General features: G+C 38.8%; 4 protein-coding genes, 1 long non-coding RNA gene and 1 pseudogene across 10 annotated transcripts; 4 read left to right on the top strand and 2 right to left on the bottom strand.

Annotated features, from left to right (window-relative positions):
- Positions 1–3681: 3681 nt before the first annotated feature.
- Positions 3682–5228, bottom strand: LOC124390326 (ATPase inhibitor B, mitochondrial-like). Its single transcript, XM_046856194.1, has 3 exons — positions 4715–5228; positions 4114–4226; positions 3682–3879 (listed from the first exon to the last, which is right to left on the bottom strand). The coding sequence occupies exons 1-3, from the start codon at positions 4787–4789 to the stop codon at positions 3732–3734; spliced, it is 336 nt and encodes a 111-aa protein (XP_046712150.1). The 5' UTR covers positions 4790–5228; the 3' UTR covers positions 3682–3731.
- A 2677-nt stretch (positions 5229–7905) lies between these two features.
- On the top strand, positions 7906–8022 carry LOC124390712 (annotated as a pseudogene).
- An 8559-nt stretch (positions 8023–16581) lies between these two features.
- On the top strand, positions 16582–25536 carry zmpste24 (zinc metallopeptidase, STE24 homolog). Its single transcript, XM_046855664.1, has 10 exons — positions 16582–16980; positions 17949–18095; positions 18427–18513; positions 18636–18752; positions 20223–20375; positions 21605–21746; positions 21909–22090; positions 22550–22654; positions 23019–23162; positions 24244–25536. The coding sequence occupies exons 1-10, from the start codon at positions 16873–16875 to the stop codon at positions 24469–24471; spliced, it is 1413 nt and encodes a 470-aa protein (XP_046711620.1). The 5' UTR covers positions 16582–16872; the 3' UTR covers positions 24472–25536.
- Positions 25537–34805: 9269 nt separating this feature from the next.
- Positions 34806–36429, bottom strand: LOC124390009. Of its 2 annotated transcripts, none has more exons than XR_006926676.1 (2): positions 36292–36429; positions 34806–35109 (listed from the first exon to the last, which is right to left on the bottom strand). It is a non-coding gene; the product is annotated as an uncharacterized LOC124390009 (long non-coding RNA). The 2 variants fall into 2 exon arrangements; XR_006926675.1 differs by lacking the exon at positions 36292–36429 and adding an exon at positions 35518–35665.
- On the top strand, positions 35918–47671 carry kif11 (kinesin family member 11). The gene is given in 25 exon segments (XM_046855633.1): positions 35918–36094; positions 36423–36552; positions 38677–38809; positions 39203–39300; positions 39386–39464; positions 39558–39743; positions 39872–39914; positions 39917–39995; positions 40102–40192; positions 40324–40566; positions 40807–40902; positions 40987–41075; positions 41541–41628; positions 42027–42215; positions 42301–42508; positions 42736–42908; positions 43074–43199; positions 43456–43614; positions 43990–44129; positions 44372–44472; positions 44475–44650; positions 45152–45374; positions 45740–45909; positions 46021–46131; positions 47227–47671. Coding segments are annotated over 24 exon segments (3192 nt in total). The 5' UTR covers positions 35918–36094; positions 36423–36481; the 3' UTR covers positions 47347–47671.
- A 395-nt stretch (positions 47672–48066) lies between these two features.
- On the top strand, positions 48067–64971 carry slc22a15 (solute carrier family 22 member 15). 5 transcript variants are annotated; one of them, XM_046855648.1, is made up of 14 exons: positions 48068–48293; positions 50889–51029; positions 52428–52560; positions 52931–53095; positions 54032–54161; positions 56989–57160; positions 58200–58249; positions 60884–61024; positions 61456–61541; positions 62585–62693; positions 62838–62910; positions 64089–64247; positions 64339–64387; positions 64564–64971. In XM_046855648.1, the coding sequence occupies exons 1-14, from the start codon at positions 48210–48212 to the stop codon at positions 64626–64628; spliced, it is 1557 nt and encodes a 518-aa protein (XP_046711604.1). In that variant the 5' UTR covers positions 48068–48209; the 3' UTR covers positions 64629–64971. The 5 variants fall into 5 exon arrangements, with proteins under 5 accessions (XP_046711606.1, XP_046711604.1, XP_046711605.1 ...); XM_046855649.1 differs by having other exon boundaries at positions 64339–64426; XM_046855651.1 differs by lacking the exon at positions 60884–61024.
- Positions 64972–72089: the final 7118 nt, after the last annotated feature.

The following is a 72089-nucleotide window of genomic DNA, read 5'->3' as shown; positions in this document are numbered from 1 at the left end:
GTTTATTACAGCCAATCCAGCTGGTTTGCCAACAAGCAGCAGTTTGGCTAGTTTTACATCCTTACTTGTTAATACAGACTCAGGGTCATTAGATTGATATATATATATATATATATATATATATATATATATATATATATATATATATATATATATATATACACATATACACTCACCGGCCACTTTATTAGGTACACCTGTCCAACTGCTCGTTAACGCAAATTTCTAATCAGCCAATCACATGGCAGCAACTCAATGCAATTAGTCATGTAGACATGGTCAAGACGAACTGCTGCAGTTCAAACCGAGCGTCAGAATGGGGATGAAAGGTGATTTAAGTGACTTTGAACGTGGCATGGTTGTTGGTGCCAGAAGGGCTGGTCTGAGTATTTCAGAAACTGCTGATCTACTGGGATTTTCACGCACAACCATCTCTAGGGTTTACAGGGAATGGTCCGAAAAAGAGAAAATATCCAGTGAGCGGCAGTTCTGTGGGTGCAAATGCCTTGTTGATGCCAGAGGTCAGAGGAGAATGGCCAGACTGGTCGAGCTGATAGAAAGGCAACAGTAACTCAAATAACCACTCCTTACAACCGAGGTATGCAGAAGAGCATCTCTGAACACACAACACGTCGAACCTTGAGGCGGATGGGCTACAGCAGCAGAAGACCACACCGGGTGCCACTCCTGACAGCTAAGAACAGGAAACTGAGGCTACAATTCGCACAGGCTCACCAAAATTGGACAACAGGAGATTGGAAAAACGTTGCCTGGTCTGATAAGTTTCTGCTGCGACATTCGGATGGTAGGGTCAGAATTTGGCGTCAACAACATGAAAGCATAGATCCATCCTGCCTTGTATCAACGGTTCAGGCTGGTGGTGGTGGAGTAATAGTGGGGGAATATTTTCTTGGCACACTTTGGGCCCATTAGTACCAATTGAGCATCGTGTCAACGGCACAGCCTACCTGAGTATTGTTACTGACCATGTCCATCCATTTATGACCATCTTCTGATGGCTACTTCCAGCAGGATAAGACTACAATATGTCTTAAAGCGCGAATTATCTCAGACTGGTTTCTTGAACATGACAATGAGTTCACTGTACTCAAATGGCCTCCACAGTCACCAGATCTCAATCCAATAGAGCACCTTTGGGATGTGGTGGAACGGGAGATTTGCATCATGGATGTGCAGCCGAGAAATCTGCAGCAACTGCATGATGCTATCATGTGAATATGGACCAAAATCTCTGAGGAATGTTTCCAGTACCTTGTTGAATCTATGCCATGAAGGATTAATGTAGTTCTGAAGGCAAAGAGGGGTCCAACCCGGTCCAACCTTTCATACATTCACATGTAAATTCTGGCAAAGACCATTTATAATATACCTAATAACAATGTTCACTAGTATCATTCGTGTTTTTTGTAACTGTTGAGACTGGCTCCCATTGTTGAAGGCCCACAATCTCTTTCTTGTGTTGATTATTTTCTTAATGATGAACTTTCAGAGAAATCTGTGTACATCATTTGTATTACATTTTTTATACTTTCTTTCATTTTTAATATTCTATTTCTGTTTACATGTGGACAGTGGTAACAAGCATTTCACTACATGTTGTACTCTGTGTGAATGTGTGTGATAAATAAGATCTGATTTGAAGTCAGCTAATCACCCAGTTGTTGTTTTTTTGTTTTGTTTTTTTAAAGGTAATGTTCTCTGTTTTGTATTATGATTCTGAAGCCCATATGATCCTGTTTTAATGAACATAACATAAAATTTCTATCAGTTACTTACCCCAAAGTTTATCCACTAGAAGTTGTAACAGTAATTCTGCCTTTATCCATGCAATCCAGCAATTCTAATGGAACAGCATTGAGCTTCACAACAGACAGCAAAAACACCAAGCGGCATTAAAACTAGTGATGTATAAAGGTTTGAAAAGTCTTCAAACAGCTTTGTGTATGAAATCAATCACAATTTATGTTGCAACGTTATGAAATATTTATTGTAGTAGTAACAATAAGATTGTTGTAATAATCTGTGTAAGAGAGATCGTACAGTGTTAATTGCTTTACTGTATATAGTATATGTAATTACAGTTATTTTAATAAACTGTTCAAATATAGTTCTTTATTGTCTCTCATTGAATACAAAATATTTGATATGCTTATTGACATTAATTGTTGTTACATGTAGCAAAAAGATCAGATAATTGGTGGATGGGCCTTGGGGACCGGACCTTAGTGGCAAGGCGACCAAAAAGAAGGCCTCGTCCATCAATTACCAGAACCTGAAAACACAAAATATACGAATTAGTATATATAAGAAGATGTAAGGCATTCAAGCGCTACAGTGAAGTGGTGCCAATAGTGGTTAATGTAGTTAATATCAAGGTCTTGGTCAGTATTAAATACATGTGTGGAGCCAGGTTATGACATGAATATAAGTGGTCTCTAAGATCTTAACATGTAAAGCAAATAACTGGAATTAAGCATGATCAGATCATAAATAACTAAAATATTGTATTGAAAGTAAATGACACTCAGTATAAGTCTCGTTTATGTGACGTTGAGAAGACAAGATCACGTCAGAGTTATTTATATAGATAATTAGATAAAATAATGCCTAACTAGAAACCTCAAAGACCGGCTCGAACAAAGTGATTACATATCAGTGATTTTAAACGAGTACAGAGAATCAGGGTGTAGCCTCATGGATGCCGGCCTGCTCATGCTAGCTAGCGCACCACAGCCACTTCTACATATCTACTAAATACTACGTGCAATTGAACAGCATAGACTCTTAATGCTGATTGTAACTCATTTACTAACCATAAAAGCAGCTCAAAAACAAACCCAGAAGGAAGGACATATTAAAGGATTTTCCACACACGAGGGAAATTCCTTCCTTCTGGTATTGTTAGCATCATGCTAATAAAGGACACATTAGAAGCAAAGATTTAATATTTGTATTAAAAACCTATTTTTCAACCAAATTACAATTTATAATTCTCTTAGTCTGTCTAATTTTATAACTCACAGTTATTCAAAAAGGTGAAACAGATAGTTTTACCACAGGAACAAATTTTTTCAATCAAAACTCTGCACTATGGAATTTGTAATGATTTTTAATTAAATGATGTATTAAATAATTAAAGAAAACTGTCTGCTTGTTAAAAAGATATTCAATGTAAATTTAAGTTTCATATAACATTTGTAAAAATCCTTCCGTTTAATATATTTAATATATTATTACATGTTAATGTTTTTTTGTTGTTGTTGTTAAAGTCTTCCAAATAAACATTTTATGTATTTTCGCTTTTTTTTTCTTAAGTATTTCAGAAATATTATGTTCAAAAGAGAAACTGCAGTACAGTATAAAAACTACACTTCCCATGAAAGCTTCCTCTCTCCCAAACCACCCCACAACAGTTAACTTGATTAGCTAGCCATTGAGTTAGCTTTTAAAAAGCAGCAGTTTTCACAATGTCCGGTTATATTTATTTATATTCAGGGTCATTAAATGGATGAATATATTTATGTGTAGCTTTTTAGAATGTGAAAATGTTTTTAGCACTGTGACATCTTGTTCAATCAGCTTCACTTTTCCATTTTTATTGCATGCCCTACTCATAAAAATAAAAAAAATAAAATAAAATCACAGACACTGGCAAAAGAGTGTTTACATCATGCAAATAGCATTTATAATATTCCTAGTGGAAATGTGCACTACTCTGATTCATGTTGTATCAACTTCTCAAGTTTGCGTTCGTGGAAGCGGATCTCTTTTTGAAGATCCTCAATCTGCCTCTTATGGTGATTGATTATTTCCTGACGACTTTTTCTCAGAGCAGCTATCTGTTCCTGTTCCTTCTCCCTAAAACAAGTGAGAACATTCATTAAGCTCAGAATTTCATTGCTAAATCAATCCTGGATGCCACTGAAGATCGAGTTAATTATGAAAGTTAAAATTGGATGATGGTCAGAATGGATAATTTGTGAAAATGTAATAAACAAAATAACTAAGCTTCTGAAAGCGTTGCTTGCATTTCTGGTCCTGTTAAATGCACAAAGGAGAAAACCCTTGCGGATCAGCGTGACATATACTCACTTAAAGTACCGCTCTTCCAAGGCGGCCTGACGCTTTCCAAATGCTCCTCCTGCTGACCTGATTGAACCGCCACCTCCTCCTCCTTTCCCTGCACCTGACCCCAGCCCTCCCACCTTTCACATGTAATAAATGGAAGAAAAATAGTTACATAGGAACAAGGTGCTGATTGTAATAACAATAATGTATTAAAACAAACATACATACATACATATATATATATATATATATATATATATATATATATGCTGCTATTTGCACTTATGGTAGATACGAAACTGCATTTTTTTTTTCACTTTTCACCTGTACGATGTAATGAAAATAAAGTTGCGTTTATCTATATAAACATGCAATAAACATAACAGTATTTCCTACTGTTATTGAAAACCACGTCTCTGTTGAATTCTCAATTCTGATTGGTCAAATACCGGATGTGTGCGTCACAGTGGAATTTAGTGCTTATTTAAATATATATATATATATATATATATATATATATATATATATATATATATATATATATATATAAAAAGGTTTTAAGAAACATAAAGTGCGTAAACAAGATACATTAGATTTTGATAAAAAGGAATATATAAATAGCTACATTATTGGAGGACATCCTGATGTGCTTAGTGAAGACTTTCAACAGCCTTGAACTAAAGAACCTCGACGATATCATGTGTACAGTCTTTGACGTTCACGCTTGTAGGTAGGTGCGCGTGTCAACATTGCGTGCGTGCGCGCGCTCCTGAATATATACAAACCGGGAGAAACCATATCACAGAGCGCAGAGGAGTAGGGGGTGCGAATGGGAGTCGGACTCCGGTGTTGTCCGAAGCTGAATCAGAAATTGCAGCGATTTAATGATCTCATTTAGATTTCCTGGCTGTTAGTAATCATTTTCACGAATGAATCTAATACGTTTCAAATGTATTTCAATAAAAATGGTTTGGACACTAAAGTAGCAATGATCAAATAAGAAAATGTTAGAATGTTGCAAATGACGTAATTATTAATTGGGAGGGAAATTATAATGTTTTATTGATAATCTTATAGTAATACAGTTATAATCATTAAATCGCTCCAGCTTCTGATTCAGCTCCTGACATATCACTGGAGTCTGACTCCCTCTCGCACCCCTACTGCTCTGTGGAATGGTTTCTCCCGGTTTGTATACATTCAGGTACGCGCACGCGCACACGAGCGAGAAGTAGACAGTATAATAATAATAATAATAATAATAATAATAATAATAATAATAATAATAATAATGTCGAGGGTTTTTTAGCCGTCTGAGGAATATTTTCATTACACACATCATTATGTCGATTCCTTTTCATCAAATATCATTTTATGATGTATGTGCTGTATTTTATGAGCATTGCGCACTTGGCATGTATCTTAAAAAGTTTTATTATTTTCATAACGCGGTTTCTCTCCGGCAAATCTCTCGCTCTATAAACCAGCAGCCATATCACCCTGTAGCCCAAGACAGCTTGCCCACTGAAGCTAAGCAGGGTTGAGCCTGGCCAGTACTTGGATGGGAGACCACCTGGGAAAAACCAGGTTGCTGCTGGTAGAGGTGTTAGTGAGACCAGCAGGGGGTGCTTACCCTGTGGTCTGTGTGGGTCCTAACACCCCAGTATAGTGACGGGGACACTATACTGTAAAAAATAAATAAATAAATAAAAAAAGCACCGTCCTTCGGATGAGACGTTAAACCGAGGTCCTGACTCTCTGTGGTCATTAAAAAATCCCAGGATGTCTTTCGAAAACGAGTAGGGGTGTGCCCCGGCATCCTGGCCAAAAAACTTGCCCGCTGGCCTACTAATCATCCCTCATATTAATTGGCTATATCACTCTCCTCCACTAATATGCTGGTGTGTGGTGGGCGTTCTGGCGCAATATGGCTGCCGTCGCATCATCCAGGTGGATGCTGCACATTGGTGGTGGTTGAGGAGAATCCCCCTTTCATATGTAAAGCGCTTTGAGTGCTGCAGAAAAGCGCTATATAAATGTAACAAATTATTATTATTATAAAAATAATTAAATGTTTTTTTTTAATAATTATATAACCACCTAACGGTTATAGGCTAAATGTCAGAGACACGCCCCCTCCTGTCCTGCCAGAATCAATCCACCTATTAATACCATCATTATGACGTCACGGCTAAAGAAACATTCATTATAAAGAAACGAAATACAGAAAAACCCGTTGTACGAGCATTATTCGTTCGTGAAAATTGCTCGTAGGTCCATTTGCTCGTCGTTCGAACTCATTTTCCCCATAAGAATGAATGTAAAAGCGATTTAATCCGTTCCGAGATCTCATTCGATCGCTTATTTCTGCACTTAATAAGTATTCATAGCCTATTTTAACAAACAAATACACCGCAAATTACCGTAAAGTAAACATAATTTAACACTTACCTACATGGTAGTGGTTGATTGCGAGTGTTAGATGCACACCACGCTCATAACCTTCTTGGTTTCCATGGTAATTCTATTTACTTTCGGTTTCACAGCGCCATCACTGATTTTCTTGGGAGACATTTTTTTATATTTCTAGTGAAATAAAAATATAACGCTAAAAAAAGTTATGTTTCTTGCTGCACTGAACAACGAGAGCGACCGAGCAACACGAGATCAACTAAGCGACTGATGCAACCTCGGCCCGAAGCAGGGAACCGGCAGCGTGGGTGCCTTCAAATTACTATTATTATTATTATTACTATTAGTTGCTCGTACAACAGGGTTTTACTGTATAACAGAACGCTGCATCACAGACAGGAATCTCATGCATTAAGAATGAATGGCATTATTTAAACAAGAAACCAAACGAACACAATTCAACAATCTCCCTTCACAGCATCAATATTAGCTTCATAAAATGACAAATAAATACAGTCCATTTCAAGTTTTCTTTGCATTTCAGTGCATTTTTTTAATGCATTATGATTTTTCAACATGGCCATGACAAATATGGATGCTTAGTGCAAATGTATGTTTATTATTAATGAAATTATCATCGAGCATGAAGACAAAATATTCTTGTAAATGTTTTAAAGTAATTATGGTGTTTTAAATTACGTAAATCATCAGGACACCAAACGGAACGTTTGCTATGTTTCCACACGGACGGTTAAATAGGTGATACCATAGAAACTGTACCTCTTCTAACTTTCATATGGATTACATAATCAAAGATTTTTTTTATGTTAATTCATTTACTTAAAAAAAAGAGAAAAGAGATGACAGAGACAGGTACAGAAGAGAGCGCACCCTTTCGGGTTAACACTCTGGGTTCGACAAACTCGCCGGCGTGTTTTGTGGCATTTTTTCCTCATAACGCAGGAACAAACTTAAATTGCTAGGTTTTTTTCTTGATCTACAGATAAGGTGCAATACATTATCCGAATCCGTAAAGAATCTACTTTTATATATTTTATAATAACAACAAAACGCTGTGCTTGTATAAAATAATTAAAACAGACAGGGGCGCTCTTCGCCGTCTCTGTCATTTCTCCACAGACACATAAATATAACAACCTGAATCTCAGTGAATATTTTGCCTCACAGACATAATAAATATATGCATAGAAAGCTTAAAATGTCTACTTTTAAATAAATAAATTAGCATAAAAACAAATATTTTCTGATTCATAAATCAAATTAATTTCCTTCCACATTCCTTGAAGTTGATTATTTTATGAGCATTGCGCACTTGGCATGTATCTTAAAAGTTTTATTATTTTCATAACGCGGTTTCTCTCCGGCAAATCTCTCGCTCTATAAACCAGCAGCCATATCACCCTGTAGCCCAAGACAGCTTGCCCACTGAAGCTAAGCAGGGTTGAGCCTGGCCAGTACTTGGATGGGAGACCACCTGGGAAAACCAGGTTGCTGCTGGTAGAGGTGTTAGTGAGACCAGCAGGGGGTGCTTACCCTGTGGTCTGTGTGGGTCCTAACACCCCAGTATAGTGACGGGGACACTATACTGTAAAAATAAATAAATAAATAAAAAGCACCGTCCTTCGGATGAGACGTTAAACCGAGGTCCTGACTCTCTGTGGTCATTAAAAAATCCCAGGATGTCTTTCGAAAACGAGTAGGGGTGTGCCCCGGCATCCTGGCCAAAAAACTTGCCCGCTGGCCTACTAATCATCCCCTCATATTAATTGGCTATATCACTCTCCTCTCCACTAATATGCTGGTGTGTGGTGGGCGTTCTGGCGCAATATGGCTGCCGTCGCATCATCCAGGTGGATGCTGCACATTGGTGGTGGTTGAGGAGAATCCCCCTTTCATATGTAAAGCGCTTTGAGTGCTGCAGAAAAGCGCTATATAAATGTAACAAATTATTATTATTATAAAAATAATTAAATGTTTTTTTTTAATAATTATATAACCACCTAACGGTTATAGGCTAAATGTCAGAGACACGCCCCCTCCTGTCCTGCCAGAATCAATCCACCTATTAATACCATCATTATGACGTCACGGCTAAAGAAACATTCATTATAAAGAAACGAAATACAGAAAAACCCCGTTGTACGAGCATTATTCGTTCGTGAAAATTGCTCGTAGGTCCATTTGCTCGTACGTTCGAACTCATTTTCCCCATAAGAATGAATGTAAAAGCGATTTAATCCGTTCCGAGATCTCATTCGATCGCTTATTTCTGCACTTAATAAGTATTCATAGCCTATTTTAACAAACAAATACACCGCAAATTACCGTAAAGTAAACATAATTTAACACTTACCTACATGGTAGTGGTTGATTGCGAGTGTTAGATGCACACCACGCTCATAACCTTCTTGGTTTCCATGGTAATTCTATTTACTTTCGGTTTCACAGCGCCATCACTGATTTTCTTGGGAGACATTTTTTTATATTTCTAGTGAAATAAAAATATAACGCTAAAAAAAGTTATGTTTCTTGCTGCACTGAACAACGAGAGCGACCGAGCAACACGAGATCAACTAAGCGACTGATGCAACCCTCGGCCCGAAAGCAGGGAACCGGCAGCGTGGGTGCCTTCGAAATTACTATTATTATTATTATTACTATTAGTTGCTCGTACAATAGGGTTTTACTGTATAACAGAAGGCTGCATCACAGACAGGAATCTCATGCATTAAGAATGAATGGCATTATTTAAACAAGAAACCAAACGAACACAATTCAACAATCTCCCTTCACAGCATCAATATTAGCTTCATAAAATGACAAATAAATACAGTCCATTTCAAGTTTTCTTTGCATTTCAGTGCATTTTTTTAATGCATTATGATTTTTCAACATGGCCATGACAAATATGGATGCTTAGTGCAAATGTATGTTTATTATTAATGAAATTATCATCGAGCATGAAGACAAAATATTCTTGTAAATGTTTTAAAGTAATTATGGTGTTTTAAATTACGTAAATCATCAGGACACCAAACGGAACGTTTGCTATGTTTCCACACGGACGGTTAAATAGGTGATACCATAGAAACTTTCATATGGATTACATAATCAAAGATTTTTTTTATGTTAATTCATTTACTTAAAAAAAAGAGAAAAAAGATGACAGAGACAGGTACAGAAGAGAGCGCACCCTTTCGGGTTAACACTCTGGGTTCGACAAACTCGCCGGCGTGTTTTGTGGCATTTTTTCCTCATAACGCAGGAACAAACTTAAATTGCTAGGTTTTTTTCTTGATCTACAGATAAGGTGCAATACATTATCCGAATCCGTAAAGAATCTACTTTTATATATTTTATAATAACAACAAAACGCTGTGCTTGTATAAAATAATTAAAACAGACAGGGGGCGCTCTTCGCCGTCTCTGTCATTTCTCTCCACAGACACATAAATATAACAACCTGAATCTCAGTGAATATTTTGCCTCACAGACATAATAAATATATGCATAGAAAGCTTAAAATGTCTACTTTTAAATAAATAAATTAGCATAAAAAACAAATATTTTCTGATTCATAAATCAAATTAATTTCCTTCCACATTCCTTGAAGTTGATTATTTTTGAGGCATTATTAGTACAAGAAGGCCAGCTCCTGCGTAGCAAATATTTGCTCCGACAGCTGCTGTAATATGTAATAAGGTGATCCATCTATAATCAATCAATATGCTTAGTGAAGATCCAAAATAAAACTGCCCACTGAAATACTTAGTTGGACAAGTAGACAGAAAGATCGTTAGACATTTAGATAATGGTTTAGATATAAAGGCAGATGGTTAAATACATAGGCAGATAGTTACACAGACAGACAGTTACACAGACCGACAGACAGACAGACCGACAGACAGACAGACAGACAGACAGACAGACAGACAGACAGACAGACCGACAGACAGACAGACAGACAGACAGACAGACAAACAGACAGGCAGGCAGGCAGGCAGACAGACAGACAGACAGACCGACCGACAGACAGACAGACAGACAGACAGACCGACAGACCGACAGACAGACAGACAGACAGACAGACAGACAGACAGACAGATAGATAGATAGATAGATAGATAGATAGATAGATAGATAGATAGATAGATAGATAGATAGATAGATAGATAGATAGATAGATAGATCTTAGCCATTGCATAGAACAGATACAAAACAATGAAAAAATTACAGGTCAAGATCTTCTGTTGATGTTTAAAACATGAGAGTTTAAAACTTGAGAGTTCACAAAGAAGGTACGGAATAAGTAAACATCCTGTGTATTGTGGCTCTGCAGGCTGAAACATCTTGCTGATTTTTGAGATCCGAGGAGAAAGAACAAACTTGTCTGAACTGACAGGAAATATAGCTAACCAGCTAACTCCAGTAAAAGTGCTCATTATAAACTTTCACTTGAGTAAAAGTACAAACGTATTTGCCTTCAAATGTACTTCAGTATCTAAAGTACTATGATTTATTATGACTATAATGTTCCTATTATCGTTTCTGTTACAAGACTTTTTGCTTAATCAATTCAGAGTATGTGAAAAGACTCTAATGTTACTCTTAGCACACCAATCTATTAATAGAATGATATTAATAAGTCAGATACGAATAGATATCTATTAAAATTATAATAGAGTTCCCAAAACTAAGGTTAATATTTTTTCAGTCATCCAAAAACTGTTTATTTGGTGAGCATGCTATTGACAGATTTTTGTTTCTAGCTGACTGGAGATGACCCTGACATGGTCTTTTGCCATTGCAGCATTCTGAAATGCTTTTCTGCTCAGTTGTAAAGAGTGGGTATTTGAGTTGCTTCTTCTTTCCTCGAAACAATCCGTCTATTTTCATTTGGACTCTCTTATCAACATGTTTGTCAAGATTGTTTTGTGGATAATATCCACTGGATATCCCAGAAGATCAGCAGTTTCTAAAATGCTCAAACCAGACTATCTGGTACCATCAGTTCTGCCCAATCATAGGAATCACTAGAGGTAGAAAGTTCAATCCAGATGTCAAACCAGTAAAGAAAAACTTGAAAAAGAGGAGAGAGCAAGATGGGGAAGTCAGCTAATCACCCAGTTTGTCAAAAAACAAAAAGTGATTTATGTTCCCTGCTTTGTGTTATGATTTTGAATCCCATATCAAGCTGTTTTAATGAACATAAAATAGAAATTCTATCATTTAATCATTTACCTGATGTTCATCCATTGGAAGTTAAAACCAGTTTTTCCAAAAAGCTACCATTTTCCATGCAATCGAGCAATAGTAATGTCTTGACAGATGTTCTGGACAGTTTTCAAAAGGAATTGCAATTTGCATTTTCCATATGTGGAGACATAAATTGTGTTAAATCCAAACGCAACTGCAAATCTGGCATTACGGTTTTCGCTTTCGTGAACGCACAGTGACTGTCAGATTTCAAATGGAAAATCAAAGTCCATTTGAAACTGTATTTCCCGCGTCTTAGGAGTTATGGCCATGTCATATTTAAATAACAACATTAATTACCATGTTTGCTTTTTCACGTTCTCTGCGTCATTTATGTAACCTGCCACAACTTACTTAGAATCGCAATTCCTTTTACATTTGCTTTTTGTATATTTGAATTTCCTTGCACTGAAAGCTGTCAATCAAGTGTCAGGGATGGGACTATATTATTATTTTTATTATTACAGTATTATTATTATTATTATTATTATTATTATTATTATTATTAATTGATTAATTAATTTAATATATATATTTTAAATACTTTATTAATTCAATGCCACAAGAACAAGACGTATTACATTATCGTGTCAAATTAACACAAGTTTACAGAGAAAAAAGAAACAAAGAAAAAAAAAGAAAAAAAAAAGACATAAATTTCAATGTTTTCAGTGCTTTTTTTGTTTGATCCAAGAGATTTACATACAATTTGAAGTCATTAATAAACTGGGAACATTTTGTCTACATTGAGCCCAATTTTTTTTTATCTATATCAAGTTTTCCAAATAAAATGAACAAATGTATAATTTGTTGTGGTTTACAATTCAAATTTTAATTTTCTGTATAAAAAAAAAACACATCAATTATACATATTTCTATCACACATTCTATATTTCTATTAATATAGAATTACATATCCTTCCAAAATCTTCTTCTTCTTCTTTCGGCTGCTCCCATTAGGGGTCGCCACAGCGGATCATCCGTCTCCATACCACCCTGTCCTCTACATCTGCCTCTTTTACACCAACTACCTGCATGTCTTCCCTTACCACATCCATGAACCTCCTTCTTGGCCTTCCTCTTTTCCTCCTACCTGGTGGCTCCATCCTCAGCATTCTCCTACCAATATAATTCATGTCCCTCCTCTGCACATGTCCAAACCATCTCAATCTCGCCTCCCTCACCTTGTCACCAAAACATCCTACATGCGCTGTCCCTCTAATAAACTCATTTCTAATCTTATCCATCCTCGTCACTCCCAACGAAAACCTCAACATCTTCAGCTCTGCTACTTCCAGCTCCACCTCCTGCCTTTTACTCAATGCCACTGTCTCTAAACCATACAACATCGCAGGTCTCACCACAGTCCTATAAACTTTCCTTTCAATTTTGCAGATACCCTACTATCACAAATCACTCCTGTCACTCTTCTCCACCCACTCCACCCTGCCTGCACTCTTTTCTTTACTTCTCTAACACACTCTCCATTACTTTGCACTGTTGACCCCAGGTACCTGAATTCCTCCACCTTCCGAAGCTCTTCTCCCTGCAACCGCACCACTCCACTGCCCTCCCTCTCATTCACACACATGTATTCTGTCTTACTCCTACTGAGTTTCATTCCCCTTCTCTCCAGCGCATATCTCCACCTCTCCAGGCTCTTCTCAACCTGCTCCCTACTCTCACAACAAATCACAATATCATCCGCAAACATCATAGTCCAGGGAGACTCCTGTCTGACCTCGTCCGTCAACCTGTCCATCACCACTGCAAACAGGAAAGGGCTCAGGGCTGATCCTTGATGCAGTCCAACCTTCACCCTAAACCAGTCTGTCATACCTACTGCACACTTCACTGCCGTCACACTGTCCTCATACATGTCCTGCACCACCCTCACATACTGCTCTGACACACCTGACTTCCTCATACAATACCACAACTCCTCTCTTGGCACCCTGTCGTACGCCTTCTCTAAATCCACAAATACACAATGCAATTCCTTCTGTCCTTCCCTATACTTCTCCATCAACATATCCTTCCAAAATAATCCTGATTAAATACAATAAAAAAGAAAGATGCAAAATAGTTTCTTTTACCCAAGAGATATTACCAAATAAAGAGGACCAAAAGATTTTGGCAGCAGGTAAAGATACAGAACGAAGAGCATTCCTTATAATCTTATTACTACACTGTTATTATAAAACCAATATTTTCAATGAATATGTTTTCATAAGGATTACCCATGCTGATTCCTTCTAAAATGTAGTTTTTTTTTAAGTATCTTAACACTCTTTGGAATTGCGTCAATAACAACAGCAAATTCTCTTGGTTTAGATGGTAATTGAGTTTTTTTTTTTTTATCTTTATTGAACCAGGATGGGACTATCGTATTGGAAGTGTTTCTATTGGGAAGTGACGTCACTCACAATCGATGGCCAAGAGGGGAAATACCAGTAACATGAAATAATAACTACGTACAATGAACCAGTAATAGGTGGTAACTTAACAAGAATGGTCCAAAAAGTAATTGCTAACAGATTGGAAAACAAAGCATGGCTCATTGTATATAGTCATTCTATTCCTAACCAAGTTAAAGAAGTCTATTTTATAATATTACACTGTATTTATCCTATTCTATAATTGCAAAATATGTGGACAATATGTGTCTTTATACATTTTGCAGCTTGTACAAGCTTTTTATAACTAAAATTATGTTTTTAATTTCATTCATGACTCTTTTAATTTCACATTAAAGGATATAATTATCTTTTTTTCAGTCATAGTAACAAGTCAGTTGAATATAATATATAACTTTTATATTTTAATGGCCAAACTCATTGAATCGAATAGAAAAGCACAAATCTTCTCTGTTATTGTCTCAACACTCAGATTTAATTAATGATACACTGTGATTTTTTTTGTTATATTAAAATGTTTTTCTTTGGTCATTCCTTTATTTACTTACTTACATATTTATTTATTTGTTTGTTTGTTGCTTTACTCTGTTTGTTGTTATTTAATAGCATATTCTTCTATTTTTTATTCCATTAACCGTGGATAGCTGATTGTATGACTAATTTTCTTTACACCTAAAACTTGTTATAAAAGTTAAACTTTTATTCTTTCAATTAAAAAAAAAACTATTGTCAATTTGAATAAAATAGTAATAATGTGCATTATATAAAAATAAAAAAAAAGGGGGAAAAAAAGGAAATGCCAGTAAGAGACAATTTTGCGGAATGTTTTGAACAATGGAGGCTGTCTGTGAAATTGTGGAAGACATTATGTTGCTCATGCAGCAAGTTGTTGACAGTTCATACTCTATAGATTTACTCTTATTTAGAAGCCATTTAGTTTTGAACAGGTTAAATGAGTTTGCGGCTTTGACGAACAGCAACGTCAGCAATGTTGTCAGTAATGTTGTCACCTAAGTGAATTGGCTAACAGGCTTTTTGTGAAAGAAAGAACAGCTAAAGGATTAGGACATCATTTGATGGACATACCACTAAAACTCACTAGTTTCAATTTGCTTTACTGTGTACAGTATGCATAATTTCATTTAATTTAATAAACTGTTCAAATTTACTTCTTTATTGTGTCCTGGTGGTCTAGTGGTTAGGATGCGGCGCTCTCACCGCTTTGGCCCGAGTTCGATCCCCGGTCAGGGAACCAACCCCAGCCACTCTTAGTGCCGGTTCCAAGCCCGGATAAATGGGGAGGGTTGCATTAGGAAAGGCATCCAGCGTAAAAACATGTGCCAAATCAAACATGAGGATGCGGACCCCTAATGGGAGAAGCCGAAAGACATAATTGGGTGATAGAATACAAATTAGCCAGGGCCCCAGAACAAACCCTAATGGTACCCCTGGATCCCAGTTCAAAGCGAAACGCAATTGACTTCTTATGGACCAAAACCCTGGCCATATTTAAGTGACCACTTTGACTTCAAGTGCAAGAAAGACAACAGCTTGATTCGATGTGTGCACTTACTGTCTGAATTCTGAATCTGCATTTCTATCATTATCATAAATCACATCACATCAGGAGATTTCTTTTCAGCGAAAGTGCATAATACATTAGGCACAAGAGATATAGCCAGAGAGCTATGGTGCTAAACACAGTGACAGCAACACAGCAGAAAGACTTCTTTTAGGAAGATAAATGTTTTTGTTTCTCTCTACTTGTAGTGTATATGAAATGTTCTTTCTAACAGGGAGAGTGCTGAGCACTGTCTTCTGCAGGAAATACACCGGCTAGACATAAAGCAGACTGGCATTAGCTTTAGCAAGGTTCTCCAGTCTGGGCTTCACCTGTAACAAGGCCAGTTGTGACATCTTGTCTAATCCCAGTCTAGTATTTTTGCTTAAATATCTGCCCAATACAAAACTTGCACAAAAAAAAAAGCACTTTCATTTGTAAAGGTGTTTCTTCAATTAAAGACAACCAGGTTGAGATGTGTATATCCTTGTACTTTGTGAGCCACACTATAGAGGTAAATTTTACTCTGAGTACATTTTAAATGAGTTACTTTTAGATTTTTAGACTAGTAACTTGACTTGTACTCAAGTAAAATTCATTGAAGTAACATTAATTTTACTTGAGTAGAATATTTGATTACTCTTCCCACCTTTGGAGATCACTGCTGTTATTATTATTATTATTATTATTATTATTATCATTATAATTATTATTATTATAATTATTAATAACCTAGTATAGTATTTAGGAATTGTTACAGAGCATTATAAGCGTTCAAATAAAAAAGGGAGGGAAAAGAAAAGCGTGTTCTTGTTTCCGCCCGGATACATTTTTTGGTTGCTCACTCCATTTCACATGAATGGAGAAGGAACTAGTAACAAGCCCATGACGTGACATTTTTTTGAGAAATTAGTCAAGTCCTCTTTTTACTACCTGTTTCTACGTGTTAGTGGTTTGAGAGTCTGTGCTGTTGAGTGGAGCTGTGCGGTGTGTGTTGATAGAGGTTGAAGCTACACATAACGAGGCAGCTAGCTCCTGATCAACTGACTAGCCGCGGTATCGCCGCACCACTGTCTTGTCGTGTCACGTGCAAAAACAAAACATATCGTAATAAAAATGTTGAAAGAAATCCTCGATCTGCCTCCTGAGGAGCAAATATTTTACGCCGTCTTGCTGTTTTCGTGGACGGTGTACCTTTGGGAGGCCTATCTCTCTTACAGACAGGTAATGTGATCGGGGTTATTAATGTCTTCATACATGCACAAAGAGCTGTATATCTCATATTGTACAATTCATAGGAATCATAGGATTTTGTATGTTTTTTCAAGTCATCAAATGGTGTAAGATGTTTAATAATATTGCAATAATAACTCATTGTTTCCAGATTATAGTCAGTGAAAATGCATCGCTTTTTTTCCAGAAATATTCAGACCCCTGTCCTGAATTATTTCATATTACTGACTTACAAACAGTGCATTATAATTTTATCCTGTTCAATATTTTATTTCCAAACACCAGAACCCTAAAGAAATGATTGTCAGCTGATTTGTTTGGGGGTGAAAATAGGTTTATGGAAAAAGAAAATGCATAAGCATTCAACCTGAATTCCTCTTTTTTTTAATAAAAAATTTATTTATTTTTTAATTATATTATATTTAATTATAAATAGAGTTATAATTGTGTATCCTTTTATTGTGTCACTTTTTGTGAACTGTGATAGAGTATTGTAAAAGAACATTGTCGGTGCAAACTCTCATTAGAAAAATGAGTCCATGGCTGGGACGCCAGAAAAAAAATTCTTAAAAAAATATAAAAAATAATAATTAATTGCATGGAATAAAAGACAGAAAAAAATCACAATCTGTGCTTCTCATGCCACTGCAATTATATGCATGTAGCATATGATTTCCATAATTTATAGTAATTTAATTTATAGTATGCAATATTCATTATGAATGCGTGACTAAATTCAATTTCAACTTCCTATAAAATGAGAGAAAATCAACATTAGTTCTTATTTTTAAGAAAATGAATTTAATGCGATCAAGGCACATTGAGGATGTGAACTCTCGATCCAGTTCGCTTGCATCCTACCACAAACGTGTCTCAGATGCGGGATCTTGTCTGTGCCACTTGTTTCTAGTCAAATGGAATGCCGCAGGTTTCAGTGATTCTTGTGTTTTGCACCTCAGAGGAAGATCTACAGCACCGCCACGCATGTGCCTGCTGAGCTGGGGAAGATTATGGACTCTGAGACTTTTGAAAAGTCACGCCTCTACCAGCTGGACAAGAGCAACTTCGGCTTCTGGTCTGGTCTTTACTCTGAGACAGAGGGAACGGTGAGTGGGTGCACAAAGACATGGCACAGAGTGTGTGGAGTAAAAATTTTGTTAGCATTAGTACAAGATTAATCGAACATTAGAAATAACTAAAACCTCTGTGTGTGTGTGTGTATATATATATATATATATATATATATATATATATATATATATATATATATATATATATATAATCAACTGTATATATAATAATCAACTGTTGTTACTGATTTGTTCATGGCTTTGAGAAAAGTGTGTTTTCTGCTACAGCACACTCCCCCTAGAACTTTATAATGAGGCATGTCAAAGCATTTTATTTAAATTGCTTATCATCAGAATTTTTTCTCAGCTGGTTCTGCTGCTTGGAGGGATCCCGTTCCTCTGGAAGATCTCCGGAAGCCTGACCGGCCGATTCGGCTTCGGCCCGGAGTACGAGGTGGGTGTCTAAGGTGACGAGGTGAACTCGTCACATTTCGCTTTAGAATGAACCAGTGGTGTGGCTCGAACTGTCACTTTGTTGTTTAATCCTGTGCACTTGTAATGTAATGGCTGCTGCAGATCTCACAGTCGTTGGTGTTCTTGATGCTGGCAACATTATTCAGCGCCATTACGGGTCTGCCGTGGAGTCTGTACAGCACGTTCGTCATCGAGGAGAAGCATGGCTTCAACCAGCAGGTGAGGAACATTTCATTCTGAGAGATGTAGGGATAGAGGATTGGAGGAACATGGTGGGTTGGTGAGGGTGATGCTGTGAGGTGGAGGGGTGGACTTTTTTTTGGTGGTCATTCTGAATTATCTAATCCGATGTGGTGTTTACATGTGCCCGCGCTTTCGTTAGCCTCTGTCTTGTTTGCCGCAACATAGTTAAGTTTTTTCTGATGCACGCTATTTTTATGCTCTTAATAAAGCAACCGCACGAATTTGTGGGAACACCTTTCCTGGAAGGTCTGAGGAAAAAGATGGGCACAGGAAGCCCATCTTTTTTTTTCTATACGGAGCATCTCATCACCCCTCCCTCCTCCGAAAAGCAAAAGCATGTGGATGAAGGTCCGTAGTGAGGACTGGTGAGGGCGGGTTGTATTGCTAGAGTTTAGTGACCTGAAATGGAAACGAAACTGTCGGTCATTCACACGTTTGTGTGGGCTGGTAGAAGGATTTATGGCCCCAGAAGAAAAGACAGTGAGAAATCCAAATCCTCTAATTATTGTGTCATGGTTCTCTGGTGGTCTAGTGGTTAGGATGCGATGCTCTCACCACTGCGGCCCGGGTTTGATCCCCGGTCAGGGAACCAACTCCAGCCATTAGGGTTGCACAAGACTTAGTGCCGGTCCCAAGCTCAGGTAAATGGGGAGGGTTGCGTTAGGAAGGGCATCCAGCGTAAAAACATGTGCCAAATCGCTGTGGCGACCCCTAATGGGAGAAGCCAAAAGAAAGTTTGTGTCGCGGTCGTATTATACAAACTCCGAAGTCGAGTTGTGGTGAATCGTTTTGCTTTCTGATTACCCTTGACCTCTTGACGTGATGACGTAGACGCAAAGTAATCGATTTAACTGTTTACAGTGCAGAATTGTTATTTTTGTTCGGTTTATAGAAAGGTTTATCCCACCCCTCCCAAACCAAATTACAATTTTATTCGGTTTGTGCATTTTTATTCCGTTTGAGGTGTTTACATGGAGCATTTTCATTCCAATTAGACTTTTAAACCGATTACAATGCCCCATAATTAATTGAAAAACCCATTTTAAGTCATAACTATTGTACATTTACTATATACATACATTTTACTGGGGCAGGACCAGCGATGCCCCTGCTTACAGTAGCTGATTGGGTTAAACCTGTGCTTGCAATGATTAATAGTGTGGATGAAAACACAATGGGGTGTGCTGGATTTGGAGTTGGAGCTGGAGTTACTGTGTCTATTATTTTTCTTTTCTTGAAGTGTTTTATTCCTTTGATTTCACAGAAGTTGGCCAAAAGTTTTTTATGAGTTTCATTCAATTCATACATTAAAGCAACTATAAGTATATTATAGTTTATAGACGAGAAGTTTCCTACAAGGCTTCGCACGCATCAGTGGAAAAAGGACTATTTGAGAATATAACAATGCAATCAATGTTTGTACCCTTGTACTTTTTTTCTCCTCAGACGATCGGCTTCTTCCTGAAAGATGCTCTTAAGAAGTTTGCGGTGACCCAGTGCATCCTGCTGCCCGTCACTTCTTTGCTGCTCTACATCATAAAGATCGGCGGAGATTATTTCTTCATCTACGCCTGGCTCTTCACACTCGTCGTTTCTCTGGTTGGAGATTATATAATTAAGCTGTACAGCATAAATACAGTTATTTAAGTTGATTGGGATTGATAACGTTTCATTTCCATTTTATATTTATTTATATAGCTGGGTTTTTTCAATTCAGCGTAGTTCTGCGTTCACACTAGACTTTCAGCAGGTGGAATTTTTTACCACACAATTTTTTACCACTTTTTAGCTAAACTACTGGTTTAGCTAAAAATAAGTATTTTAAGGCTGATGTCACACTTGTTATTTTTTCTGCTTACAATAAAGGCATGATAGTGGAGAAAAGCCGGTTTAAAAAAACTATTTCTTTTAGCACACGGATGCGTTTTGAATGCAGGAAGGAAAGCGGGTTGATAAACTCTGATTTTCTACCACACAGTTATATATTTTATTGCAGGTTTTATTAGTTTTAGTTTTTTTGAGAGAGAGAGGACTGCTATCCCTTCAATATCACTGGTACTATCAGCCTTTTTAGTCCATTTTGCCTGACCATACAAGGAATTTGTTTCCAGTTTCAAGCAAACTGACACTGCTTATGTAACATACAGCCACTGCACAGCGATGCTGGTCTGAACAAGACATAGACTTCTACAAATATGATTACACACAACACACATTACAATGCAGTGATTGTCCAGTTTATTAAAAGAAAAAAAATAATATTTTTATTAATTTTTATATTGTATATATATTTTTTCCCACATGGAAAGTAAATTGAATGCAAAAAATCTGATGTATGAAAGTTCCCTCAGAGCACAGTTCAAAGTTCAGCTTTTGAGCCTTAAACGCTGTTTGCATTTAATCGTCGTTATTTAATAGATGACAGCATTGGAATTTTGGAAGAAGAATACGGTCAACTCGGCATGTCGTATATCTTATCATTTTTCTTTAATACCACAAAGCTCGAATGGAAAATGGTAGCTCAGTGGTTGAACTTCTTATCGGAGGGTCATGGGTTCAAATCCAAGCTATAGAATCGTATATATAGAATAGTATCCTAGAGCAAGGCTAATAACCCTCAACTGGTCAGGTGTATACATTAGATCATTGGCACTCTGCATAAGTGTGTCTGCCAAATGTAAATGAATGTTTGATGTCATTATGACAAGGTTCTCCATTAACATAAAAGCGTTCAATGGTCAGAGTTTTTGGTATAATGTTTTTAATTTTAAATTTCCTTCATAAACATTATTTTTCCTCCTCTCTTTCTCTCTATTTTTATTTTCTAGGTCTTGGTGACCATCTATGCTGACTACATCGCCCCTCTGTTTGATAAGTTCACCCCACTCCCAGAAGGAGAGCTGAAATCAGACATCGAAAGCATGGCCAAGTCTATCAGCTTCCCACTCACAAAGATCTATGTGGTAGAAGGTACTAGGAACCCATTGTGAAATCATGACACAGCCGTGTTTTAGAACGTGCAAGTGCTCAGTTTTTACTGGTCCATTTTTTCCACTGCAGTTTTAAAACTATAGGGTGTTTTGAGGTTTTTATTTATTTATTTATTTATTTTTTTCCACTGTCACTTCCCAGGCTCTAAAAGATCCTCGCACAGCAACGCCTACTTCTACGGTTTCTTCAAGAACAAGCGCATCGTGCTGTTCGACACGCTGCTGGAGGATTACTCTCCTCTGAACAAAAAAACTGACGGAGAGTCCGGCACCGAAGAGGACAGCACAGAGGAGACAGCAGAGGAGACCAAGCCCCAGCCTAAAGTCAGTACAAAAGAATGCATTAACTCTAGTTTGATTAACTGAATACTAATCAATTAAAAAATGTATTTAATTTTCTAAAACTGGACTAATGGTCTGCAACTGCTTTTTTTTATTATTTATTTAGATTTTTTTTTTTTACACGCAGGACCAGCTGGTTATGGATAGTTTTTCTTTTATTTAATAAATGGTCACTTTGTGTTCAGGCTGGCTTTGTTTTAACTTACTTGACCTTTCTTTGAATTTCTAAAACATTGATTATATATATAATATGCAAAATTATAAATATAAAAAAATTTTATTCAAATATATATATCTGTTATAATATGCAAATTTTGAAAAAAATACTTAATTTTTTTTTTTTTTTTTTATTTAATTTAAAAAATACATAATTAATAATTTTTTTTTTTTTTAAAGGTGGTTACTATAGTAAAACCATCTGTCTATATTTCTATCTTCTAGCACAAGAAGCAAGGCTGCAGTAACTCAGAGGTTCTGGCGGTTCTTGGCCATGAATTGGGACATTGGAAACTGGGCCACACAGTGAAGCACATCATCATTAGCCAGGTGAGCTAGCTATTACATATACGATTTTAAACTAGTGTTAAACTGTCATGGTGTCATGCCTTCAGTCCAAAATATGGAGGGAATGATAAAAATAATTTCTACTACAATAAAGATACAAACTTGTACAGTACTGCTGACCGAACACCATGTTCCTGGCAAACAGCTGGCTAATTTAGTCTAATATTTCATGCCTGTGATATCAGTTTCCGTTTACACTGTGATCTTTGAAACATTAGCTTTCTGGACACAGACTTGGTTCTGTCTGGACCTGTCTGATTAAAGACTGACTGTCAGGTGAACTAGTTATACAGTAAATTGAATTAACTGTTACGTCTTGGATTTATTTCTCAATTACCCTCCACAGGTAAACTCGTTCCTCTGCTTTTTCCTGTTTGCTGTTCTGATTGGTCGGAAAGAGCTCTTCACGGCTTTTGGCTTCCACGACAACCAGCCGACTCTCATCGGGCTGCTGATCATCTTCCAGTTTATTTTCTCCCCCTACAATGAGGTAGAGTCGTCCATTATTCTGTTTACAGCGTGTGCATGCGTGTGACTGATTTGCTAATTGGGCCACAACTAGTGAAGTGATCAGGCAATAAATTCGTCATTTATAATGCTATAAAGCAACATAACATTTATGAATGTTATCATGCTAGACTATATGGACAAAAGTTTGTGGACACCATGTGCTTTTTGAACATCTTATTCCACATTTAGTCCACATTTAGTCATTTGCTGTCATCATAACCTCCACTCTTCTGGGAAGATGTTCCTCTAGATTTTAGAGTGTGTTGTGGAGGTTTGTATTCGTTGAGCCAGAAGGGTGTTAGTAAAGTCACATGTAGGTGAGGTGAGGAGACCTGGGGTGCACTTAGTCTTCCAATTCATCCCAAAGGTGTTCAGTAGGGTTGAGGTCAGGGCTCTATAGAAGGCCACTCAAGATCTTACACACAGCCATGTAAACTATATCTGGATTTGCACACAGGGGAATTGTTATGCTGAGACTGAGTGTTTGGGTCTCTTAGTTTAAGTGTGAAGGGAAAATTGAATGCTTTTGCATCAAGACATTTTATACAATCGTGTGCCTTCAACTTTATCTGTAACAGATTCGGGAGGAAGAGATATTGCTGAAAATGTCAGGTGTCCCAATACTTTTGTCCATATAGTTTATTTTGAATAACCAGAAAAACATGACTATTGGTTCAGTAATAATTAATTATTTGGCCTTAATCTTCCAGTATAAGAGGAATAAAAATTATTTTGATGTCTAGCTATTTTCCTTAGGTAGCTCAAATGTTTTTGTTCCCTATTACTTGTTTATTAATAGCTAATTGTATATTGTGTTGATGTTTATTATAAACTAGTTGTCCATATCCAATTATTAATTCTTTTAGTTTTTTTGGATCGGTGTCTGTGACATTTTATTTGTTTTGTGTGTGTTTTGTTTTGGAATTTTAATATAATTTTTTAAAATTAACATATTTTAGCCTTCATCCATTCAACTGATATTGAGAGTTTTGCAGAGTTTTGGACAGCTGTTCACCTTCAGACTAAATGATTATATATATAATTCTATTTCACTCCTCCAGCTCTTGACGTTTTGCCTGACAGTGCTGAGTCGCAGATTCGAGTTCCAAGCAGACGCCTTTGCGCGAGCCATGGGTCGATCGACTGAGCTTTGCTCAGCCCTCATCAAGCTAAACAAAGACAACCTAGGCTTTCCTGTGGCTGATTGGCTCTTCTCAATGTGGCACTATTCCCACCCTCCCCTGCTGGAGAGACTCAGGGCTATCAAGGACGCAAAGAAACAAGACTGACGGTTCCACCAGGGGGCACCACATTCACCATCCGCCCCTCACAGGAAGGGCCTCCGGTGGCCGCTGCTTGCTGTCTGAAGAAGCTGAAAAGTCTCTCTCTCTCTCTCTCTCTCTCTCTCTCTCTCTCTCTCTCTCTCTCAATAGTTGTTTCTTATACCCTTATCTTTCTAGGGTTTATTTCACAAATTTTTTGTACCCGTTTTAATTAGTTAGATTTAATTGGACTTGTTTACAGTCTAATGCTTCGGTGCAACGGGGACTCGAGAAAGATCATACTTTTTTTTTTTATTAAGAAACATCCCCTTCATTTTACATCCAATCTCTAATAATTATATTTTCAATATCGCTGGCATTGGAGCTTAATTTGTTTCTGTGAGAGAGATGAGCATGAGGTAAAACACCTCGTTTAAACCTCGTCGGTGATAAACACGCTGAATGGCCTTTAAGCCATTTGAAGGAAAAGATTCGGACCAATTCTGTAAATATGTAGTTGATTGGTTCTTTTTTTTTTTTTTTTTTTAAAAGAAAGAAAATTTAGAGCCACTTAGAAAAAAAAAAAGTTATTGACAAATGTTGATAGGTCGAAATCTGTTGAAATTTTTACTCTGGATTTTTTTTTTTCTTTTGAGTTGTTCTAGCATATGGCAGAGTGTGAAAAAGTGTGTGAGAGCAGAAAAGTGATAATTATCCAATCTCCTGCCGTTTTCATCTTTTAATTAACGACATTAACAAGGAAGCCTCATTGCTTGACATCACCCTTGGTTTCTAAGTGTATTTCAGTGCAGCCTTGAGGAAAAGGCTTTCATTGCGGTGGATTAATGTTTGCATGCTGGAGTTCAGAATCCACTCACTCCCACCTCATTGATACCAAACGTGTCAGGTTAAAGAACACAAGAAAGGATTAGAAAAGCAGGATGAAGCCATAACTGAGAATTTGTTGAGAAATTGTTACTAGGTTGAGGCATCTCAGGAGTTCCATATATATCCCCCTTTTTGACATTTGCAGTGTTTGATCCAACGATTGTGAATGTACCATCTCGTGAATAAAAGTCAACAGCAAATCTGCCAATGTGTCTTTTTGATATCATTAGTTCTACTATAAATTCTGTTTTGATCTTTTACAGAATTTTCCTACGTGGTCCCTGAAGCTAATGTCCAAATATTAACTTGTCACTTTTTTTTTTAGAAACACTACTAATACTAGATACAGTGCATGCAGTAAGTATTCACAGCAATTCGCTTTTTCCACATTTTATGTTAAAGCCTTATTCCAAAATAGATTAAATTCATTATTTTCCTTAAAATTCTACAAACAATACACCATAGCGACAACATAAGTCTTTTTTTTTTTTCTATCTTTGCAAATTTATATATATATATATATATATATATATATATATATATATATACACACACACACACACACAGTACAGACCAAAAGTTTGGACACACCTTCTTATTCAAAGAGTTTTCTTTATTTTCATGACTATGAAAATTGTAGAGTCACACTGAAGGCATCAAAACTATGAATTAACACATGTGGAATTATATACATAACAAAAAAGTGTGAAACAACTGAAAAATGTCATATTGTAGGTTCTTCAAAGTAGCCACCTTTTGCTTTGATTACTGCTTTGCACACTCTTGGCATTCTCTTGATGAGCTTCAAGAGGTAGTCACCTGAAATGGTTTTCACTTCACAGGTGTGCCCTGTCAGGTTTAATAAGTGTGATTTCTTGCCTTATAAATGGGGTTGGGACCATCAGTTGTGTTGTGCAGAAGTCAGGTGGATACACAGCTGAGTCCTACTGAATAGACTGTTAGAATTTGTATTATGGCAAGAAAAAGCAGCTAAGTACAGAAAACGAGTGGCCATCATTACTTTAAGAAATGAAGGTCAGTCAGTCTGAAAATTGGGAAAACTTTGAAAGTGTCCCCAAGTGCAGTCACAAAAACCATCAAGCGCTACAAAGAAACTGCCTCACATGCGGACCGCTTCAGGAAAGGAAGACCAAGAGTCACCTCTGCTGCGGAGGATAAGTTCATCCAAGTCACCAGCCTCAGAAATCGCAGGTTAACAGCAGCTCAGATTAAAGACCAGGTCAATGGCACACAGAGTTCTAGCAGCAGACACATCTCTACAACAACTGTTAAGAGGAGACTGTGTGAATCAGGCCTTCATGGTAGAATATCTGCTAGGAAACCACTGCTAAAGAAAGGCAACAAGCAGAAGAGACTTGTTTGGGCTAAAGAACACAATGAATGGACATTAGACCAGTGGAAATCTGTGCTTTGGTCTGATGAGTCCAAATTTGAGATCTTTGGTTCCAACCACCATGTCTTTGTGTGACGCAGAAGAGGTGAACAGATGGACTCTACATGCCTGGTTCCCACCGTGAAGCATGGAGGAGGAGGTGTGATGGTGTGGGGGTGCTTTGCTGCCTACACTGTTGGGGATTTATTCAAAATTGAAGGCATACTGAACCAGCATGGCTACCACAGCATCTTGCAGCGGCATGCTATTCCATCCGGTTTGCGTTTAGTTGGACCATCATTTATTTTCCAACAGGACAATGACCCCAAACACACCTCCAGGCTGTGTAAGGGCTATTTGACCAAGAAGGAGCGTGATGGGGTGCTGCGCCAGATGACCTGGCCTCCACAGTCACCGGACCTGAACCCAATCGAGATGGTTTAGGGGTGAGCTGGACCGCAGAGTGAAGGCAAAAGGGCCAACAAGTGCCAAGCATCTCTGGGAACTCCTTCAAGACTGTTGGAAGACCATTTCAGGTGACTACCTCTTGAAGCTCATCAAGAGAATGCCAAGAGTGTGCAAAGCAGTAATCAAAGCAAAAGGTGGCTACTTTGAAGAACCTAGAATATGACATTTTTCAGTTGTTTCACTCTTTTTTTGTTATGTATATAATTCCATATATAATTCCACATGTGTTAATTCATAGTTTTGATGCCTTCAGTGTGAATCTACAATTTACATAGTCATGAAAATAAAGAAAACTCTTTGAAAGAAAAGGTGTGTCCAAACTTTTGGTCTTTACTGTATATATAAAAATCATGTAAGTAAGTATTCACAGCCTTTGCCATGACACCTAAAATTGAGCTCAGGTGCATCCTGTTTCCACTGATCATCCTTGAGATGTTTCTACAACTTCATTGGAGTCCACCTGTGGAAAATTCAGTTGATTGGACATGATTTGGAAAGGCACATACCTGTCTTTTTTACCACATTATATATATATATATATATATATATATATATATATATATATATATATATATATATATATATATACAACCCCTGGCAAAAAGTATGGAATCACCCTTCTCAGATGTTCATTCAAATGTTTAATTGTGTAGAGAAAAAACCAAGCACATATATGCCACAAAACAATTTTCACTCAACAAAACAATATTCTGGCTGTATAAAACACTTAAAAAAACAACAAAGAAAGATAACTATAGTCAATTACAAGTGTTTTTACAGATCAAACAGAGGAAAAAAATATGGAATCACACAAATCTGAGGAAAATTATATGGAATCACCAAATAAAAACACTACTAGTACTTTGTTGCACCACCTCTGGCTTTTATAACAGCTTGAATTCTCTGAGGCATGGATTCAGCTAATGACAAACAGTATACTTCATCAATCTGTCTCCAGCTTTGTCTTATTGCAGTTGCCAGATCAGCTTTGCAGGTTGGAGCCTTGTCGTGGACCATTTTCTTTAATTTCCACCACAGATTTTCAATTGGATTGAGGTCCGGACTATTTGCAGGCCATGCCATTGACATTATATGTCTTTCCTGTAGAAATGTTTTCACAGATTTTGCCCTATGGCACGATGCATTATCATCCTGAAAATGATGCTACCATCACCAAACATCCTTTCAATTGATGGAATAAGAAAAGTGTCCAAAATCTCAACATAAACTTGTGCATTTATAGAAGATGTAATGACTGTCATCTCCCATACCTTTACCTGACATACAACCCCATATCATTAATGATTGTGGAAATTTGCATGTTTTCTTCAGGCAGTTGTCTTCATAAATTTCATTGAACGGCACCAAACAAAAGTTCCAGCATCATCACCCTGCCCAATGCAGATTCGTGATTCATCACTGAATATAACTCTCATCCAGTCATCCACAGTCCAAGATTGTCTTTCTTTAGCCCACTGGAACCTTGTTTTTCTGTTTAGATGTTAATGATGGTTTTCGTTTGGCTTTTCTGTATGTAAATCCCATTTCTTTTAGGCGATTTCTTACAGTCCGGTCACAGAACATGAACTCCACTTTCTGCCCATTTGTTCCTCATTTGTTTTGTTGTGCATTTTCTGTTTTCAAGGCATATTGCTTTAAGTTTTCTGTCTTGGCGCTTTGATGTCTTTCTTGGTCTACCAGTACGCTTCCCTTTACAACCTTTCCATTTGATTTGTACTTGGTCCAGATTTTAGACACAGCTGACTGGGAACAACCAACATTTTTGCAACATTCCGTGAAGATTTACCTTCTTTGAGAAGTTTGATAATCCTCTCCTTTGTTTCAACTGACATCTCTCGTGTTGGAGCCATGAGTTATGTCAATCATCTTGGTTCAACACATCACTAATGTGTGCAAGCACTCTTTTAACTGCAGACTAATTAGCAGTTGTAATCAGATACAGGTGTTTGTTTTAGAAATGCAAAGTGCATGGTGATTCCATATAATTTTCCTCAGATTTGTGTGATTCCATATTTTTTTCCTCTGTTTGATCTGTAAAAACACTTGTAATTGACTATAGTTATCTTTCTTTGTTGTTTTTTTAAGTGTTTTATACAGCCAGAATATTGTTTTGTTGAGTGAAAATTGTTTTGTGGCATATATGTGCTTGGTTTTTTCTCTACACAATTAAACATTTGAATGAACATCTTCTGAGAAGGGTGATTCCATACTTTTGCCAGGGGTTGTATATATATATATATATATATATATATATATATATATATATATATATATATATATATATATAAAATCATAATTATCTTTGGCTTCTATTATGGGTCGCCATGGCGGGTCATCTGTCTCCACACCCCCCTGTCCTCTACATCTGCCTCTTTCAAATCAACTACCTGCATGTCTTCCCTCACCACATCCATAAAGCTCCTCCTTGGCCTTTCTCTTTTCCTCCTTCCAGGTGGCTCCATCCTCAGCATTCTCCCACCGATATACCCCATGTCCCTCCCCTGCACATGTCCAAACCATCTCAATCTAGCCTTGTCCCCAAAACGCCGTACATGCACTGTCCCTCTAATTAAGTAATTTCTAATCCTGTTCATTGTCGTCACTCCCAACGTAAACCTCAACGTCTTCAGCTCGGCTACCTCCAGCTCCACCTTCTGTCTTTTACTCAATGCCACTGTCTCTAATCCATACATCACAGGTCTCACCACAGTCCTATAAACTTTCCCTTTTACTCTTGCAGATACTCTTCTATCACAAATCACTCCTGCTATCACTCTTCTCCACCCACTCCACCCTGCCTGCACTCTTTACTTTACTTCTCTAACACACTCTCCATTACTTTTCACTGTTGACCTCAGGTACCTGAACTCCTCCACCTTCTCCACCTCTTCTCCCTGCAACCGCACCACTCCATTGTCCTCCCTCTCATTCACACACATGTACTCTGTCTTCCTCCTCCAGATTTTCATTTCCCTTCTTTCCAGCACGTACCTCCACCTCTCCAGGCTCTTCTCAACCTGCTCCCTACGCTGACCACAAATTACAATATTATCCGCAAACATCATAGTCCACGGAGGCTCCTGTCTGACCTCGTCCATCAACCTCAGAGCTGATCCTTGATGCAGTCCAACCAGCACCTTGAACCAGTCTGCTGTTCCTACTGCACACTTCACTGCTGTCAAACTGTCCTCATACATGTCCTGCACTAACCTAACATACATCTCTGACACACCAGACTTTCTCATACAATACCACCACTCCTCTTTCGGCACCCTGTTGTACGCTTTCTCTAAATCCACAAACACACAATGTGACTCCTTCTGACCTTCTCTATACTTCTTCATCTACATTCTCAAAGCAAATAAAGCGTCTGTGTTGCTCTTCCTCTGCATTAAACCATACTGTTGCTCACATATGGTCACCTCATCTCTCAGCCTGGCTTTCACTACTTATTCCCTTAACTTCATGGTGTGACTGATCAACTTAATTCCCCTGTAGTTATTACCCCTGTAGTTAATTCCCTCGGTTCCTCTGCCTGGCCATTTGGTACAAATCATTTTCTCCTTCCTTAGTGTCCAACTTCTCATAGAGCTCCTCATATGCCTTTTCCTTTGCTTTTGCCACATCCCTCTTTACTTGCTCCTGCATCTCCTTGTACTCCTGCCTACTTTTCTCATCAATCTGTCAATACCAATTCTGTTTTGCCAACCTCTTTCTCCGTATGCTCTCCTGCATTTCCTTATTCCACCACCAGGTTTTTTGTCTTCCTTTCTATTTCCAGATGTCACACCAAGTACCTTTCTAGCTGTCTCCCTTATCACTTCTGCAGTAGTTGCCCAATCATCCAGCACCTCTTCACCACCACCAAGCCCCTATCTGACCTCTTCCCTGAACCTCACACTACAGTCCTCCTCCCTCAGTTTCCACCATCTTATTCTTCTTTTTCACCTCTAAAACCATCCTACAGATCACCATCTGATGCTGTCTAGCTACACTGTCTGCTGCCAATACCTTACAATCTCCAATCTCCTTCAGGTTGCATCTCCTACATAGAACATAGTCCACCTGTTGCACCTTCCTCCACTCTTATGTCACCCTATGCTCCCATCCTTTTAGAAAAATCTACCACCTTCTACATTCCTCTCCTAAAAGCCATACCTACCTATCACCTCCTCATCACCTCTGTTCCCTTCACCTACATGCCCAATAAAGTCTGCCCCAATCACCAATCTTTCATTCCTAGATACACCTTCTACCACTTCATCTAACTCACTCCAGAATTTTTCATTCTCCTTCATCTCACAACCCACTTGTGGAGCATAAGCACTTATAACATTTATCATCACCCCTTTAACTTCCAGTTTTACGTTCATCACCCAATCAGAAACTCTCTTCACCTCCACTACACTCTTACTGTGCTCTTCCTTCAGAATCACCCCTACACCTTTTCTCTTTTCACCCACACCATAATAGAACAGTTTAAAGCCACCTCCAATGTTCCTGGTCTTACTCCCTTTCTACTTGGTCTCCTGAACACACATCTACCTTTCTTCTCTTCAGCATATCCGCTCCCTCTCTCCCTTTACCAGTCATAGTACCAACATTTAAAGTACCCACTCAAACCTCCACTCTCCTCCACTTCTTTCCCTGCTTCCTCTGTAGACGTCTTCCTCCTCTCCTTCTCCTCCTTCAGCCAACAGTAGCCACATTTTTACCGGTACCCTGTTGGCTAACAATACCTTTTGAGGTCGTTGGTAACCCGGGCCTCGACCAATCCGGTATGAAATTCTGATTCGTGATCCGCATATTTGATTTGGCACGTTTTACATGGCTATGCCCTTCCTCTTACAGTGCACTGGCTTGTGCAACCCTAATTGCTGTTTTTTTTTTCTCCATTTCTTGAAATGTATTAAACTTAAAATAAAAAAATTGCTTTGGACACTTTAATAGCATGGGGCGTGTGCAACACGTGTCATGTGACGTGTCACGACAGCCTCACAGATATGCAGTACACATTACTGCACATCAAAATGTGAACAGGAATGTGTTTGCAAGAGTCTACAAGATATGGATTTGTGACTGCTTGCATGGTGCTTTTTACCTTTAAACTTTTGCGTTATTATGTGTGATCACGATGCACCTGCTCCTACATTCTTGCACCTGTTCATAACTTATAAGTAGGTGATTTGTAACGAATAATCAGTGAGTCAGAACAATGGTCCATGCTTGAGGTGATTTACATGCTAAAGTGCTATGAACAGACCACAACTTAGACCATGAATAATTCACATGAAACTTATTAGCAAATAGTGATGGATGGGTTTTGCGCCTTTATTTGATTAAATTGGAAAAAACCTAGGCAATCTGAGATATACAGTGAGGAAAATAAGTATTTGAACACCCTGCTATTTTGCAAGTTCTCCCACTTAGAAATCATGGAGGGGTCTGAAATTGTCTTGCATGGAGCCCCGGTCCGAGGGAGATTGACAGTCATGTTTAGCTTCTTCCATTTTCTAATGATTGCTCCAACAGTGGACCTTTTTTCACCAAGCTGCTTGGCAATTTCCCCGTAGCCCTTTCCAGCCTTGTGAAGATGTACAATTTTGTCTCTAGTGTCTTTGGACAGCTCTTTGGTCTTGGCCATGTTAGTAGTTGGATTCTTACTGATTGTATGGGGTGGACAGGTGTCTTTATGCAGCTAACGACCTCAAACAGGTGCATCTAATTTAGGATAATAAATGTAGTGGAGGTGGACATTTTAAAGGCAGACTAACAGGTCTTTGAGGGTCAGAATTCTAGCTGATAGACAGGTGTTCAAATACTTATTTGCAGCTGTATCATACAAATAAATAGTTTTAAAATCATACATTGTGATTTCTAGATTATTTTTTTTAGATTATGTCTCTCACAGTGGACATGCACCTACATTCCTACCATAACCATTTCAGACCTCTCCATGATTTCTAAGTGGGAGAACTTGCAAAATAGCAGGGTGTTCAAATACTTATTTTCCTCACTGTAAAGTAACGGGTGATGTAATAGTTTGACAACAAAAAAAGAATGATGTTACACAGTAATTGTTCTTTGACACCACACCCTCGAATTCCTTTGTTTCTCTTGCTTGGTATTTTTATTTTGTTAATTAATTGGTTACTTTTGGGATTATTTAACTATGGCACATGTACACCAATAAATTACTTCACAATCCAACAAGTATTAGGGTCAAAATCTCAATGAATATATTCATACTAGTGATGGATTGGGAGCCCCCAAGAACACGACGGATGTGAGGTGGGATAAGATTGGACAGCTGTCCATCACACGGCACCATGCATATACATTAATACAATTATTTAAATCCAAGAGTCAATACAGCATAGACAATCCACCTTATAACTAATATTAGGTGATTTTAGAGTTCCATAGTTAAGCCAAATTTTGCAACAATATGAGAAGGATTAATTGATATATGCAAAACTTCTGAAAGAAAATGAAATATTAGTTGCCAGAAATTAACAAGCTTAGGGCATGACCAAAACATGTGCGAATGATCACCTATCTCAACTCAAAAGGGATCAATGTTTAATTTAAATTTTGATCATTTTGCCTTTGTCCTGTGTATTCAGTGAACTACATTAAATTAGATAATTGTATGTGATAGAGAGAAGGCAGAGCTGGAGTTTGCACAGTTGAAGATGCTGAGATTTTCATTGGGAGGATGGACAGGATTAGAAACGAGTTTATTAGAGGAACGGTGCATGTAGTACATTTTGGAGACAAAGTGAAGGAGGCAAGACTGAGATGGTTTGGACATGTGCAGAGGATGGAGGTGAGGCAGAAAGGCAAAGGGGGAGGTTTATAGATATGGTGAGGGAAGACATGCAGGTACAATAGTTGGTTTGAAAGAGGCAGATGTAGAAGACCACCTCAGTCCAATGGCATTTCGTCACAAAATGTAATTTATTGATTCGTGTTCATAGACACGAATTCTATGTAATCTATTGAGGACAGGGTAGTACGGAGACGGATGATCCGCTGTGGCGACCCCTAGCGGGAGCAGCCGGAAGAAGCAGTACCTGTATGTCATAAACAGACAAGTTGAATTAATCTTGTTGAAAATATCGAATCTATCAAATTTATTTTTCACATTGTCGTTTCGATTTCGTTAAGAATGTTACATTTTAGAAATAATTCAAATATATCATACCTATATTGTTTTTGGAAAGTCGTTGATTTCTAAAATGATATCAAGCAGTGATTTTTGTAGGTAGAGCTGGAAAGTCCAGAGTGTTAGATGTCAGAAAGCTGGGAATTTCCAAATATCTGAAGAAGTAATTTTTTGGAATATTATATTTTGCCCGTATTTGATAAAACGACATAAAGCTATGATCACTATATACATCTTTTAGTGTGACAAGTCCTTTTTTCCACCCAGCAATTAAAAGCATCATCTATAGAAATTATAGACTTTTTAATTATGACTTCATCCCTGTTGATCATTCATTGTCCAATGGTACTTGCTATTTTCTTCATTCTAATGTTTATTTTTTTATAGATGTGGCACAATAATGCCCATCAAACCAAACACAGGTTTCATGCATGCTAATAGTTTAATTACAAATCATAGAATTTTATTTAACAGGGGTTAAAAGAAAATCAGAAGGTGCTTCCTTGCCCTCAACAAAAAGTTGCAACCCCATGCAAAAAAAACCAGAAAAACCTTTTGATTGCATCAACTATTTTTACAGCAACTATTCTAAGTCCATTTGCACACACTTTTTGAAGATACTCGGAAGGTAGGTTCTTCCAGACATCTTGGAGTACTAGATGTAGGCTGGATCAAATCCTTCTGTGTCTTCATGTAATTCCAGACAGACTAGATGATGTTGGGCTCCCTGGAAGTCAAACCCCCACCAAATTTCGAGTTAAAATTTTATATGTCAGATACACATTTATACAGAGAATGACATGACTGTCCAACTTGTAAACATGAAAAGATATACAATATAAGATATAAATATAATAAAATATAAGAAATAAAGAGTAAAGTAACATTAAAAAATAAGTATAAAAGTATATTAAAATATAATCTGACTATAAGTATGAATATATATATATATATATATATATATATATATATATATATATATATATACATACTTATAGACTATAAGTATGAATATAAATAAGTATGACTATAAGTATGAATATATATATATATATATATATATTCATACTTATAGTCAGATTATATTTTAATATACTTTTATTAGTACATAAATATATATGACAGAAGTACAGACTCTCTTCTCTTCTTCTCTTCTCTTCTTCTCTTCTCTTCTCTTCTCTTCTCTTCTCAAATTTGGGGCCAATCAGAGAAATAGTCACACCAAATATTGAAATCATTCTTAAATTTACAGCATTTCTTCACACCCACTTAAAACCTTTGCACAGGATTTTCTCTCTCTCTCTCTCTCTCTCTCTCTCTCTCTGTCTGTATGTGTGAGAGAGAGTTTATTTGTGAGTTTGTTTTCTTCAAATCTTTCACGCTTCGATGCACTTTCACTAACAAATCCAACGCTAGTCTACATATAACTCCCGTGATGCCACACGGACCCGCCCCCTTTCCGCAATTTTAACCAATGGAATTTCAGTCCACTTTAACGCTGTAAGCTGATTGGCTGACGCCTATTGGGGCGCAATATTCAAAGTCAGCCAACTGTCGTCTCGAGCTTGTGTCTGTTCAGTGCTGTGAGGTTCGGAGAGGTTGAGAAGGTTTAATCCGCGAGTGAGGTATTAAAAAAAAGAGATAAATAAATACCTAATTCCAAAATTAACATCTTTAAACCCCGTGTGAAACACCAGCGGGGACATTGTTGGGTAAGTTTAAATTTTCAATGCTAATTTCTATAGCTAACTCGTAGCTAGGCCATTTAAATGAGCTTTAGCGGCTTTATACCCGCTTCCTTTTTATACATGGTTTATTATGACTATAATTATTTGTGACCTTAGTTAGAAATTGTTTTATTTTGTATTTGATGTAAGTGTTTAGTGTTGGTGTAATTTTCATGTTTTACCCGCTATGAGCCATTTAAATAGCAGCTTGCCAGCTCACGAGCGAACAGCGGGTGCAGTCGGTAGCAGCTGATGTAAATGTCGTCGGTTGCGGTTCTAATAAACTCTTCATCTGTAAAACAATATGTGACAGCAAAACATAAGGGAAGTAAAAAGACCGCGCTGGAGCAGTCCAGAAGACGCTCTCTGACCATGTCGAATATAATCCCGGCGAGCAAAAAAGAGGAAAAGGGCCGAAACATCCAAGTGGTGGTGAGATGCAGGTGAACATCTTTTATTTCTGTTTGTGCTTCTGATTTTTTCATGCTTGCTTAATTGATTCACCTGCAATTGATTCACCTGCAATTGATTCACCTATGGAATATTTATTTTATTTATTATGCGTGTGGACACTTAAAAATGTCTGCATGTCTTTTCTTTGCTAGATATATAATACAATAGATGTATACTTGTGCATTGTTGCTGTGTACCTGGACTATGCAATGAAAGATCTTTGTCCAACTAACTATTTCAGTGAGCAGACTTTATTTTAGATCTTTCCTGAGCAGATTGATTTATGTATTACAGCAGCACAGAGAATAAAAACCTAGGCATTTACAATGTAAATGGAAGATAAGAGATCCATGTCGAGATGAATGATGTAGTGTATAAGGAAGGAGCAGATACTGTGTGGTGTGGTGATGCAATCTAATCTATTTGTGTAGACGTTGTTGGTATTCTGATGTAGACGTTACACCAGAATACATTAGGTGATGTAACATTAACATCTAATTTGTTCTCACTGGTATAAAGTTGCTGTGTGGACGTTGTGCTCAAAGCAGTGGCGGTTCCCAACACAGTACTGCACTGTGTACAGTGTCATATATGACCTGCTGTAGTGTACAGTGAAAGAAAGAATTGCACTGTGCTGTAGTGTGTGTGTGTGTGTGTGTGTGTGTGTGTGTGTGTATATGTGAGATGTTGGAAAAAGCTGCCTTCACTAAACAGGTAGTTTAAAAAAAATTCTTGTTCCCCCATTTCTTCGCCTGTACAGAGGTGTGAAAGTGTTTTCCTAAATTCTTAATTTTTTTGCATGATTGTCACACTTTACTGTTTCCGATCCTTTTATTAGTAAAAGATAACACAAGTGAACGCAACATGCAGTTTTTAATTGAATTTTTTTTTTTTTTTTTTTATTGATGGAAAACAAAATCCAAAACTACATGGCCCTGTGTAAGCGTTTGCCCCCCTGTTAATACTGTGGTTAAATTTCTCGTCACACCCAGGCCTGATTACTGCCACACCTGTTCACAATCAAGACAACTGCCGGACAACGTGAAGTATACCAACAGATCCTCAAAAGCTAGACATCATGCTGACCTTTGGGACTCCAGAGAACCACAGTGAGATCCACTATTCACAAATGGCTAAAACATGGCACAGTGGAGAACCTTCCCAGGAGTGGCTGGGCAACCAAAATTAGCCCAAGAGCACAGCGACAACTAATCCAAGAGGTCACAAAAGACCCCACATCCAAAGAACTGCAGGCCGCTTGCCTCAGTTAAGGCCAGTGTTCATGACTCCAACATAAAGAGACTGGGCAAAAAAGGCTTGTCTCAGTTTTGCCAGAAAACACCTTGATGAAATCCAAGACTTTTGGGAAAATACTCTGTGGACTGACGAGACAAAAGTTAAACTTTTTGGAAGGTGTGTCCCATTATGTCTGACGTTCTTTTTCTGAAATGCGGTGTTACTTTTACATCATACCAGCAGTAAAATATGGTGGTGGTAGTGTGTTGGTCTGGGGCTGTCTTGCTGCATCAGGTCCTGGAAGACTTGCTGTGTTAAATGGAACCATGAATTCTGCTGTTTACCAAAAAATCCTGCAAGAGAATGTCCGGCCATCTGTTTGTGACCTCAAGCTGAAGCGAACTTGGGTTCTGCTGCAGGACAATGATCCAAAACAAAGTCTAAACCTCTGAATGGCTGAAGAAAAACAAGTCTTTGGAGTGGCCTAGTCAATGTCCTGACCTGAATCCTATTGCGATGCTGTGGCATGACCTTTAAAAGGCGGTTCATGCTGCATGTTGTGTTCACTCGTTATCTTTTACCTATTTTGCAAAAAAAAAAAAATATTTAAATCAGGAATTGGGCAAACACTTTTTCACACAACTGTGTCTGAGAGATAGATAGATGGATGGATAGATATTTGGATGAAAAAAAAAAAGGTTAATGTTTTGTGTTTGGCTTGGCTATTGAGGGTGTTTATTGTAGCTTTGTGCTGAATTTGTCCACTTCTTTATTTATTTATTTATTTTTGTATTTTTATTATGGATATTTTTGTAAAGATTTCCTGTTGCTGTCAATTGTGAACATAAGTGTAAATTCTAATGGCGAATGTGTTCCAGGCCGTTCAATGCAGTGGAGCGGAAGTCCAACTCTCATGGAGTGGTGGAGTGCGACTTGAACAGGAAAGAGTTGACAGTCCGTACTGGAAGCGCCACTGACAAAACTTCCCGGAAAATGTACACCTTTGACATGGTGTGTGGATTTCTACTATATTTATTTATTTTATGTTAATGGCACTGATGTAAGACTGTGGAATGCTTGACAATTTCACATATATCCTGATATTTCATTAATAATCTAAGTGACTGTTTAGTGTTCATATGTACAGCTGTTGTCATTACATGTAGTGAAAAATGATGTGACTGTTCTACATGTAGGTTTTTGCTCTATTTGAATGATTATTAAAAGGATCCTCCACATGTAATTGGACAATATTTGGATAAAAATGTATTTGTGAAATTTATCTGGGTGAATTGCATTTAATGGCCAGGGTGTTTTAAAAAAAAAAAAAAAAAAAGTTTGGATAGATAATAAATGTGGTGGGTTAAATGTATTTATTTTAATTACCCTGTCTCGCCCATGCAGGTCTTTGGCCCGTCTGCAAAACAGATTGATGTATACAAGAGTGTGGTGTGCCCCATATTGGATGAAGTCATTATGGGATACAACTGTACCATTTTTGCGTGAGTGACCTTAAAACCAGACATCAGTCTTAGCAAATTCATCTTTTAATCATGGTTCTGAAGCTTATTTATGTTTAATTTTAAGCTATGGGCAAACAGGCACAGGGAAGACCTTCACTATGGAGGGTGAAAGGTCACCTAATGAGGAATTCACCTGGGAGGAGGTAAAATGAGTTGTTATTATTATTATTTTTTTTAAGAAATAGTGACAATGGGTTAACTTCAATATGCTGATGCTTTATTTCTTCCATTTTCAGGATCCTCTGGCTGGTATCATTCCTCGTACTCTTCACCAAATCTTCGAAAAGCTGACCAGTAACGGCACAGAGTTCTCAGTGAAGGTTTCCTTGCTAGAGATCTATAATGAGGAGCTGTTTGACCTTCTCAGCCCTTCACCAGATGTCACAGAGAGGCTGCAGCTGTTTGATGACCCCAGGAACAAGGTCTGTATTAAATTCCATGATTGATCGCAGTTGTTAGAGAAATATGCATGTATACATTTTTGGTACCTGATTGAATTTCAGCTCTACATGATCTTTTTTTTATATATATATATTTTTGGCCTTTTCAGAGAGGTGTTATTGTTAAGGGACTGGAGGAAATAACTGTACATAACAAAATGAAGTCTACCAGATTCTCGAGAGAGGATCAGCGAAGAGGAAGACTGCTTCCACTCTAATGAATGCATACTCCAGGTAGGAAAGCAGGCTGAATCAGCATAAATTAGTCTAGCGTTGTTTTTAAGAAATTGGCAAGTTCTGGCATTCTTTTAATGTTGCCTATTCTTACCTTTCCCTACAGTCGTTCCCACTCAGTGTTTTCAGTCACCATTCACATGAAGGAGATCACTCTTGATGGAGAGGAGCTGGTGAAGATTGGAAAACTGAACCTGGTAAGACTTTGTAAATCAATATATATTCCAAAGTTAAAACGCTTGTGTATATGTATGCTAGAGGACAATTGTCTCGTCAATGTTTGTATTTATTGAAGTTGTTTTAAAAAAATTAAAATGTCTCTGTGTAGGTGGATCTTGCAGGTAGCGAGAACATCGGCCGCTCCGGAGCGGTGGACAAACGTGCACGTGAGGCCGGAAACATTAACCAGTCACTGCTGACGCTGGGCCGTGTGATCACAGCTCTGGTAGAACGCGGCCCTCATGTGCCCTACCGGGAGTCCAAACTCACACGTATCCTCCAGGACTCACTGGGTGGACGCACCAAGACCTCAATCATCGCCACGGTCTCTCCAGCTTCCATCAACTTGGAGGTGAAGAAACTTCCTGGTGCTCAGACGTTATGTTTGTGTGTTGTTTGTTTCCTGTCCAGAAGGAGATGGTTGTTGAATAATAGTTTTGAGGACAAAAAAAGCATGGTAGTTTGGATGTTTTAAAATGCAAATGTTATTTTTCTGAGGTATGTGCTGTGTAGTGTAGGTTTAGAACATTTCTTAATGCTGCTAGTTACTGATACCAAATTCTTATTCTTTTTCTTCTTCCACTGAATGCAGGAGACACTCAGTACACTTGATTATGCTAACAGGGCAAAGAACATCATGAATAAGCCTGAAGTGAACCAGAAACTAACCAAGAGAACCCTAATCAAGGCAAGTCCCATCATAAATGTGCAATTAATTTTTTTCCCCCAGTATTTGTGGTTACAATCTTGTATATAATTTTTTTACATCCAGGAGTACACCGAGGAGATTGAACGCCTGAAGCGGGATTTGGCTGCCACCCGTGAGAAGCATGGTGTCTATCTCTCAGCTGAGAACTACGAGTGAGTTCAATTGTCTCTTTCTGAAAGTACGGGATTGAAGCCTTGATGCTTTTTGTTCTAAATAATGATTACTCTTCTAATCAGAACATTACACTAAACATTTGCTCAAACCTTTAATTGTAAAACAATGCACATATGGGTGTGTTTATAGTATATTATATATTAATATTCACTCACCCAAGTGACAAGACTTTTACCATAATCCTCCATTGTTTGTGCCCCATATAGGTTTGAGGGTTAAAAATGAAATGTTTGAGGTCACATTGAAAAACATGGATATTTTAATGTCAGATATTTAGTGAAAATGTCTAAATCCCAAAGGATTAAATACACTGGCAGTGTAGGTGGTTAAAAAAAAAAAAAGGCAACTTGTGGCATGATTTTTACTTTTAGTAGCATTGTTGTTTGGGGTTTTTTTTTTTTTTTTTTGTTAAAATGATTTCGCTACTTTTTTTTGTTTTGCAGGAGTATGAACAGTAAACTGGTGAGTCAGGAAGAACAGATCACCGAGTACACAGAGAGGATTTCAGCAGTGGAGGAGGAACTTAGAAGGGTGAGAATTTAACAGGAGTCTCATTTCCTGCTAATTGGTCAAAATAAATTTCCTTTAATGTCTTAAAAGGCTGTGGTGGATTATTTGCTGTTGGACAAATGATTTCATTCGTTGATTAGCCAAAAACGATTTTCCCTGCCGGTTCTAATCAGGAGTGAAGTTGTTCTACTGAATAACTGTTAGGTTAATATAGGACCATCTCCCAAACCACTGTTAAAAATCTACCTACAAACTTATTTGTGTTTAGTGTTAACATAAAGCCTGGAGTAATTTAAGTTTTATGGGAACTTAAAAGATGGCAATAACTGCAGTAATGAACAGGCTAAAATCAGAATTGCTTTTAAAGCAGTTTGAAAGGTAATTTTCATCAGAATAATGTGTTCATGCTTCTATTTTAGGTGATGGAGCTGTTTACAGACAGTAAACAGAAGCTGGAACAGTACAACGAGGACCTCCAGGACAAGAGCCAGCAATTGGAGGAGGTTCACAAGGACCTGAAGGAGACCAGGCAGAGGCTCACTCAGGAGGAGTTCATCACCACACAGCTGCAGACCACCGAGAGCCAGCTGCACGGCACTGCAGGACAGGTGCGACGGCGTGAAAACTTCAAACGGTCACAATTCTAACGGATAAACGGTTTAGAATGTAATGAATTTTGTGACTGTCCTGTAGCTCTTGAGTACGGCAGAGGTGAGCACAGCGGACGTAGGAGGCCTTCATGCTAAGCTGCAGCGGGTGAAGGCTGTGGAGCAGCACAACGTCAGTGCTCAGGGTAACTTTGCTCAGCGCATAGAGCAGAGCTGCAGCAGCATGCAGAGCGCACTGCAGGAACACAGCCTCAAACATGCTGGAATGCTGGATCACTATCGGCATGCCATAGGTGAGTATATCGCAGTCCTGGGGTTGACTAGAAATTAGACAGATGTTTTTAAGATTATTTGTAATTTCACCGTGCATAAAGTACAAGGTTCTCTTTCCGGTGCCAGCATTTGATGCGTATTTTGACCGTAAACTGATTTTCCTCATTACATTTTAGAATGAATGTTACAACAAATCCAGCTGGTTTAGGATGGAATCCTGTAACGTTACCTTGTCGTTTGTGTTTAGCGGCTCTGTTGGGGGGAACGGGTCGTGTGTTTGAGGAGGCTACGAGCTCAGTGTTGAGATCCTACACTGCTGTCCGAGAGGCTGTGGTGGAAGGAGTGGACTGCTGTAAGGCCAAGCTGCTGCAGCAGGGCGAGCTCACAAAAGGAAACCGAGACGCCATGCTTCAAATGCTGGTGAGATAATTTCACAGGATAATCCTGCATACTCTTTAAGCAAATTTACCTCAGGAAAAAACCGGCGAGACATTCTGTGTGTAGCCGCTTCAACTAGGTTTTTGCTGGATGTAGGTTTTTTTTTTTTTTTTAAAACTAATTCAGACTCTTCTTTGCCTTCAACAGGACGAGCATAAACTTAATCTAGAAGATGTTCTGATTGCAAAAGCGATGCCTGCTATCGGATCGATTATGGCTGTAAACGAAGGGTTGAAGCAGACACTGCATAGATATAATGCTCTGGCTGGACAGGTGTGTGGGATATTATTATTTTTATTAATTTATTTTTGAGAAATGGAGTCAATGAATTTCATATACTATAGTTACCATAGGTTCTGTCAAATTACCCAATAGTATCTGTACATATAAAAATTATTTTTAGTTTACAAATTGTGTTGCTGAACAATATTTATTACCTGCAAATAATAGTATAATATGAATAAGTCAAAGTGAAGATTTTTCTATATATTAAAAAAAAAAAAATCATAAAATAATAATTTCCTCCCAGGTGGAAGGGATGAAGGCGGAGATGACTGCATTTTTTAGCAGCCACGTAGAGGCGCTGGCAGTCATGCGGGAAACAGCAGTTCAGGACTTCACTTCCCTCCAGGCTGAACACAGTAAACTGACTGAGCAGATCAACCAGGCCAGCCAGCAACACAAAACGGTACGCCTGTTCAGTTAACTCTTAGTGAACCTGTTCAATTCACCAAACATTTGATTAAAAATAATGGGGTAAAATACTGAATTGAAAACCTTTTTTTTATAAACGATTCTCTGATTGTGGTTGAGGGAAGTTTGTGCGTTTTTAAATAGTTCAATAATTCATTTTATCAGACCGCACAACCTTTGCTTGATTAGTTGGTCTCATCAGTGATTACTTGATCATAGATGGCAACTCTAGGTCTATCCACTTATATTAAAAGGAGACAAGTTTGGTACCCCCCCAATATATATATTTTTTTTAAAGAAAAGCTGTGTGCTATTAATTGTACAGTGACTTGTCCATTACTAAGTCAGGGGTTCTCTTTGTGTATTGCAGCGTGTAGAGCATCTACTTCGCTGTGTTCAGGATCAGATGAATCTCCTGGCCCTGGACACACAGTCTGACTTTACTGGTCTTCAGGAGGCATCAGATGCACAGGGAGCTCCATTGGAGACTCTAAAAAATGCAATAAAGAGGTGAGTAAAGAGCACTGGGTTTAATCACTGTTAAATCTTAATGCTTGTTAATCTCGTTTGCATGTTGACTGTGATAATTGGGTACTAGTGCTAGAATACGTTAACGTTTATGCAAATTAGTGATAAAATTCTTTGAAAGCTGCCTTGCAGTTCTCTACATGTTTATCTACTTGCTACATGATTATTTTTATTTATTTATTTATTGCAAATTTTTGTATTTGACGTTTTTTCCTTCTACTCAGCAAATGCACCGATGCTGAACAGGAAAGCTCGTCAGTCTGTGCTCGCCTAAGTTCATGTACAGACAGAGTGATGAAGGAGATGAATGGAGTGGCAGAGGAGGGTGCACATCGCTGGAGGAAAGTGCTGGTTATTGTGGTCTCTTGCAGAGCTCTCTGGAGTCACTGACCGATTCATCCCTCCAGTGGTGCCATGCAGCCAGAAACCTGACTGAGCGACGTGCCGAGGAACAGCTAACCCTCACAGAGGAGAGCAAGACTTTAGTGCATGAGCTTCTGAAGGTAAGACATGTAAAGTCACTGATAGTATTGGGGAAAAAAAAAAACACAGCTAATTTCCTAAGGTACTTAATTTAATGATATTGTACACTGATTTTAAGGTAAAAGCTGAGGCTGGTGCGTTTCTGTTTCGTTGTGGAGTATCTATGAAAGGAACCGACACATTTCAGTGACTTTGTAATATTTAATGTAACTTAAAATGGAGAAATATTTTATTTGTAAGTAGATAAATTGTTATTGTAAATTGTGCTGGTATCAGGAGTGTGTTGGAGACTATCTAATGTTTACACTGTAGGAATTTATAATGTCCTGAGTAATGGGTGAATGTGCAGGCATAAACTGAAACTTTTGAAACATGAAAATGATTGTGTAATCATGAAAGTAGAAAAAAAGAATTGAGGTATTTTTCAGTTTCCTGATTAAACATCTGGACAGTAGCAGAGTTTTTTAAATTTATATCTAATCTTTTCTAATATTATAATCTAATTATCTTCACATACACAGCGTGCAGAGGAGCGCGGTCAAGCCACGGTAGAGGAGTGCCGAACTTGTCTTGCTCCAATGCAGCAGGAAGTGGAGGGGGTACTGAAGAGAGTGGGAGTGCAGGTGGACGAAGACCAGGCCATCCTACAACAGCACAAAGAAGAACTTTCGACTCTTACCATGCAGACCCTGAATACAGTTAACCACTTCCTGAGTAATGAACTCCAACAGGATCTGCCAACTGGTGAGACAAGATGTTCAGATATTTTAGCAGGAATAGGGGGTTACAATTGTCTTTATATCTATTTAGCTCTACCTATGCAGTTTTTTTGCACATACCTGTAGTTCTTCATTTTCCTTTTTCTATAACTATTAGAGAATTAAATTTTTTCCCTTCATTTTATATATATATATTTTTAATCATCTTTTCCAATCTATAAAATATATTTTTTACATTTCTAATTAAAGTGATTTGTCAATTATTTATCCCAGCAGCAAATTCAAAGTAACACCAGCAGAATGCTCTGTTAATTGTGCAGATATTATACAGCCATAGTAAAAGCGAATGTTTGGTCTTTTTATATAATTTTATTTTTTTTATATGTAAAGGTACAACACCAAAGCGTAAGGAGTACGAGTACCCACGTGTCCTGGTGCCACTGAGGAGCAGAACAGAGCTGGAGGATGAGTTTAGGGCTCAGCAGGAGCAGCTAATGAACGCTCTCAGTCAGTGTGAAGTCCTCACCGAGGGAGAGGAGGAGGAGAAACCTGTGGATCAGGTACAAGCCTCATACCCGATATTTACACACAATGCATGGAAATAAAGGTGCCACATATTTGAGCTGATCGTTACCCATGGAATGCATTAACACGATTATTTACATATCCAGGACTCTCTGGAGGATGAGGTTTGCAGCTCCAGTGATAGTAACTCGACCCAGCAGTCTATTTCAGAGGAGAACTTGATGTGCTATGAAGAAGGAAGGGTTCCATTCTTTAAGGTAAAGCTATCATTCAGGTGTATGCAAAAAAAAAAAAAAAAAAACCCTTTCCCTCAGTGAGACAATAAATGAGCCAGTCAGCACATTTTGATTTTTAACTACACAACTACTCCTTCAAGAATGGCAGGTCAGATTACTTTATATAAAGATGTAGCAATTCCTGAAAAGTTTTTGTTTGTGAGAGGGGTGCCTTGAGTGTAAAATTCCAAACAAAACACAGATGGTCCTCGTGTTATGACAGTTCTTAGGATTTCCCAATCTTGGAACATTTATAGTAATATGACAATTACATACACTAACCAGGCTTAACATTATGACCATATGCCTAATATTGTTTTGGTTTCTTATTTTGCTGCCAAAACAGTCCTGTCCCGTCAGGCCTTAACAGCATTAAGTTCTTCGGCAATTTGACAGTAGCTCGTCTGTTGGATCGGACCCCACGGGCCAGCCATTTCTTCTCATGTGCATCAATGAGCTTTTGGACGCCCATGGCCCTGTCACCGGTTCACCACTGTTTCTTCCTTAGACCACTTTTGACAGATATTGAATACTGCTGACACCACAAAAGAGTCTGTCCATCACAATTTGGCAATTTGGCTCTTGAGATAATTAGTGTTATTCAATCACTAGTCATGTTATAAGGTCCTAATGTTATGCCTGGTGTGTGTACATACGGTGTACTACGTAGGTTTATACATTATGGTACTGCAAATTGCTATTCGTATGTAATTACAAAGTACGGTATACAGCTCCATACCCGATAACTACTGGGTAGTAGATGGGACTATCTACAGCAAAATTTTTTGCGCCACGGCCCGGATTAATGTCAGACAACATTAAACATCTTGACATGCATCAAGCGTGAGTCATAGACAGATGTGACTGAGAGAATATGGTAATTTTCCCAAATAAAATATCCAAATGACCCAGGGGTTGGTGACCACTGATCTACAGTACATTATTTTTATTTATAAATCTCTCCGTGTATTTGAGCCCTTGTTCCTTTTGTATTTTAGAGCTTCACTCGCTCAATACCTTTTTTTAAAACCGATTTAGCTGCAGATTATTATAATCATCTTCTTTCCTCCTCTACAGAAAAAGTCCAAAAAAGAAAACCTCAACAACAAGTCTCTTAATCGTTCTAAGGTAGCTGAGAACGAGACCTCTGTGACGCCACCTCGGTCCAGATTACCTCTCAGGGCCCAAAATCAATGATGGCTCCATTTTTTTCTTTTCTTTACACAGTTACCCGGAAAGAATTTTATGTAATTTCTTATCTACTTACACAACATATGTATTTTTAATGTGTTCATTTTTCATGGTCATGAATTTAAAATATTTGTTTGTCTTTTTTTCCTCGTTCACTGTTTCAATGTTCAGCAAAATGTTGGTGTTTACTATTCATTTTTTTTTCACTTGGATTAAATGGGTATTTTGTGTTTTGTCTTCCATTTTAGAAAGTTTTTTGACTTCTGATTCAAGGACTGTTTAAAAAAAAAAAAAATCACTTCAAAACTAATAAAGATTTTAAGATTTTCAAGAGTTGTGATTATGATGTTTATTTACGTCCTCATGTATAAAGAATGTAGGTCATATGGCTGTCTTGGATTTTGAACAGATTTCAAACGTCTTTGCAGCATCCAACTGGATGATGGGGGTTGTGGATGGATTGGTGGATACGGGGAGGAGGACTTCAGTAAACAAAGGGTTAAAAAAAAAAAAAAACTACCTCCCCAACCTAAACTAAAGCGGGACTTCAGAGAAGGAGGTTTGACCAATCAAATTCAAGTACTGAATCACGTGACTAGGTTCCACGTCTGAACGCTGCTCAGATGGCCTGTTATAAAAACTAAGCTGACTTCCTTCCCTGGCGCCCTATTTAGTGAGCGAAATAGTAACGCTTTTGCGTCATATCCAGTGCACTTGGTTAATAAATGAGTGCGTTTGGGATTCGGGTGCAGGAATTTCGTTTTCCGTGTCTCCAGCGCCAGGATAAGCTGCTTGGTTTCATTCGTTTTAAGCAGATGTTTAGCTTTTAAAGCCATGTGAGATGTTCTGTAGGGAAATATTTCTCCAAAATGGATCTGGAAGAAGCATTTCAGCTGGTCGGAGAGTTTGGAGGACACCAGAAAAGGATGGTTGCTGTGTTGGTACTGCTGCAGGTAATGTTCAGGCTAGTAGGCTTCAAGGTTAGCAATCTTTATAAATATACATGCACGTGCAGAAATTGGAGACAAATGGTTTTGGATGCTTTAGCCTTATTAATGCACATTGCAGGGTGAATTGTAGTTTATAATGTGTGTGACCAGATGAACACACACATACAGTCTAATCACTGTTTTAGGTTAAAGTGCAATCAGTAACTTTTCATGTCCAGATTTGTTGTTCTCCCATACTTGTTCTCCTAACCTTAATCAACTGAATATATCAACTCTCCTTCAGTGTTTTTTTTTTCTTCTTCTTTATTTGTATTATTTTCAGCATAGTACATTTAATATGAAGACATTAAGTCTATGCAATAACGTATAAAATTATGTACTAAACAAAAACGTTATATATCACAGAAAATGTTATATTTTTTGATCCACAGCGGATCATCCATCTCCACACCCCCCCTGTCCTCTACATCTGCCTCATTTAAACATGCTACCTACATGTCTTCCCTCACCAAATCCATAAACCTCCTCCTTGGTCTTCCTCTTTTCCTCCTTCCTGGTGGCTCCATCCTCAGCATTCTTCTACCGATATACCCCATGTCCCTCCTCTGCACATGTCCAAACCATCTCAATCTCGCCTCCCTCACCTTGTCTCCAAAACCTCCTACATGCGCTGTCCCTCTAATAATTTCTAATCCTGTCCATCCTCATCACTCCCAACGGAAATCTCAACATCTTCAGCTCTGCTACCTCCAGCTCCACCTCCTGTCTTTTACTCAATGCCACTGTCTCTAAACCATACAACATCTCAGGTCTCACCACAGTCTTATAAACTTTCCCTTTCACTCTCGCAGATACTCTTCTATCACAAATCAATCCTGCTATCACTCTTCTCCCCACTCCACCCTGCCTCACTCTTTTCTTCACTTCTCTAACACATTCTCCATTACTTTGCACTGTTGTACCTGAACTCCTCCACCTTCTCCACCTCTTCTCCCTGCAACCGCACCACTCCACTGTCCTCCCTCTCATTCACACACATGTACTCTGTCTTGCTCCTACTGACTTTCATTTCCCTTGTCTCCAGCATGTACCCCCACCTCTCCAGGCTTTTCTGAACTTGCTCCCTACTCTGACCACAAATCACAATATCATCCGCAAACATCATAGTCCATGGAGACTCCTGTCTGACCTCGTCTGTCAACAAATCACCACCGCAAACAGGAAAGGGCTCAGAGCCGAACCTTGATGCAGTTCAACTTCCATCTTTAACCAGTCTGTCGTTCCTACTGAACACTTCACTGCTGTCACACTGTCCTCATACATGTCCTGCACCACCCTCACATACTTCTCTGACACACCCGACTTACTCATTCAATACCACAACTCCTCTCTTGGCACTCTGTCGTACGCTTTCTCTAAATCCACAAACACACACAATGCCACTCCTTCTGACTTTCTCTTTACTTCTCCAAATATTTTCAAAGCAAATAAGGCATCTTTGGTGCTCTTCCTCGGCATTGAACCATACTGGTGCTCACAGATGGTCACCTCTTCTCTCAGCCTGGCTTCCACTACTCTTTCCCATAACTTCATGGTGTGACTGATTAACTTAATTCCCCTATAGTTACTGCAGGTCTGCACATCTCCCTTATTCTTAAAGATCGGTACCAGCACACTCCTTCTCCATTCCTCAGGCATCCTCTCCCCTTCCAAAACCCTGTTAAACAATTTGGTTAAAAACTCCACTGCCATCTCTCCTAAACATCTCCATTCTTCTACTGGTATGTCATCTGGTCCAACCGAGTTTCCACTCTTCATCCTCTTAATCGCTGCTCTCACTTCCTCCTTACTAATCCTATCTACATCCTGCTTCACCATCTCCACACCATCCAACCTTCTCTCTCTCTCTCTCATTTTCCTCATTCATCAGCTGCACAAGATACTCCCTCCATCTCCTCAACACACACTACTTACTAGTCAACACATTTCCATCTGCATTCTTTATTGCTTTAACTTGCAGCACATCCTTCCCAGCTCGGTCCCTCTGCCTGGCCAATCATTATAAATCTTTTTCTCCTTCCTTAGTGTCCAACTTCTCATACAGACCCTCATATGCCTTTTCCTTTGCTTTTGCCACATCCCTCCTTAACTGCTTCCGCATCTCCTTGTACTCCTGCCTTCTTTTCTCATCACTTTGTCGATCCCAAATCTGCATCACCAAACTCTTTCTCCCTATGCTTTCCTGCATTTCCTGATTATGATGAGCACAAATGACTAAATGATGTGGAGGTTAAACAAGTAGTTTTGAGAATTTTATTTCTGATCTGAGAACCAGTGATCAACTATTCCTCTAAAATAGGTCGAAGGTGAATCTTGATCCTTTAATTAACAAACAGAGCAAAACACGGTTACAATTTCTGAAAATGGACGAACAGCCAGAAAAAGAACGAACACTGGTAAAGTACAGTAAAAGTGTGAATCCTGTCTTTTGGTGCAAAGGGTGCCAATAATTTTTGTAGGTAGGAAAGGGGGACGATAACAAGGCTGCCTATTACATACATCGAACAAAGAAAGAACATGCTCTTGTATTTCTTACAGATCTACATGGCCTGTCAGTGCATGTTTATCGTTTTGATCGGTGCCGTTCCTGAGTACCAGATGGAGGCCGTGACACAGCGAGGAGGAGATTCCACACAAACTGTGACCTTCAAGGAAGACGTCAGCTCCATCGTGACGGAGGTGTGAGAGCTCTCTGATTTACGTAGGAATTATTATGGAGTTATTACGGTGTCCTGCATGTGATACATAACACAGTAATACAATAAAAGGGGATATTATTATATACTGAATTAGTGTGGTGCTGAGAGATCTACTCAATTCAATCCTGTAATCTTGCTTACTGAATTCTGTAAAAAAAAAAAAAAACAGTTTTTTTTTCTTCCATTTGAGTAGGGAGCATTATAATTTTTTATTCATTTATAGATATATATAAAAAAACAAACAAAAAAGGGCTTTTTGTGTTGCCGGGAAACCTCCAAGTGTCATAAAAATACGAGGACAGGCGGATGCAAGGGCAGGTCAGAGTTTTAATCAAAACAGCGAACAAATCAAACATGTAAGGTAAAAGCATAGATAAAAACAGAAAAGTTTGTGCTACATGATAATAAATATATGACATAGAAACAGGTCGGGAACACGGTATCAAAAGGAACAAGAATTAAGGTAACTGAGACACAAAGAGACAACATTATGACCTTATAACATGATCATTGAGTGAATAACAGTGATGATCTCTTTATCATGGCACCTGTTAGTGGGATGGATTTATTAGGCAGCAAGTGAAGATTCTGTCCTCAAATTGATTTGTTAAAAGCGGGAAAAATAAGGATTTCAGTGACTTTGACAAGGTCCAAATTGTGATGGCTAGACGACTGGGTCAGAGCATCTCCACAACTGCATCTCTTTTGGGGTGTTCCTGGTCTTCAGTGTTCAGTTTCTATCGAAAGTGCTCCAAGGAAGGAACAGTGGTGAACCGGCAACAGGGACATAGGAGTCCAAGGCTCACCGATGAAGGCGGGGAGCGAAAGCTGGCCCGTGTGGTCCGATCCATTGAGCTTCTGTAGGCTCAAATTGCTGAAGAAGTTAATGCTGTTAGGACTGTTTTGGCAGCAAAAGTGGGACCAACACAATACTAGGCAGGTGGTCATAATGTAATGCCTTAAAGTACAGCAGAATTATTTTATTTTATATCCCAGCCACGGTATTGCACTCCTTTAACTGAGGCTTAAGGGCCTTGCTGAAGGACCCAACAGTGGCAGCTTGGTGGTGCTGTGGCTTTAACAACCAACCATCTGATCAGTAATCCAGAGCCTTAACTATTGAGCCACCATTTCCTTTAAAGTTCACCATATCAACAATTATACATATTTTGAGAAACGTTACTACAGAACTTAAAGTGTATTATTACAGGTGCATTATTGCCAGAGCTACTGTTCAAAATTGAGAAGTCAAAAGCACTGTGGTAAAAGATTTGGTCATTATAATGAGCACCCTTTTGACTCTTAACAGTTTTTCTTAATGTGATTTTAAGATATTGTGCATGCATTTAACACTTTGTGCGTTTGTGTGTTTCGCCAGTGGTACCTGGTCAAAGAGGAGGCGTACAAAGTGAGCCTGGCAGGATCGCTGTTTTTTGTTGGCGTGCTCGTGGGGAACGTGCTGTTCGGACCCATGTCTGATAAAATCGGCAGGAAACCCATCTTCCTCATCAGTACTGACACTTCTCTCTTATATAGCAATTTCATTATTATTCAATTATTTATATTATTATTATGATGCAATCATTATTTTTTTATAATTAAGAACTGTTATTTACTTTATCAAGGTGTAAATAGTTGTCAGTTGGTCCACAGTGACTTTTTTTAAGGTTTTTTTTCTCAAAGAACAAGCCAACATGAGATATTTGATACACAATATGGTTGTGTATACGTTACTACACTGATAGAAAGCGAGAGAGATGGTTGGAAAATCACTGGAGTCAATGATAAAATCAGGACATGATAACGTACTAGACATCCGAGGGTCATATTCTGTCTCTGTATTCACTTCTGTCTCTTTCTCTATCTCTGTTTTTCTCTCAGGTCTGTTTTTGGAGTTGCTGTTGGCCTATGGCAGTGCTCTGGCCCCCAATTACGAGCTCTTTGCTCTGTCACGAATGATGGTGGGAATGATGAACGGAGGGATGGCGCTGGTCTGCTTTATTCTCTCGCAGGAGTACGTGGGTAAAGCCTACTGGGCTCTGACAGGTAGCGCCATCTGAAGGCTAAAGAAAAATCACACTCCAACAATCTGTATATTCAGTCAGGTTAACGTTCAGCTGATATAACACAACATACACTCAGTGGACAAAGACATTGGGACACCTGTTATTTCCAGTCATATGTGGTTTTTTGACAAACTGTTACCACAAAGTTGAAGGCACACAGTTGTATAGGACGTCTTCGGATGCCGTAACATGAAATTTTCCCTTCAATTGAACTAGAGCATCCAAATCAGTATGATAATACCTATGTAAAAAGATAGCTCCATGAAGATATGCTTTACATGGGTTGGTGTGGAAGATCTTGAGTATTCTGCTATAGAGCTCTGATATTGAACACTTTGAGGTGAATTGGAACAGGCTTTGTGACCTGATATCAAGATTCAGTGGTTCACTGTCATTTGTAGACCATACACACACCCTACAATAAAATCCTCCAAGAAGTGTATGACATCAGTGCCTGACCTTATTAACACCCTTGTGGCTGAATGAGCAAAAATCTCCACAAACACACTCCAAAATCTAGTGGAACATCTTCCCAGAAGAGTGGAGGGAATTATAAGAGCAAATGTGGACTAAATGTGGAATGGGATGTTGAAAACGCACATACCAATCTTATGGTTAGGTGTCCCTATACTTTTGTACATATATAGTTACAAATACTTTATAATGAACACATTGAAATAGCTTCAGTGTAGTACTATTGAGCAAAAATACTCTTTAGTACCGTATATAAGTATTCACACCCTTGAGACTTGAAATAAGATTTTTTTTAATATATAAAATTAACATATTTAACAAATAGATTTTAAATAAACTGAATGGAAAAAAAGACAAATTCATTTTTAGGCTTATTTCTAAACATTGTGGAAAAGTTTAAAGGAAAAAATAATAATAGTGTGTGTTTGTGTGTTCGTTACAGGCACAATAACCAATATGACCTTTGCAGTGGGCATCGCTCTGTTTGCTCTTATCGGCTACTACATCAGGTCCTGGAGAAACCTGGCTACGGCTGTTAACTGCCCCGGCGTGCTGCTCTTTTTTTTCTGCATGTGCGTATGAAAATATTAGCGTTATGGCTGTGACAGCAGAACAAAAAAGGTTATACAGTACGTTCTAGATGAGGATATCGTGAGTAAACATTATTTCAAGAGGTAGTGCATTCCTCGATTTATATATAATATAATAATATAATTCCATGTTATTTTTAGAAACAGGGTCCCATCCTTTTTTTTAAGTGTAAAAGACACAGAAAAGACCCTGAAGTAGCAAAAAACAAATAATGTAGAATGTAGGTCGGCCTTATTTTTGTTCACATTCAATTAAAGAATTGTTCATTTGTACAGCGATTTTAACATTTGACTTGGGCAGCAACTAGAGATTATTTTGATAATCGATCATTTTTTTTCCTTCTTTGATTAATCGATTAATCCGATTTTTTAAACATTTATTTTTTTTTATTCGATATTTTGCTTATAACTACATGAAACCCTAAATCAAGATATTTATGATTAAAAGTGTATTTAAAAAAAAATGCAAAAGCCACATATTGAGTTTAACTTTTAATTTAGATATTTTAAAGCTGATAGTGGCTGCTTGTTAAGGAGTGCATGGGGGATTTCTCTCTCTTTTGAACAAATCCACTCATTTCTTTCTGTAAAACAACCCCAAAAAAACAGAATTTTAATATGCAAGGTGAAGTAAATTGTGTAAATTAACATTTGTATTGTTTTTAACGATAATTGCCGATGGCAAGTTGACAAATAATGGAAAGTAATCTATATAAATTAAATACATTATTTTGACAATTTTTGTTAAAAAAACAAACAAAAAAAAAACCATTTTGTTCAGTTGTCAATATATAATCATCTAGAATATATAATGCATTTAATTTTGTATAATAATTAAATGGTATATGCAAACATTAAATATACAGTGGAACCCCGTTGTACGAGCAACCTATAGTACGAGCGAAAGGAGATACGAGCAACCTCGCTCGCAAAATTTTACCCTGTTTCACGAGCAAACCCACGCTGCCAGTTCCCCGTTTTCGGTGGAGGGTCGCATCAGTCGCTTAGTTGATGACGTAACACTCGGTCGCTCTCGTTATTCAGTGCAGGAAAAACTTAACCGTGGCAGCGGGGGCGTGGCCGAGCGGCGGTTTGTGAATGGAGGGCGGGTCCGGGAGCAGATAGGCAGGGGATTGCCTCACCTGAAGTTAATGTGTCCTAATGATTGTTCTCTCTTTTCAAGTGATCGGAGGGTGCATTTAAGGAGGAGAGCGTGTGTGTGTGTGTGTGTGTGTGTGTGTGTGTGTGTGTGTGTGCGTGCGTGCCAGAGATGTGCTGTGTGGGGCACTAAGCAGACCGACACAAAAAAAAACTAATAAAAGTGGCTCCCGTATTCATACGCTCTCCCACAGTAACTTTTTTTAGTTTTATATTTTTATTTCACTAGAAATCTTGAAAAATGTCTCCCAAGAAAATCAGTGCTGGTGCTATGAAAACGAAAGTAAATAGAATTACCATGGAAACCGAGGAGTTTATGAGCGTGGTGTGCGTCTCACACTCGCAATCAACCACTATCACATGAGTAAGTGTTAAATTATGTTTATATTACGGTAATTTGCGGTGTATTTGTTTTTAAAAATAGGCTACAAATACTTTTTAAGTGCAGAAATAAGCGATCGAATGAGATCTCGGAACGGATTAAATCACTTTTACATTCATTCCTATGGGGAAAATCAGTTCGAACATACGAGCAAATGAACACACGAGCAATTTTTAAGAACGAATTATGCTCGTACAACGGGGTTCCACTGTACTAACATCGAAAGCAATCATTTGAACGTAGTAAAGCCGCAGTAAATCACGTCTGAAAACAGATAAGTTACCTGTTATAATGCTATAAAAAATAGAACAGATAAATGCAAACTAACATGTTTGATAAAAAAAAAAAAAGGGAAAATTATGCATTAGTGTAGACATGCTGAAGCATTCGCTGAAACCCACAACAGTGACTAAAAATGTGATCGTTTACTGCTGCTATTTGCTGCTTTTAGATTCAGTGTTTGTTCGCACCGTTTTAATTGAATCCATCACTACGTCACGAGCGAGCTGATGTGTTTTCTTTTCACGTGCTCGCGAATCACTGTGTTACTTCCATACCACACAAGCCTCGCTTTGCGTAACTACGCATAACGCTTTAGCCCAACTAATCGATAATGGCATTCGTTGACAACGAATTTCATTATCGATTATTATTAATTTGATCGATTAATTGTTGTAGCCCTACATTTGACCTTGTCCCAGATCAGCTTTACAGAAATAGATCATAAATAGAAATTCTAGCGACGTAAAACACGTTCTACATTTATTCCTATTGAGTGTGCCAATGGTGACAGTGGGAAGGAAAACCACCCTGAAATGGTATGTAAGAGGAACCTTGAGAGGAACCAGACTTGAAAGGGAACCCATACTCATCTGACTGACATTGAATGTTGATTCATTATAATTCCATCATTGTTGAAGCTGTCAGTTGTTCACTGATGGACACTTGAATAGATAATCAGAGTGCTTAAGAAGTCCTCCTATTAAAGTATTAAAAACATGAAATAAAATAATTATAATTGAAATGCTTTAAATGTATATTTAAAAAAAAAAAAAGGTTTAACTATGTATTTGTGTCTGTGTTACTGATAGCATTGCACAATAGAGTATGACACTAAAAATAAACAAAACAAAAAAAAAAAAATATGAATTTAAAATAAATAAATGATTAAATAAATGTTTAATATTTGTATAATTTGGAATATTACACAATATCAAAGTATGTTGCTTTTTAATTCTGAAATTGCTTGTTTGTGTGTGTTATTGGTAGCATGCTGCCCGAGTCTCCACGCTGGCTGTACTCTCAGGGTCGCACGGCACAGGCAGAGAAAGTGCTGCAGGATTTTGCTCGCCGGAATGGAAAAGGAAGTGTGATTTTGAAGCTGCGGAAAACTCCAGGCACAACGGGCTCAGGGACGTCCGGTGCAGGACTGCTGCAGCTGGTCAGCCATCGTGTGCTGCGCTGCAGGACTGTCGTCCTCATGTATGTCTGGTGAGTAATAAGAGTGCGCACTGAGACTGCTGGAACACTAAACATTTTACTTAATCACTAGGTGGCACCATCATGTCTCTCAGGTTCTCCTGGTGGCTGCTTGTGCCCTAAACTGCAAAGGAAGTGTTTAAGGTTGAATCCAGTGAATGTTCCCCTTAACACCATGTATAGTGAGTAATCCAAATGAGAGCACAAGCCAAAATTCACCGTATGGACAAAAGTATGTGGACACCTGGACAAGATTTGTGTAAGCTTTTTGAACATTTCTTTCCACATTTAGTTTCATTTCGTTGTTATAGTAAACTCCACGGTTCTGATCAGATTTGTGGTCATTCAGCCACAATTGTGCTACTTCAGTCAGGTGCTGGTGTAGTGTGAGGAGGCCTGGAGTGCAGTCAAATTCCAATTAATCTCAAAGGCGTTCAGTAATGTTGAGGTCATTACTCTGTAGCAGGCCACTCAAGATCTTCCACTTCAATGTCTTGAGACTTTTAGTTTAAATGAAGGGAAAATATAATGCTAACACATCCAGAGACATCCTATACAATTGCAATTGTGTGTCTCCAACTTTGTGTTAATAGTTTAGGGACAATAAAACATATAGCTGGAAAAGTCAAGTGTCCCAAAACCATATAGTTTAATCTTAGTTTATTAATGTAAGGGCTTTGTTGTGGAATATGTTAATCATTCCAGATTTATATGCAGATTGATTTATATGCTGTTTAGATTGTGGAAATAAACTAGAAGATGCTATTGAGATTTTTTTTTTTAACAAATAAAATCTAATTTGGGCAAATCCTTTGTGTGATTTGTGTTTGATTTGTGTTTAGCTGTACATTTACATGTATTGCATTTGTCAGATTGCCTTACAAAAGTCTCAGTCAATCAAGTCAAGTCAAGTCAAGTTTATTTGTATAGTGATTTTGAAGCTGCGGAAAACTCCAGGCACAACGGGCTCAGGGACGTCCGGTGCAGGACTGCTGCAGCTGGTCAGCCATCGTGTGCTGCGCTGCAGGACTGTCGTCCTCATGTATGTCTGGTGAGTAATAAGAGTGCGCACTGAGACTGCTGGAACACTAAACATTTTACTTAATCACTAGGTGGCACCATCATGTCTCTCAGGTTCTCCTGGTGGCTGCTTGTGCCCTAAACTGCAAAGGAAGTGTTTAAGGTTGAATCCAGTGAATGTTCCCCTTAACACCATGTATAGTGAGTAATCCAAATGAGAGCACAAGCCAAAATTCACCGTATGGACAAAAGTATGTGGACACCTGGACAAGATTTGTGTAAGCTTTTTGAACATTTCTTTCCACATTTAGTTTCATTTCGTTGTTATAGTAAACTCCACGGTTCTGATCAGATTTGTGGTCATTCAGCCACAATTGTGCTACTTCAGTCAGGTGCTGGTGTAGTGTGAGGAGGCCTGGAGTGCAGTCAAATTCCAATTAATCTCAAAGGCGTTCAGTAATGTTGAGGTCATTACTCTGTAGCAGGCCACTCAAGATCTTCCACTTCAATGTCTTGAGACTTTTAGTTTAAATGAAGGAAAATATAATGCTAACACATCCAGAGACATCCTATACAATTGCAATTGTGTGTCTCCAACTTTGTGGTAATAGTTTAGGGACAATAAAACATATAGCTGGAAAAGTCAAGTGTCCCAAAACCATATAGTTTAATCTTAGTTTATTAATGTAAGGGCTTTGTTGTGGAATATGTTAATCATTCCAGATTTATATGCAGATTGATTTATATGCTGTTTAGATTGTGGAAATAAACTAGAAGATGCTATTGAGATTTTTTTTTTAACAAATAAAATCTAATTTGGGCAAATCCTTTGTGTGATTTGTGTTTGATTTGTGTTTAGCTGTACATTTACATGTATTGCATTTGTCAGATTGCCTTACAAAAGTCTCAGTCAATCAAGTCAAGTCAAGTCAAGTTTATTTGTATAGTGCTTTTCACAACAGACATTGTCTCAAAGCAGCTTTACACAAATCAACAGTGATGGTGAATGGTGTGCATTTGTCCCTGATGAGCAAGCCGTGGCGACTGTGGCAAGGAAAAACTCCCTTAGATGTTATGAGGAAGAAACCTTGAGAGGAACCAGACTCAAAAGGGGAACCCATCCTCATCTGGGTGACATCAAGAGTTTGATCATAAATCTTTCAACAATACAGAACACTGGAGAGTGAGAACTAACATGATTACTGGAGTATAAGATTATAAGTAATGTTCTTTCTGCAGTCTTAAACAGTCTATATGGTTAGTAGCTCCGAGTTTTATAAGCTCAGCATTTGTGATCACCACAGATCCAGCATCAGCTTCTCCATGCCAGAGCCTTTAAACACTCCAGGAGGTCCAATGTCAAAACTCCACACATGTAGCGGGATCCAAATGGCACTGGTACGTCTCTAGATGGTTCAGGATGTTTGTGAGTTCGGCATCTACTTCTTTAAAGGTCCGTAATCATCACGAGGTGGGAGGTGACTGGAGCTGGAGCAACCTCAGGATGCCTCGGGATGGGGAGAGAAAGAGAAGCAGTGGAGAGGAATTAGCGTAGCTGCTGTTCATGATATTAACAGCACAAGTTGATAATGTGCATGTGATCAGATGTTCTGGAGCACAAGGTTATGATGTGATGTGTGTTATGTGTAGGCTTTGCTAAAAAGATACGTTTTTAATCTACACTTAAATTGGGTGAGTGTGTCTGAGCCCCGAACACCGTCAGGAAGACTATTCCAGAGTTTAGGAGCTAAATGTGAAAATGCTCTACCACCTTTAGTGGACTTTGCTATTCTAGGAACTACTAGAAGCCCAGAGTTTTGAGATCTCAGGGGCGTGGCGGATTGTAGCGTGTTAAAAGACTGGATAGATACACGGGAGCCAAACCATTTAGTGCTTTATAAGTGAGAAGTAATAGTTTGTAGTCTATTCGAAACTTAACAGGAAGCCAATGTAGGGACGATAAGATCGGGGTTATGTGATCATATTTTTTTGACCTTGTAAGAACTCTGGCTGCTGCATTCTGGACTAACTGAAGCTTGTTTATTAATGAAGCAGGACATCCACCTAGTAACGCATTACAGTAGTCTATTCTGGAGGTCATAAACGCATGGACGAGCTTCTCTGCATCGGATATAGACAACATATTTCTTAGCTTAGAAATATTTCTAAGGTGAAAGAAGGCTGTTTTTGTAACTTGATTGATGTGATTTTTGAAAGACAAGTCGCTGTCTAAAATAACTCCCAGGTCTTTTACCGTTGAACTAGTGGTTACAGAACATCCGTCTAAATGCAGGTTGAGATGCTGGGCGTCTGTATACCAGTTTTGGGCGATGAGCAAAATCTCAGTCTTATCAGAATTTAAAAGTAGAAAGTTATGGGTCATCCAATCTCTTAGTTCCTTAACACACTCAGTCATCCGGGTTAATTGAGCTGAGTCAATAAATACATTCAGATACTTGGTCACAGTCTAAGAAGACCATCAGTCTGGGGACTGGAAGGGAGTATAGTTAGAAAAGCAAGTGATCATTTAAAGTGCTTCTAGAAGAGGTAGGTCTGTCTGTTCAGACATCAAGTTCATGTTACCACCTGGGTGTCTGAAAAAAGGAAGATCTTGAAGCATGCTGTGTGTCTGTATGTGTGGTGTGTGTGTGTGTGTGTGTTGCAGGTATGCGTGCAGTCTGGTGTATTATGGACTGACGATGAATGCAAGTGATGATAAAGGAAACCTATATCTCACTGTAGCCATGTACGGCCTGGTGGAGCTGCCAGCTTACCCACTGTGCATATACTTCATAAATAAGGCCTGGTATTTAGAGACACACACACACGCACACGCACACACACACACACATTGCATTTTGCGATTTTTGACTATACATGAGCTACTCATATAGTATTATTTTTATTTTAAACTCAACAAAAATTGTGAATTGTCATAAATGTTTTATTTACTACTTTATATAAATAATACAATAATAAATTTTTTTTAAACATTTTTATTTAATTTATTAGTACAAACTCTGTTTTGAAATGTTACTCTGAACTTTTCGAGCCACTCGCGGCTTCTCGAGGTTCCACTGTGTGTGTGTGTGTGTGTGTGTGTGTATATTATATATATATATATATATATATATATATATATATATATATATATATATATATATATATATATATATATAATTTCTTTTTTAATTCCCACTCGTTCTCTCCTCTGTCTCTCTCCCTCCTCTGTCTCAGGTCAGGGAGACGAAAATCTTTAGCGAGTTTTCTTATCCTCGCCGGCCTGTGCTGTCTTCTCTCAGTGGTGGTGCCTGTTCAATCTGGTGAGAATATAATACTGCATTTTCTCACAAATAAATTATAAACATACCTGCAGTAATAACTAAATAGGATAAATAAGATTGGCCAAAAAAGTTCTACTTCGACATTGGAGTTTGTAAAGAATATTAACAAGGTTAAACACGTTTAATGAAACAATAGACATGCGAGCACAATACATTGTGTTCGATTCTTGATTCTGATTGGGCAGATAATGAGGCTTACTTTTTTGCTGCAAGGCAAATCACAGATATTTATTTCAAAAGCCAACACATGCAGGTGCTATGTATAATTGTATATAAAAATATGCAATTGTTGATATGCGCACATTTTTATGAGAGATGTTTCTTTTTTTTTAGCACCAATGCAACAAGTCTTTTTCATTAAGGTTCAGTAACAGGAGTAAAGCTGACACTTTATTTTTAGGACATGGAAAAGATTTTTGGAAGGATGGCTTCTCAGGAACAAAATAGGCTACATCCATTTTATTACTATATTAAATTAATTAATTAAAGATGGTGGAATGACTGTTTAAACTGTGTAGCTTAACCTAGCCTAGTATGCGTAGCGAGAGGAACTTCAAAGGTTCCCTTATACGTCAGGTTTCTATCACATTATCTTTTAACATGTTAGCTCTAATCTGTTCATAGTTAATCTAAATCTTCATCCAGATTTTTGTCATTTCTGTCATTCTGGTTTGTGACGATGTCTGCTGTTGCAAGCATTTTTCTGGCTAAACTAAGGGCCATGAATTCTCTTCACAGGCATCAAGAGTTTTTCTTTAAGACGTATTTAATTAGTGCCATTTGCTGTTGGAAACGCATCACAAAGCAAAATATAAAGCCCACAATTATAAGATATTTGGTCTGTCTGTTTTCTCTGTCTCTTCTTTCTTATTTAAGTGTTTCTCTGTCTGTCTCTCTTGTTATCGTTCTGCCTCTGCTTTTAACTGTCTGTCTCTATAACTTATATAACTATATTATAACTATAATAACTATAATTGCTTGCTCTCTCTCTCTCTCTCTCTCTCTCTCTCTCTCTCTCTTAGGTTCAGTGATCAGTGGCAGCTCTTTTGCTCTGTTGGGAAAACTGATGGTCAGTGCTGCTTTCAACATTGTCTATGTGTACACATCAGAACTTTATCCCACTGTTATCAGGTATCACACACACACACACTGGTGCACACATATAGTGTAATCTCTATAGTTTAATAATTCTTGCATGGAATAGAAAGGCTATCCACTTTGTAATTCATACATAAATCATTTGTGTGTGTGTGTGTGTGTGTGTGTGTGGTATAGGAACGCAGGGCTTGGTGTGTGCTCCATGTCTTGTAGGGTTGGAGGAATTTTAGCTCCTTTTGTGCCCAGTATGGTAAGTACTGTCTAATTTGCAAGTTCCATTTTTATACCCCTTTTACATATCCTGTTAGAATGTACAAAAATGTATATATATATATATATATATATATATATATATATATATATATATATTTATATATATAAATATAAAAAATACATTTTTATACACTTCCCAGTCACTCTAAAACACACCCCAGCTAATCATATGGCAGCAGCACAATGCATAAAATCTTAAAGATACAGGTGAAGAGCTACACTAATTTTCACATCAAACATCAGGTTTGTCCAGCTTGGGTGAGTCTGTGCCCTCTGTAGTGTCAGAGTCCTGCTCACAGCCGACAGTTTTGCAACATGATGATTCTGTACTTTGGCATGCTGTGCATTCTGAGATGCTCTTCTCCTCACCAGGACTGCAAAAGTGGTTATATGAGTTACAATAATGTACCTATCACCCCAGACAAGTCTGGCCTCACTGGATGTTTTGCTTTTTTGTTTTATTGCACCTCTGGCACCAACGATCACGCCATGCTTAAGATCCTTGAGAGTTTGCCATGAACATTAATACGAAGCTCTTGACATGCATCTGCATGGTTTTATGCACTGCATTGGGATAATTGCATAAATAAACAAGCGTACAGGTATTTCTAATAGAGAGGCTGTTTGCACATTGCCATACACAGATTCTTTTTTGAGATACACTGATTTTAGCTATGACGTAGAGACCTGCACAAACGGGTGCGGCGGGGGACAAGATTCGTGTGAGAACGGTAAAATACTCACTGGACTACTAGAGCACACGAGGCACAACGTCTGAAGCACAAGACAGGAGAACATGTTTTATTAATTAAAATTAACAGGCGTTTTCTTTTCTTTTATATTCAAAAGGGAAGCATGTGAAACTAAAAAAGGGAGTAGCAGGAAAAAGCAGTCAGTGCATTGGAAATCAAACTACTTATACATTTTATCTGCGGGCTTTCGTGAGTGGGATACAACTTAAATATTGCAAGCGGGTGAAAATAACAGATTTTTGCAGGGGCGAGAATGCAAAATCCATCCCGCTCTACCTGTCGGCGGGAGAAGAACAAAACTTAAATATTGCGAGCTGGAGAAAATTATATATTTTGCGGGAGTGGGACTGAAAAATCCGTCTCGTGCAGTCCTCTAATTTGACGTGTTTTGTTGTTCGTTCAGAAAGTGCTGAATGCATCAATGCCATTCATGGTGTTCTGCCTGACGGGTGTGTCGGCCGGAGCCATGGGACTCCTTCTCCCCGAAACCTTTAACAAGCCAGTGGCAGAGACGCTGGAGGAGCTCTCCGCCCCGGCTTACCAGCGAATCCTGGACACGCAGGTAACATTGTCTCCACCTACAGGTGAGATGATTGTTCAGTTTCAGTACTGTGGGTGCTGTAATGTGGATTGTTGTGTATTTTTGTGCATAGGTTCATCTGCTGGCGGATGAGCACTTGTCAAAACGCAGAGGATCTGAAAGTGAATGAAGCAAACACATACACACACAGGAACATAGAGGCATGGACAAATCCAGCAAAGGACTCTCATTCTTGTATATCATGCCAATTTGACTTACTGAAACTGTGTGTGTGTGTGTGTGTGTGTGTGTGTGTGTGTGTGTGTGTGTGTGTGTGTGCGTGTGTGCGTGCACTTAGTGCCTTCTCTGAACATAGCACCGAAGGGATCAAGTGAAACTGCACTCCAGCAGATGAGGACATGACCAAATGCTGACTATGTAATTCTTCATTCCGTTTCATGATCATGCCATTAATACTGCTGCTAGTGAATAATTCCTAAATGATATCTGCAGACATCGCTGACTTATTTCACACCATTAATTGACATTATGGATGTGTGTCAGAAAACACTACGACATTAATGCTGCACACTAGCTATAACAGACTTGTGAAACATTCATAAATGCCTCAATTGTCAACTGATGTAGCGTTATGTACATGTATAGCTGTATATGGTGTGTAATTTGGGGACTTTCTCTGGACTGGGAGGGGAGAATATAAATTAATAAAAAAATGATAAAAGGGGATGTGCTTACCTGCTAAAAATTATGTACTCGTTTTTATTTTTTTTAATTTAATAACGTCTGTTTAAAACCTCATAAATGCTACATATTATCTAATAAGATATAAAAATAAAGCTTTTATTTGAATTCAGTCATGCTAAATATGTCAGTGAAATGCAGGTTCAGGATTCAAAGAAATTAGATAATCAGTTCATTCATAGTGAAAGTTACCTTACTGAAAGTCTTTCTTATACTTGCTATAAGTAAAGGGGGGGTGTAGGCAGAAACATCTGTAGCATTGCAAAAAATGACATTTAGCAAGTCAAAATATCTTGAATATAGTCAGATATAAATGATTTTCTTATTTAAACAAAAGATTATATGTGTCACAGAACACCAGATGGCAGAAAACCGGAGTGAAACAAGGTGTAATTTTTTTATCCTTGAAAAGAACAAACACAGAAGATTCAGAAACTGGAGTGCAGGAATCGATTAGGTATTCCAGCATAGGGCTCTGACATCGAGAGTCTAGAATCTCTCGGACGGAGTATATGAAGGGTTGGTCCAACACCTCAGGGGGAGGCGGATCGTTAGTAGCTCCGGAGTTATCTGTGGCAGAGGGAGAAAAGGGCTTTAGGAACAACACATGGAATGTAGGGTGGATGCGGTGCCTGGGAGGTCAAGCCAATAGGACATGGCATTGATACACCTCAGTATAGTGAACGGCCCGATGTAACGAGGACTGAGATTCCTGCAGGGAAGTTGGGTCGTAGATCTCGGGTCGAGAACCATACCTCGTCTCCTGGTTAGTAGGGAGGAGTTTTCCATTTCCAAGGATCTGTGGACCTTTTCGTGGTCTTAAGGGCTCTTTGTAGCTGGTTATGTGCTGACTCCCAGACTCTCTTACTCTCTCTGAACCAGTGATCCACTGCGGGGGCATTGGAAGGTTCTTCCGTCCAGGGGAACAGTGGAGGTTGGAAGCCGAGTGCACACTGAAATGGAGTCAGGCCGGTGGTTTCTTGGTGGTTTTTGCTCTGTCTGGCCGTTAGTCTGTGGATGATAACCAGAGGATAAGTTAACAGTGACAACGCGTTAAAGAACGCCTTCTAAACGTGGAAAGTGAACTGAGGACCCCGGTCCGACACTATTTCTTCCCGGAGGCCATGATTACAAAACACGTGTTAGAAAAGTTTTCTCAGCTAGAGCTGTAGGCAGACCTCGGAGGTGAACCAATCTGCAGGCTTTGGAGAAGTGTTCTACGGCTACCAGGATGCAGGTGTTACCATAAGAGTTAGGAAGATCAGTGATGAAATTAATTCCCCAGGTTGTTGTGGGACCAGTAGGGGAACCAGTTTTCCCACTGGTAAGTGTCGAGTGGTTTTTGAAATGGCACAGACAGAGTAGCCTTAGACGTACCTAGTAACGTCTCCGATCTTACCAGAGCCTCGTGGACTGAACTCAATAGGGGTTGACGGCAGATTTTTGGGACCAATGTCTTCCCCTCAGGGCATTCTGGTGCAGCAGGTTCCAAAAGGGTTGCCGTTCTGATTTCCTCATCTTTATTCCACACGATGGGACTGAGGATAAGACTAGGTGGAATGATAGGCTCCAGATCAGTGGGGTCATAGATTCCTAAAAGGGCATCCGCTTTAACATTCTTGGCACCAGGACGATTGGTGATAGTATAGTGAAAGTGCTTAAAGAATAATGCCCATCTGGCCTGACGGGGGTTAAGGCGTTTTGCAAAGGTATTGGAGGTTCTTGTGATCAGTGATCACGGTAAATAGATGCATCGCCCCCTCCAACCAGTGTCGCCACTCTTACAGAGCCAGTTTGATCGCCAGCAGTTCTCAAATACCGATGCCATAGTTTTGTTCAGCGGAAGAGAGTTTCTTGAAGAAGAAGGTGCAAGGTTGAAGGCGTGGAGGATTAACCTGGTGTTGAAGGAGAGGGGCGGTACTGAACTTCCGCTTGAGCTTAGTAAAGGATTCCTCAGCCTCCTGGTTCCAGACTACGGTCTTGGTGAGCGTTCATAAAAGTCTGGAACACCGCTGGAGAAATGAAGAGTCCATACGCCATATTTACAGTGCCCTGAGGGGGTGATGAAGGCTGTCTTCCATTTATTGCCCTTGTGTATGCACACTAGATTGTAGGCACTCCAGTGATCTAGCTTGGTAAATACAGAGGGACCGGGTAAGGGAGTTGTACAATTTGGGAGTTTCGATTTCAATAATCAATACACGGCCGGAGACCGCCGTCCTTCTTCTCGACAAAGAAGCTGAAATCTGCTGAAGAAGAGGATGGGGTGAAAAAGCCCTGTTGTAAGGCTTCTTGAATACAGGCCTCCATAGCCGCATGCTCTGGGAGTTACAGCGGGTAGATTCGACTCTTCGGCAGTTTTGCAGCTGGTATTAAGTCAATTGCGCAATCCCCTGGGCGATGAGGGGGTAGGCGAGTGGCAGCCTGCTTGCTGAACACATCCTGGAAGGACCAATACTCAGGGGGAACCTCCACTTCCTTGTGAGTCTCTGGACTTTCGATTTGTGTTGAGGCGAGGGAAACTAGGACAGATTGTGGTTGGGGTAGGTTATGGAGACAGCGGTTCTAGCACTGTTGGCTCCACTCAATTATGTCACATGGGCTCCAGGAGAACGTAGGGGAGTGTCGTAAGAGCTCCGGATGCCAGAGAATGATGCTGGCGGTGGAGTGTTCTACGACCAGAAATCGTATCTCCTCTTGATGGAACAATCCTACTTGTAGGGTGACCACAGGTGCACAGTATTTCACCCAGCCACGTCCTAAAAGCCTCCTCTGGATTGTCTGTACGACGAGTTCCAGTAGGGAACCGTTTGGGAAATCGGACCATGCCGCCATCTTCCTCATGCCTGTTTACAAACAAAGGCTGAAACAGGAAGCTCCGGTTCAGAGGGAGGTCGCGCGCTGGACTGACCAATCGGTGGCCGCTCTGCAGGACGCTTTGGATGACGCAGACTGGGACATGTTTCGGCGCAGCTCTGATGACGTCAACATGTTTACGGAAGCGGTTGTGGGATTCATCGGGAAACTAACGGATGATACGGTGCAAAAAACCACTATCCGAACATTTCCCAACCAGAAGCCGTGGGTGGATAAAACCATCCGCGACGCTCTAAGATCCCGCTCCGCTGCCTACAACACGGGCTCGCCACCGGGGACATGGATGAATACAAGGCTGCATCTTACAGTGTTCGCAGAGCGGTGAAGGATGCAAAGCGGCGCTACGGGAGGAAACTAGAGTCACAGTTCCAACAAGGTGGCTCTAGAAGCCTGTGGCAGGGACTAAGGACAATAACGGACTATAAAACACCATCTTCCAGAATGGTGAATGCGGACGCTTCTCTGGCAGATGAGCTAAACACCTTCTACGCTCGTTTCGAGGCTGCAGCTAACCATGCTAGCGGCGCTAGTGGCACAACCAGCGTGCACGCCGAGAGAGCCGGAGAGGCAAACACATTCACCATCTCGGAGCATGACGTGAGGAGGGCATTCAAGAGAGTGAATACCAGGAAGGCAGCAGGACCAGATGGAATCACAGGTCGGGTTCTGAAAGCCTGCGCTGACCAGCTAGCACCGGTGTTCACTGAGATATTCAACCTCTCTCTGGAACAGTCTGTTGTCCCCTCATGCTTCAAACAGTCCACTATTGTCCCTGTCCCAAAGAAACCCCAGCCTGCCTGCCTCAATGACTACCGCCCTGTAGCTCTGACCTCAGTAGTGATGAAGTGCTTTGAGAGACTGGTCAGAGACTTCATCACTGCATCACTACCAGACACACTGGACCCATTACAGTTTGCGTGCCGTCAGAACCGTTCGACTGAGGACGCAATTGCACATCTTCTCCACACTACAAACAGCCACCTGGACCAAAGAAATGGGAATTACACAAAGATGTTGTTCGTGGACTACAGTTCAGCATTCAACACCATAATTCCCTCCACACTCACCTCTAAGTTGGAGGTCCTGGGACTCAGCCTGCCGCTGTGTCAATGGATCTCGAACTTTCTGACGGACAGACCACAAGCTGTACGGGTGGGAAAACACACCTCATCCACCCTCACCCTCAGCACTGGAGCTCCCCAGGGTTGTGTTCTGAGCCCCCTGCTGTACTCACTGTACACACATGACTGTGTGGCCACTTCCAACTCCACAACCATCATCAAGTTTGCTGACGACACCGTTGTGGTGGGCCTGATCTCCAACAACGACGAGACGGCCTACCTACAGGAAGTTAAAAACCTGGAGAGATGGTGCCAGGAGAACAACCTTCTCCTGAACGTCAGCAAGACTAAGGAGTTGATCGTGGACTTCAGCACGAAGCAGGAGCGGTCATACCAACCGCTAAACATCTGCGGGACTCCAGTGGAAAGAGTGGACAGTTTCCGGTACCTGGGTGTTCACATCACACAGGACCTGTCTTGGTCCTGTCACATCAACACCCTGGTGAAGAAGGCCCGGCAGCGTCTGTACCATCTGAGACGCTTAAGGGACTTTAAACTACCCTCTCAGGTGCTTAAGACTTTTTACACCTGCACCATCGAGAGCGTTCTGACGGGTAGCATCACTTCCTGGTTCGGGAACAGCACCATGCAGGACAGGCGAGCCCTCCAGAGGGTGGTGCGTTCAGCTGAACGTACCATCCACACCGAGCTCCTGACCTGCAGGACATCTACAGCACACGGTGCAGGACCAGAGCCAGGAAAATTGTGAAGGACCTCAGCCATCCCAACAATGGACTCTTTTCTCTGTTGCGTTGGGAAACGCTTCCGCTCCTGAAGCGAACACAGAGAGAATGAGGAGGAGCTTCTTCCGCAGGCCATTCGGAGTTTAAACCAGGAAACACCCAGGATCTAAAAACTGGCCCACTCTCTCCATCATCACCATTTTTCCCCTGCACAACCACACTTTTCGTGCTACGGCACATTATACACTGGACTTGCACAGCACAGTGCACTTTACATTCCATCTCTTTTCATATTTTCTTTTCATTTTCTTTTCATATTTATTTCATATTTTTTATATTCTCTTTTCTTATACCACACCATCCGCACAAGGACACTTTACACCATACCTCACTGCACACGGACACTCATGGTCAATCATAACTTGTTTACTGTTGTTTACTGGCTAACTGCACACTGCCATAAACATAAACATTTTCTGTGTACATTTTCAGTGTATGTGTATATATATGTATATGTATGTGTATATATGTGTATATGTATATGTACGTATATATACATATATATTTATATATATTTATATATCTCTACATCTTATTTATCTGCCTTCTTTCTTATTATATTTTTCTTTAAATTTTGTTATTATATTTATATTTTTATATTTTCTATTCTCCTTTTTTACCCTATTTTATTCCCTCATGCCGGACCGTCGTCAAAAGCATTTCACTGCATGTCGTACCCTGTATGTATGTGTTTGTGACAAATAAAATTTGATTTGATTTGATTTGATTTGATTTGAGTTCCCAAGCCCCAGATCTGGTGAGTTTGCTGGCCAGTCAAGCACACCAACATCATGGACATTTAACTAACTTCTGGTGCTTTTGGCAGTGTGGGCAGGTGCCAAATCCTGCTGGAAATGGAAATCTGCATCTCCATAAAGCTAATCAGCAGAGGGAAGCATGAAGTGCTCTGGGGTTGATAAAACACAGTGGACCAACACCAGCAGATGACATGACTCCCCAAACCACCACTGACTATGCAAACTTTACACTGGACCTCAAGCAACTTGGATTCTGTGCCTCTCCTCTCTTTCTCCAGACTCTGGGACCTTGATTTCTAAATGAAATGCAAAATCTTCTTTCATCTGAAAAGACGACTTTGGCCCACTGAGCAACAGTCCAGTGCTTTTGTCTTTTGCCCAGGTAAGACACCTCTGACATTGTCTCTGGCTCTGGTGTTTGGATTTAATTAACTGATTAGAGTGTGACACCACGAGTCTCCAATACTGAACTTTTGCCTTAATATTATAATTTTCTGAGAGTGAATTTTGGGTTTCCATTAGCTGTAAGCCATAATCATCTTAATGAAAAGAAATAAACACTTAAAATATATTAGTCTGTGTGTGATGAATCTATATAATATACCAGTTTCACTTTTTGTATTGAATTACAAAAAGAAATCAACCTTTTAATATCCTAATTAATTGAGATGCACCTGTACATTGGGCAATATTGGGCTCAAGTTTTAAAGCACCATGAACATGATCTTGAAGAAAACCTGAATATATTTTAACAAATATTAACCATCACAGTCACATTTTCTTTATGCTCTAACCTTGGCATGGCTTTCTTTCAATGTTTTGTGCAAAGATCTTGTTTTGTGAGGAGCCAGTTTAACAAGCATAACAAAAGTAATTAGTGCATGAAAAAACAGTCTGAAACCTTTCTAACTATGTGTGATCTCTGATGACAATGAATGTAATGCTTTGATTAAGTTGTTGGATACTGTAGCTATGTACAGATATATAAGCTTTATCAGTTAAGTCTGTTATCTGATATCAGCTATAAGAATGTCACTGATGTTTCTGTTTCTGAATTAAATCTTCAAATGCATTTTTTTTGCTATCCCCTATTGGGGTTACAAACATTATGCTGTTTCAAGAACTATTCAGGCCAGGCACATTGTCCAGTCAAAACTTTCCTACCACTATGTATGAATAGTAAAATGTGAAGTGTCTTCCAAATACAAAGTCTGCTTAAAGAACAACACAGTGCAAAAGAATGCTGCCAAAGTCATATGATCATTTAGTGTCTGTTGTGCATTGCCATGATTTTATCTAAACTATTCAACTTTTCAGCACAAAGTGAAACCACAACCCCAAGAATGTGCTAAACTCTTCATGCATGCCGAAAGTCTTGTAATTTTTCTCAAAAAACTCAGATCATTCTCTCCGTTTTGCTGGAGAATCAAATGTATTTGATTAAAAGATACTTAAAGTGCATTTACAAATGATTCACAAACAAGAAGAAATACAGTTAGAATATTTAGAATTATTAGGTCATTTAGTTTGACACACTTTGTGTAAATTTTTTGGAATCTTTATGCTTTTTCACACTTTTTACACTGTTACAACACACGATTTTATCAAATGATTGGCGCTATT

Source organism: Silurus meridionalis, chromosome 8, assembly GCF_014805685.1.
Source record: "Silurus meridionalis isolate SWU-2019-XX chromosome 8, ASM1480568v1, whole genome shotgun sequence".
Classification (NCBI taxonomy): domain Eukaryota; kingdom Metazoa; phylum Chordata; class Actinopteri; order Siluriformes; family Siluridae; genus Silurus; species Silurus meridionalis.
This window is presented reverse-complemented; position numbering and strand designations above follow the sequence as displayed.

Coding starts and splice junctions, on each gene's coding strand:
- slc22a15 (XM_046855648.1), top strand. CDS start 48,210: ATGGATCTGGAAGAAGCATTTCAGCTGGTCGGAGAGTTTGGAGGACAC. Junction 51,030..52,427: donor TCAGCTCCATCGTGACGGAG/GTGTGAGAGCTC, acceptor GTGTTTCGCCAG/TGGTACCTGGTCAAAGAGGA. Junction 58,250..60,883: donor GTCGTCCTCATGTATGTCTG/GTGAGTAATAAG, acceptor TGTGTGTTGCAG/GTATGCGTGCAGTCTGGTGT.
- zmpste24 (XM_046855664.1), top strand. CDS start 16,873: ATGTTGAAAGAAATCCTCGATCTGCCTCCTGAGGAGCAAATATTTTAC. Junction 18,514..18,635: donor GCTTCGGCCCGGAGTACGAG/GTGGGTGTCTAA, acceptor TGGCTGCTGCAG/ATCTCACAGTCGTTGGTGTT. Junction 23,163..24,243: donor TTTTCTCCCCCTACAATGAG/GTAGAGTCGTCC, acceptor TCACTCCTCCAG/CTCTTGACGTTTTGCCTGAC.
- LOC124390326 (XM_046856194.1), bottom strand. CDS start 4,789: ATGATATCGTCGAGGTTCTTTAGTTCAAGGCTGTTGAAAGTCTTCACT. Junction 4,227..4,714: donor TCAGGATGTCCTCCAATAAT/GTAGCTATTTAT, acceptor TACATGTGAAAG/GTGGGAGGGCTGGGGTCAGG. Junction 3,880..4,113: donor TTGGAAGAGCGGTACTTTAA/GTGAGTATATGT, acceptor CACTTGTTTTAG/GGAGAAGGAACAGGAACAGA.